This window comes from Emys orbicularis, chromosome 12 (assembly GCF_028017835.1).
Source record: "Emys orbicularis isolate rEmyOrb1 chromosome 12, rEmyOrb1.hap1, whole genome shotgun sequence".
Classification (NCBI taxonomy): domain Eukaryota; kingdom Metazoa; phylum Chordata; order Testudines; family Emydidae; genus Emys; species Emys orbicularis.
Window position 1 is genome coordinate 4,044,182 of NC_088694.1, and position 51,971 is coordinate 4,096,152.

Genomic DNA, 51,971 nt, shown 5'->3' on the forward strand with positions numbered 1-51,971 from the left:
CCATCTCCAAGTGGTTGCATTTAGGAAAAACCCAACAACAAATGCAGCTTTTAACTAATGAACCATTTTTGCCCGCTGGAGGCTTTGCTTTCTCTCCTCACCCCAAGGCGCCAAGGCGAAAGGGCTCCTTCACTCCCCACCCAAGCCCCTGAAGATGGCCGCTAAACCCAGCGGCAAACCCCGGCTCCCTCCCCAACCCCAATCTCCCTCCCTGTCTGAAATCAAAGTCAAGCAGCAGCTACAACAGCCGGGCTGGGGAGGGAGGCGGGGCGAATGGAACGCCCCTGCGCTAATTGGCAACACCGTGGGGCCAATGGGCGTGCGAGCCGGCTCCGGGCCGGGGCCTATATTCCATTTCGGAATGTTGATACAGCGAGCGGGCCAATGGCGAGCGGCGGGGCGTGGAGACTGGTTCCCCGGCTCGCACGAGCCTCGAGAGGGGGAGAGCGCGGGCTGGAGAGGGGGGGCGTGGTCGGCGGGTGCAGAGACCGGGGGAGCTCGGTGTGGAGGGAGCGACCCGAAGACACCGGCTGGGCTGCAGCGTCCGCCCGCACGGCGCCCCCCATCTCTCCCTTGCCGGGAGAGGGCTCGGTCCCTCTCGCGGGGGTCATGGATCCCAAGCGCCTCCCCAAGAGAGCTGCCCCGGACAGCAGGATCTACTCCCCTCCGCCCGGCTTAACAGCGGCCGGGCCCTGCTGCCCCGACTGCAGCCCTCCGTCGGCTGCCCACCGCCACGGGCTGTACTGCGGGGTGATCCAGGCGTGCAAAGCCCCCGCCTCCGCGGCCAGCAACGCCGTCTACACGGTGCTGGTGGAAGATGCCCTGCTGAGGCGGCGGCGGCGGAAAAGTAGCGAGGAAGCGTCGGTGGCCAACGGGCTCGAGGGGAAGAGCCCCGGCAAGGGCCGGGCGAAGCAGTTGCAGAAGGTAACGGGAGGCCCGACCCTTTCCCGGAGCCTGCCAAGGGGGAACGGGGCTGAGCGCTGCACCGGCGGGGTGGGTGTGTCCCGTGGCCTGCTACGGCTGCCTCTGGGGTTTGCATGTGCGTGGAGGCAGCTGCCTGTTGGGGGTGTCGCGCCTTGATAAGTGTGGCGCTCCCCATAGAAAGGGGCTTGCATGGGGCGGGGGGCTTCTCTGGGGGGCAGCTGGGGCGGAGGGAGGGGAGTTCCTGGGGGGGGGGGTTGCTTGGGGCGGGGGGGGTGTATGGGGGAACTGGGCGGGGGAGTTCTCCGAGGGGGTTGCACGGAGGGACGTGTCGCTCCCCGCTGGGGGAGGTGGGAGTGGGCGTCGGTTGAAGGCGCCGTTGAAAAAAAAAATTTTTTTGGAGGGGGTGTCAGCGGGGGCTCGTGACAGCTCGGTCCTGCCCGGGCTTGCAAAGCCTCTTTCCCGCCCGCCCCGGAGGCCGGGCCGCTGCAGCGCGTTCGCGGGCGGGCGGAGACGGGGGTGGCTGCCGGCTCCGCGGTGCCGGGAAAGTTTCCCTCGCTAAAGATGGCGCCGCTCGGTAGAAGTGGCCGTGCGGAAAGTTTAGAGGGAAGTGGGCCTGGGCCGAGCGGGGCCGGCCCCCCACCCCCTAGCGCCGGCCCGCCCGCCCGGCGCTGCAGGAATGCACGGGCCATCAATCACCCCGCGCGCGGACAGCCAGCCCCGGGGGCGGGGCGGGGGGAGGGGACTGCCAGCCCCGGGGTGGGGGGAGGGGGCTGCATGGGGCGGGGCAGGGGGAGGGAGGGAAATCGCTAGCTCCTGGGGGTGGGGCGGAGATCATGGGGGAGGAGGGACCTTCCACCCTCGGTGGGATCCACCCAAGGCTCTGCAGATCCGTCCCGCCGCCCTGTCCTACCGCCCCTAAGGTGGGGCGGGGGGGGAAAGACCTCGCTCCCCGGCCTCAGTTCTGTGCAGGTCCCTGGTTGTGCCCCACCCCCAGGAGATCCTGCAGGAGCAGGGTTGCTTGCTCTGAGACAAGCTCTAGTGAACGCCAAGGGTATGTTTACACTTAAAATGCAGCACCGCTGTCCTGCTTCAGTGTAGACACTCTCTGGGGCGGTGGGAGGGGGTTTCCCCCTGGCTGTAGTTAATCCAGCTCCCTGGGAGGCGGAAGCCAGGTCACTGGAAGAGTTTTCCTGCCCAGCTACATGAGGGTTAGGTTGGCTTAACTACATATCTCGGGTGTGAATTTTCACACCCCTGAGAGCCTTGGCTATGCAGATGTAAGTTCCCCGCTGTAAGAAGAAGATTATAACCACTTGTACTTTCTGTCAGCTGCACTTTTCTGGTTCTTAAGTGAGCAGACTGCTCAGACTTAAGCCAAGCTTGAGGGAGCTACTTATCACAACAAACTCCTCTGCGCTTTTGATACTAGCAAATTCTAGGATTTTTGTAAAAAGACTGAACGTACTCGATGGGGTATCTTCCCCTCCCCCCCAATCCCAAACTCATACACTTGTTTTAATCAAGTGTGGGGATAGCTACTGGTAGAGGCTCAATTTCCCCCCTCCCCTACCGTTTTTTCAAAAATAATGTTGCTGTTGAAGCTTCTTAGTGGACTTCTTTAGGCCTAGAGTACAATATGGCAACAGTTACTGTATATAGCAGGTGATTCATTGTAGGAGTTGCATAAGAATGACCACACTGGGTCAGACCAATGGTCCATCTAAACCAGTATCCTGACTTCCGACAGTGGCCGGTGCCAGATGCTTCGGAGGGAATGAACAGAACAGGGCAATTATCGAGTATTCCATCCCCTGTACAGCCCCAGCTTCTGGCTGTCCAGCTTAGGGACACCCAGAGCATGGGGTTGCATCCCTGACCATCCTGGCTAATAGCCCCCATGGTGGACCTATCCTCCACGAACTTACCTAATTCTTTTTTGAACCCAATTATATTTTTGGCCTTCACAACATCCCCTGGGAACAAGTTCCACAGGTTGGCTGTGTGTTTGTTTTTAAACCTGCTGCTTATTCATTTCAGTGGATTAACCCTGTTTCTTATTTACTCTTTCACATAACACACTTTGTTATTCACTTTCTCTACACCATTTATGATTTTATATACCTCTATCCTATCCCCCTTAGTTGGCTCTTTTTTTTTTTTTTTTTTTTTTTTTTTTAAGATGAATAGTCCTAGTCTTTTAAATCTTTCCTTGTATGGAAGCTGTTCCATACCCCCTAATGACTTTTCTTGCTCTTCTCTGTATGTTTTCCAATTACACTTTTTTTGAGAATACTGCAACCAGAATTACATGCAGTATTCAAGGGGTGGGCGTACCATGGATTTATATAGTGGCTTTGATATTTTCTGTCTTATTATCTATCTTTCCTAATGGTTCCTAGCATTCTGTTAGCTTCATTGACTGCTGCTGCATTTTGACTAGATATTTTCTGAGAACTATCCACAATGACGCCAAGACCTGTTTCTTGAGTGGAAAAACGTAATGCCAACTATACATACAAAATGATGGGGTCTATATTACTTGTTGCCAATGTGCATTACTTTTTCTGTCTACATTGAATTTGATCTGCCATTTTCTTGCCTAGTGACCCAGTTTTGTGAAATCCCTTTATAACTTTTTGTGGTCAGTAATTTTGTTTCATCTGCAAACTTTGCCACCCCATTGTTTACACCTTTTTCCAGGTGGTTTATGAATATATTGAACAACACTAGTGATAGGAGCCCAGCAGTTTTTGACATCAGGTGTCTTTGAAAAAGGCCGGGTCCAGTCATTGAAGCATAGTACCTAATACATTTGACCTCTCAAATTGGTAACTCCTTATTCCCATCACAGTCACTGTTTAAAATTTGCCTGATTCCTGTGCACATTTGTTTAGGAAGAGGGGGAGCAAATGCTGTTTTTTGTCTCAGAAGGCCTGTAACAGAATGGTTTGGGCAGAAATGTGCACGTTACAGGGGTGGGGACGCAAGTAGATATTAAATGGCAGTGGGACACTGTGGAAGGCGTCAGGACAGAAATTTAGTTTTGTTTTTTGTTTTGTTTTAAACCGGACATGACTAGATATGCTGCTATTATTACTAGTGTTACAATAGTGCAAGTAAACAAAGAACATCAATAGTGAGTAGAATCAATAAGAGGCTATTAGAAATGCAGCTAGTTACTTTCAGTGATTTGTGACCCTGTTCCTGTTTAAAAGGATCACTGACCATACCTGTCTGTCTGTACAACTGGACCCCATTTTCTGTCTGTCTGGCCTTATCAAACAGAGATGCAGACCTCATGGACAACTGGCTTTAGTTGGATTCCATGTGGCTGGAAGGGGCCTTGATCAGCTCTGACCTCTCCAGAAGGTGGCACTCAGTCAATGGGAAGTGACAGTTCTTGGCAGTTTCGAGAACACTAATGATCGGTAGCTTGCATTCTCAGAGCACTGTTTGCTCACTAACCACCCCTCCCAAATCCTCAGTGGGTACCTAACAGTCGTCCCCTGCTCTCCACGCTGTCAGCTTGAGTGGCTAGGCAAAAAGGATGGGTGGGAACTGAACGTAAACGGTCCTCTTTAAAACTGTCCTAGTGTAGACTGAGCCTCCGAGTTACTCTGGTAGGGTTAGGAGTGGGGCGAGCTTGGCTCTCAGGGCCATAGCTGAGGAATAAGCAGATGCATTCTGTTCTGTGTAGCTTCCTTTCTGGAGGGGTTAGCTGTTTGTAGTCAAGACGCTGAGGAGTACAGTCTGTGCAGATGCAGTTCAGCCATAGGTTTCAAACCCTCCCTCCTGTAGGAGCGTGTTCTTGCTGAGAGCTGTGGCGAGTCTGCTTCGTCTAGCTATGGCCTAACTTTGCAACCATTACCCAGGGCAACGTGTGGGAGCCGTCCCATTGAAGTCAGTTGGACTGCTCCTGCGTGGAAGTGCTGCTTGGCATAAGTAAGTGTCGCACAATGGGGCGGAGGGGGTGGGGCCTGTTACAGAGAACTGCTACAGAAAAATGAAAGGGGTTTGCAGACGTTCGCCATCGGTTTTAGTGCAAGCGGGAGGGGTGATTTGAGCTGCCTTGATTCACACCTGCTGTGTTTGTGTAAGATAACTTGAAGGTGCCTGGGAGCCTTGCTGCTTCCCTGTTTGCAGAAACCAGACCTGGCTGATTCTCTGCAGACGTGGAGGGCTCATGGTGAGATATGAAAGAGCCAGCAAAGTCCCTCTGCAGATGGGGGTTATGCAGCTGGTAATCCAGCGTGTGTGTGTGTGTGTGTGTGTGTGTATTAAAAAAAAAAAAAAAAAAAAATCGTGGGTTGTGTTTTTTTTTTTTTTTTTTTTTTGTATGTTATAGGCCAAAGGTATAATTCTACCCCTGGAGTGAAGTATTGACTTGGTGGCCCTGGGGACCAAAGTCCTCTAGTTATATGCAGAACAGCAGGAGAGCAGACTTCTCCCCCACCCCTCTGCACCTCAGTTTGGATGGGGTGTCTGTGTGTGAAATGTGTGTCTGTCTCTTGGAGGGGGTGAGTTTGCAGGTGAGGGACGGGGCTATTTGAAGCAGTTGCCTTTTCAGAAAGGGGAAAAATGGGGTCTGGCTGTTGCTAATGAAGCGGCTTTGTTTACTGCAGAACCTGCTGTGGGGTCCCTGACTTGCAGACTAACCTGGCTTCTCTTTAAATCCTAACGTGCTCTGTTTTGAAACTGCATCCATCCTCCAAGGTTTGACTCAAGTTCTCGTCCTGCCGGGGCTCCCGTGAGAGGAGCACCAGAGCAGTCTTTGCTCAGGGGTGACTCTGGATGCAGGCTTCAAAGCTTGCTAGGGCTGGTTCAGGGTCCCTGGGATGACTGGGGTTATACTGCATTGGACCCCATAATCTTATAACCCTGCTGCCCGCCCCGACGCCCGTGACGAGAGCTCTGTCCCTCTGTCGTGTCTTGCAGAGCTGTAATGGCAAGGTGCTGCTGGAAGAAGCTGAGCCGAGGGGCCTGACGGACACTCTGGTGCTGAATGGCAGGCAGGTGGATGAGCGGCAGGGCCTGCCTGCCATGGCCCACAGCCAGCTGGAGGGATCGAACAAGGAGGCAGCGCTGCGACTCCTCAGCGTGGGGCTGGAGCAGCGCCCCCCTCTGCATTCGGCCTACATCCCGGTGCCCAGGCAGAGGTAGGCGCTTTGCTGCTGGGGTGGGGAGGGGTGTGGGGGGGTGAGAAGGTGAGTAACTTGGTGTCTCCCAGCCTCATGCAGGGGATAAGTGCAAGTCCTACTGCCTCCTATCAGAGTAGGGCTGGGCAAGGTGTATCCCTTGGGCTTTAGGGGGCGGGATGGCCTGGCGGGTGGAGGAGCATCCATTTCTTCCCTGCATCACAGCAGCCTTCCCTCCCGGAGGAGTTGCTAAGCATGATGGGAGCTGCTCCTTCCCCTTGTGCTATGCCCAGCCCAGCCTGCAGGGAGCGCTCTCCCCTCCTGACCTCCAGGGGCTGCTTGTGCCTCAAGCAACGAGGGACTGAGTCTCGCTCTAATCCTACATTCTGTCACCGAGAGCCTCCATCTTCGTGTGATGCACCAAAACCAACATATTCTCCCCACCCCGGCTGATTGTGCTGCCTGGGTAGGGAACTTGGCTGGATCCCACTTGTTGCCTCCTCCTGTGCTAGAAGTGCTGGGGTGTCTGCCCCACATGGCTTGGCTTGGGCAGTGGGGAAATCTTCCAGGAGAGTTTGTATTTAAAAATCCTACTGACAAATAGCTTTTTCTCCCCCTGCAAGGGTGAACCTGAGATGCCAAGACCCTGCTGCATTGGATGTTGTGGCTGAGGACAGCAGAACCTGCAGGGCAGGTCCTTTCTTTGGGGGGGGGGGGTGTATTTGCACAGGTTTGAACCATGGGAAGGCATATCCCTAATGATCAGTCCTGGCTGGTTGAATGGTGTGGGATGATTGATTGTGCTGCATTGGGGAGCTCAGGATCCAAGCACTGGGAGGGCACCGGGGCAGCCTAAGTGTTGGGGGTTGGCAGGTTCAGGAGGGAACCATATCTGTTCCTCCTTAGCTAAATTGCTCTGTCTTGGGTACTTGTATGGCCCGCCTTGCTGTGGTCCCTGAAACAGAGTTGCCGTAGTGATGAAACTGGTGGACATGAATGGCCCCTCTCTCTGCCACATGGTGACGTGTTTTTCCCATGGGAATCCCTTGGACTTGCTGGATTCTCTGTCCCTGTGGGGGACACCAGCTTCTCCGGAGAAAGCAGCATTGGAATGTCTTGTGCCAGGGTTTGTGCTAGTTGTGTCCAGGAGGGATTTTGTGCAGCAGGAGGTGGGAGAGTGGAAATGGGGGTGAGTGAGGCCTGGAGAGGAGGCTGAAGCCAGTATGTTTCTGACCTGATTTAAGCAAAACGGCAGATGTCATTCCTTGGGAAAAGGTAATTATTTTGCCTGATGTGTCTACTGGCTTGGGAAGGGCGGGGCGCGTGGGTGCTGGCACAAACCGATCCACTAGTTGTGGATTCTTGCATTCAAGCATCGGTATGGATCTAGTGCAGAGTGTCCCTTCTCATTCTGTCCCAGTCCTATCCGTAGGCAGCTACTGTATCGCCTGGAGGCGTTAGCCTAATGTGGGCTTGCAGGCTAGTGATGGGGCTCCTAGCAGCGCTTGACTCTCTGAGTCAGACATGCTGCATGTTGACATGCCACTTAACTCCACACAGCATCTGTGCTGGGGAAACACCAGGCTAAAAATAAACCAAATGGTGAGGCAATTATGTATTTATAATCTTCTTAGATTTCAGGATAGAGGCTCTCTGTTCGCCTTGTGCTCTGCCTGAGTTTAAAAAGGCAATGGAAGGGGAGGAATCCACTTCCCTCCTTGGGCAGGGATCTGCTACTAGTTCTGTAAGGTGGATGCAGGCAGAGTGATGCCTAGTGGAGAGGACCGAATAAACCAGATGTTGCTGTTCTGGCCTAGGGAATCTGCAGTTGTGACTTATCAGAGTGGGGAAATTTGGAGGATTCAGGTCTGGATAACTCAGTCCAACATGAGCTCCCAGTGTGATGCCGTGGCCAAAAGAGCTAGTGAGATCCTTAGATGTATAAACGGGGATATTGGGTAGTAGAGAGCTTATGCTACCCCTGTATCTGGAACAACCACTGCTAGAATGCTGTGTCCAGTTCTGGTGTGTCCAGTTCAAGAAGGATGTTGATAAATGTGAGAAGGTTCAAAGAAGAGCCACAAGAAAGATCAGAGGATTATTAGGCATGTTTCCCAATGAGACTCCAAGAGCTTAATCTGTTTTGCTTAACAAAGAAGGTTAAGGGTGGGACTTGATCACAGTCTGTAAGTACCTTCATGGGGGAACAAAACATTGATAATGGGCTCTTCAGTCTAGCAGACAAAGGGTTAAAAAGATCCAGTGGCAGGTAGTTGAAGCTAGACTGATTCAGTCAGGAAATAAGGCATACATTTTTAACAGTGAGAGTAATTAATTCTTGGAACAGCTCACCAAGGGTTATGTTGGATTCTCTACGATTTTTAAAATCAAGACTGATGCTTTTCTAAAAGATCTGCTCTGGTTCAAACAGGAATTAATTGAGGGAAGTCGGATACATTAGATTACACTATACAGGCGGTTAGACTAGATTATCACAGTGGTCCCTTCTAGCCTCATAATCTCTGCGACTGAAGACTTTTAAACCACAGATGGTGTTGGAAGAAAGGGAAAACTCAGATTCCTGGACCCCAGGGTATGAAGTGAGGGCAAGGAAACTGCATGTAACAAGGTACTTGAGACAAAATCCTTTCGGGTACTTGGCCTAAGCTTTTCTGTCCTGTTCAGAATAGAGGCCATCACTAGAGGCAGGCTCTCATTTCCCATTCCACATCACCTCTGTGAGGGTGAATGCTCTGTTTGAGCTGAACCTAAAGATGGGATGTCAGATCTGTAGCAGACGGGTGTCTAACACCAGCTGAAATAGCTTGTCTGTTTTCCGGTTGGCTTGTTCTTGATGGGTCTGGCCTTCTCATAGACTTTAAGACCAGAAGGGATCATCGTAGGATGGGAAGAGACCTCGAGGATATCTAGTCCAGTCCCCCACACTCATGGCAGGACTAAGTATTATCTAGACCATCCCTGACAGGTGTCTGTCTAACCTGCTCTTAAAAATCTACAATGATGGAGATTCCACAACCTCCCTAGGCAAGTTATTCCAGTGCTTAACCACCCTGACAGGAAGCTTTTTCCTAATGTCCAACCTAAACCGCCCGTGCTGCAATTTAAGGCCATTGCTTCTTGACCTGTTCTCAGAGGTTAACAAGAACAATTTATCTCCCTCCTCCTTGTAACAACTTTTTATGTACCTCAACACTGTTATCCTGTCCCCCCTCAGTCTTCTCTTCTCCAGACTAAATAAACTCAATTTTTTCAATCTTCCCTCAGAGGTCATGTTTTCTAGACCTTTAATCATATTTGTTCTTTTCTGGACTTTCTCCAATTTGTTCATGATCATCTAGTCTGACCTCCTGCATGGCGCAGGTCACAGAACCTCACCCACCCACTCCTATAGTAGGCCCGTAATAGTAGGTCTGGTTGAGTTACTGAAGTCCTCCAATCTTGATTTAAAGACTCTGAAGTTACAGAGAATCCACCATTTACTCTAGTTCAGACCAGTAAGTGACTTGTGCCCCATGCTGCAGAGGAAGATTAAAAGCCCCCAGGATCTCTGCCAATATGATCTGGGGGAAAATTCCTTCCTGATCCCAAACATGGCAGTCAGTTAAACCCTGAGCATGTGGGCAAGACCCATCAATCAGACACTGGGGAAGAATTCTCCGTAGGGTAACAGCCCTTCCCATCTAGTGTTCTACTTTCAGCCATTGGAGAGATTTGCTAATAACCGTTGCGGATGAGCCGTATGCCATTGTAGCTAATCTCATCATTCCATCCCCTCCATAAACTTATCAAGGTCAGTCTTAAAACAAGTTAGTTTTAGGTCTTTTGCCCCCACTCCCCTTGGAAGGCTGTTCCAAAATTTTACTCCTCTGATGGCTAGCAACGTTCATCTAACTTCAAGCCTAAATTTATTGCTGGCCAGTTTATATCCATTTTTTGTGCCAACATTGGCCCTTAACTTAAATAACGCCTCTCCCTTTCTGGTGTTTATTCCTCTGATGTATTTATAGAGAGCAATTGTATCTCCCCATAGCCTTCATTTTGTTGGCTGTACAAGCCAAGCTCCATGAGTCTCCTCTTGTACTGTAGGTTCTCTATTCCTCTGATCATCCTAATAGCCCTTCTCTGTACCATTCCAGTTTGAATTCATCTTTCTTAAACATGGGAGACCAGAATTGCACACAGTATTCCAGATGAGGTCTCACCAGTGCCTTGTATAATGGTAATAACACTTCCCTATCTCTACTGAAAATACCTCACCTGATGTATCCTAGGATTGCATTAGCTTTTTTCATGGCCACGTTACATTGGCAGCTCATCGTCATCTGATCAACTAATACCCCCAGGTCTTTCTCCTCTGTTGCTTCCAACTGGGTAGGTCCTCCGCTTAGAGCAAAAATTCTTGTTGTTAGTCCCTAAGTGCATGACTTTGCACTATTAAATTTCATCCCATTTCTACTGCTCCAGTTTTCAAGGTCATCTAAATCTTGTATATTCTGGTCCTCCTCCATATTGGTAAGACCTCCCACCTTTGTCATCCACAGATATTATTAGCACGCTCCCAAGGTCATTAATGAAAATGTTAAATAAGATTGGTCCCAAGACTTATTCTTGAGGAACTCCACTGGTAACCTCCCTCCGGCCTGATAATTCACCTTTCAGTATGACCCGCTGTACTCTTCTCTTTAACCAATTCCGTCACCACCTTTCAGTTCTCATATTAATCCCTAACTTCTGCAATTTAACTAATAATTTCCAATGCAGAACTGTATCAAATGCTTTACTGAAATTCAGGTAGATTAGATTTACTGCATTTCCTTTGTATAGAAAATTGCTTATCTTCTCAAAGAAAGAGTCAGGTTGATCTGGTATGATCTGCCTTTTGTAAAACAATGTATTTTATCCCAGTTACCATTTACCTCTGTCCTTAACTACTTACTTTCAAATTTGTTCTAGAACCTTGCATACAATTGAGGTAAAACAGGCCTGTAGTTTCTCGTATCACTTCTTTTCTTTAGCAAATATAGTACCTATATCTAAGATTCTCCAGTCAGAGTATAATTCCCTGAATTTACGGATTCATTAAAAATCCTTGCTTATTGGGCTTGCAATTTCATATGCTATTTCCTTTCATATTCTTGGATGGAGATTATCCATGCCCCTGATTTGGTGCCATTAAACTGTTTGAGTTTGGCTTCCACCTTGAATGTGGTAATTTCTTCTTCCATATCCATGTTCCCCATAGCCCCCCTGTCACTGCCTCCAAGCTCCTAATTACTCTTTTTAAAAAAAAAAACCCAAAAAACTCAAGCAAAATATTCACTTAGGTGTAGGGCCACGCCTAGATTATCTTTAATCTTCACCCCCTACTCAGTGTTTAGCAGTCTCGCTTCTTTCCTTGTTTTCTTTTTATTTATATGGCTAAATAACATGTTCCTATTGGTTTTAATTTCCTTTGCAAGGTCCAGCTCTGCTTGGCTGTTGGCAGTTCTTACTTTTCCCTACTCTTTCTGACCTCCCAGAGGTAGCTTTCCTTGCTGATCCATCCCATCTTCCACTCCGTGTAGGCTCTCCGCTGTCCTCTTAACCTGTTTTGAGATGCTTGTTCATCCAGTTTGGTCTGCAACCCTTCTCTACACATTTCTCTCTTCCCCCCCCCCCCCCCCCCCCTTGCTTGGGGAATGTAGGCTTCAGATGCTTTAAGTCAAAGTTGCAGAAACTAACTTCAAGCCTCCCTGTACATTCAGATCCTTGAGTTCTTCAGTCCAGTCCACTTCCCTCATTCCGCTTCCTGGTCCCCTTTGTCTGTCATCAAGCAGGCTGACTTGGGGATGGTGTTAATTCTTTCTGAGGTGGCTGTGAATCCATCTGTCTTGTTGAATTGAAATAGAGGTTTACCTCTGTGGGCATCCCTTAGGCGCAGGGGGGTGAGCAGTAGGGCATTTACCAAAGGGAGCAGCAGTGAGGCCATATTGCTAAGGGGATGAGTTTTGGAGAGGTGTTCATTAAAATAAGCTTTTTGGGTTTTTTTGGAGTTTGCATGTCTCTCTTTCTGGATTCCTTGACATGGTGCCCCAGAGGGCCTGTGCAAACACACATGGGAGACCAGTTCTTGCTGTGCTTACAGAACTGACTGCAGATGGGGAGCTCCAAAAGATTTTTTGACTATCTCTAAACTTTAAATTTATGAATCAGGCAACATTTTTTAATGGGTGAGGTAGGTTCTACCTTGCTCACAGAATTCACCACTAAGGAGGCCTGCTTCCAGCTGAGTTATTAATAAGATCATAGTTCCAGCCTCCTCGTGAATAGGCATCTACTGTTCGGGGTGCGAAGGGAGATGCCTAATCCGGTGGCATCCTTGGTAAAACGTAGCATGTGGAAGGGCACGTTGTCCTCTCGTTACCTTTCCTTATAGTTAAAGGCAACTAGCAGTGGGGGTGTTGGTGCACATAAGTAATAATTGTGATGCATGTGCAATGTAATAAGAGGGGGCAGCCCTCCCACCACCTGGGACTAACCAGTATTTTGTAATGCTGTAGAGCTCCATCATTTTGGATGAATACTTCAGTTTTCCTGTATGACAGCCCTGGATGGGTCTTGTTTGGGGGTTGAACTCCTTCCCTCTGCATCTAAAAACAGGAGCATCTGTTGCTTATGCTAAAAAAAAACCAGGTCCATTAGCTTGGACACAGTTGCAAGCTCTTCTAGGCAGCCGAGCCCCTAGCTGGGGACAAAGGGCCCGGCAGTATGAGGGTGCCACCGAGGTAATGCAGGGGTACGGCATACCCAGGCCATCTCATAGGAAATGTGGAAGTGTTGGTCACGTGGGTGCTTTCCAAGCCCTCTTCTTAGTCATTGTGTCTCCTGGGGTGACTGGGAAGTTATGAGCCCATCTATTGGAAATACTCCTCATCAGCACCTTGCAGAGTCAGTTTGTTCCATGTGTCCTTCCCCTTCCCAGCTGTCCTCATAACTTTGCCTTTTGTGAAGTTCAGTTTTGCACTGGGCAGCTAGCACAAGGAGGATGCAGCTCACTCTGCTACAGCAGGCAGCGAGGGACTCAGGGCTGATTCATCTTTGAGGGATGACTGCAAACGCCTCCGCTGTTGCTGGCCTCCCGCCATCTCTCCTCCCTTCCACTCTTAGTCTTGTCTTCCCTTATACCAGGCCGAGCTCTCCAGTCGCTTCCAAGCAGTGCAGTTCCCAGACATGGGCCTGTCTCTACCTCTCGGAGCTTTAGGCAAACAGGGTTTGTCTCCTTGCCCAGACAAAGGAATCAAAGGGGAGGTTCCTTCTACAGGTGATGCAGGGAGAGCCTGGTTAGATTCCAAAAGAGAGTGCCGGTGCACTAAAGCATGTCCTAAAATACTGCCCTGATTTCTCCTCCTCTTTCTCCCACCCTCCCCTACCTTAGCCTGGATTTCTGCTGTAACTCGCCACACTTCTGAGCACCGCAAGGTCCAGGTCTGACCTTACAGCTCAGATCACAGCTGCTCTGGAAGTGCACTAACCTCTGGGAATTGGATGTGCTCATGGCCACCTCTTGGGATCAGGAACTGGATGCAGAGACCACTTCCAGGAGCTGCCTAGGTAGCTCCAGTGTGGAATGCTGTTGCTAGGGGGGAGTGTTTGGAAGAAGCACTCGGCAGTGGGTAGAGAGAAGGGAGGAGCCCTATTCTGTAACTGGATCAGTATCCATAGCATGGCCCAACTGAGGCCAATCACACTCGGGGGGGGGGGGGGGGGGAATGGTCTCTGGAGCTGTCTAGTAGCATGTTACAAGTTCTGACACCAATCCAGAAATGGTGGTGGTGGCAGGGGGGGGGGGACTTTTTTTGGCAACAGCTGCTTGTCATGGGCTGCCGGGTCTTGGCTTTCAGAGTTTTATTTAGTTGACCCTTTAAAGAAGGGTTTGGCACCCTTGCCAGGAGTTTGGATAATAGCAGGCTTGATGCTGTCAGGTTGTAATGGGACCTGTCCCAGTTAGGCGTGGAAAATCCAATTCATCTCCCTTTTTCCTCAAGTCTGTTCCAATTGAGAGGGGGGGGGGGGGGGGGTGTCTTTTCTCTCTCTTCCCCCCCCCCCCCCCCCCCCCCCCCCCCCCCCCCCCCCCCCCCCCCCGCTCATTGCAAGGGAGCTAGCTGTCTGCTGAAGCATGCTATCTGTGTGGCTGTACTACAGGGTTAATGGCATGAAAACACTCATCACCTGGAATAGGCTGCAATGGAGAAATCCTGGCCTGGATTTTTGTACTGAACAGAAACTGCTGCTGGCTGTTTCCTGTTCCTTATGTGAATGGAATACACAGTGTTAGTCAAGACTTAATGCTGCTACTCTGGCTGTGCCAAGTCACTTTGGGGCTCTGGGAACAGTGGCTGATTTCACATACCTTGGGTACTGAAATAGCCATGTTCGGCGTCCCAACACGGTGAGGTAAGGAAGGAGGGGCAGCCTCCAACGGACAATAGCGTGGATATTCTGAGTTAGCAGAAGCCTGGTAGAGAGAAGGCTTCATGGCGGCATGTTCTGGCTTCCAGAAAGTGCCCTCCAATGGTCAGATACTCTCCAAACAAATGGGGAGTACGGAGTGTGTGCAAAGCAATTTGGTGATAAAGAAAATTATCCTCTTCTCCCCCCCCCCCCCCCCCCCACCATTGTTTGAGAGGGGAGCTGTGACCTCTTACAGGCAGGCTGGGAGCACCCAGGGCCCATCCTTTGAGGAGTAGAGGAGTGTTCCAGTGACCGATACTATGAACCTTCCATCAAGGGACAGGGCAGTCAGCTATTGCATATGACAAGTGCTCAGATACTACAGTGATGAGCCTGGTGTGAAGTCTGAACAGAACAGAACCGAGATCTCCATCCCCACCCTAAAATGGGCAGGACAGTAAATTCCACCTTGCAAGAGGGAATATTACAGCATCAGCTTTTATGTAGAGCAGCTAATAGTATGCGTGATGTGCAAAGTGTGAGGAGAGTCTGATCACAACCAGCTTGGGTGGGAAGCAGTGTGTTCTGGTGGTCCAGACTAACTTGATTCCAATTCATCTGAATACCTGGATCTGCTCCTCCTTGGCTTACAATTCTCTGCTCCACAAATGCCTCGGCCACAGATGTGTCTCCTGTCTACTGGAAAGGGATGTATCTGGCTGACTTTATTCCTCCTAGATACACATGCAAGACTTACCCACAGGAATCTTTCTGTTCACTTCAGAAAGCCCTTTTCCCCCTATTGGGGGTAGATGCCGAATATTCAGCAGATCTATGTTCAGGGCATTTATGTAAGCCCCCATTTCTTGCAGCCCAGGAACACACGCATGGATGCTGCTACCTGGGGAAGGTGTCCTTTCACCACCAGATGTGCAAGGGCTGGGGTTGTCCTAGGTGGGAGGGCAGTGTGGGTGGGGATAGGCAGAGATTCAGCTCATATCGCCTCTGCAGAGCAATATTCCTCTGCCTAGTTGTGGGATCAGACTCCACGCCCCCTCCTTCCAGTTCTTTGTCCAGAAGATGATGGGCTTGAGGAGGCGTCTTGCAGCAGGGAAGGTTGAAGAGGGAGAGATGCTTGTGGAGGGAGGCTGGGTTATTGCATCGAGGCTGGCAGCCTGCGTGCTGACTCCTGGCCATTTGAGACCTATTTCATCCAACTCCTAAAACTATAACACGTGTTTGGCCGGGCCCTGGGCCATTCTGGATGCCGGCACAGCAAGTGCAGAGGCTGCCATAGAGAAGGTGGCTCCCAGCTCAGTGTCCTTGTGGTAGCCCAAGGTGAGGGGTTCGAGTGATTGGATACAACCTTGGTAGCATCCCTCCAGTAGCTGCTGTTTCTCCTGGAGAACTTGCTCACTCTTTGCTCCTGTTCTTTTCTATCACATGCCTAGAATTTTTTTCCTCTCCTTTGCTGTTTCCATCATGGGGGCCCATCATACTCCCTTGCTTCAGTTTTTCCCCAACAGGGATTGAGGTCAGGGTTCCCCCTGCCCTCCCCCCCCCCCGTGCTCTCTGACTAACACCACCTAGCAGAACTCCAGGGCAGGGACCCCAACCTTTCCTTCCCCACCACGCTACGATGAAAGTGCTAGTTTGGTTGCAGTTCTGGTGCCTGTTGCAGGGAAGGGCTGGGAGGAGCTTTGAGTGTTGCGGGGGAGAAGGCAGTGGAGTTTGGCACATGTGCTGTGTGTGTTTCCTTCCTGGAAAACAAGGGAGGGTTTTTTGGTTGGGTGTTTTTTCCAGGCCAGAGGTTTGGGAGCTGATTGAAAAATGGTTCCTGCTGTTACCAGCCTTTTGCAGTAGGTTGTTTCCCGTCTCAGGCACTCTGTGTTCCTAGAATGCAGCATGCACACACACGCATGCCCCTGTAGAACACACTGTGCCAGTCCTCTTTTTGCACAATGGCCGCGTGCGTTGGGTGTCTCTGAACTTAATCATCCCATGTTGTGTCTGTGGGAAGTGTGCAGAGGGGGCGGAGAAGGAGAATAGTCTAATGAGGGCCTGTTAAGGAATCGCTCTAGTAGTAAACAGCTTTGGTTGGCCTTGTGCCCACTTGGCTCCTCCCGGCCTTGCATGCTGTCCATCCATGTTTTTCCAGCCCAGCTGTTTAGCTGAGCAGGCTGCACAGGCCCAGAACTTCGCTCGTGTGTGTTCTCTCCCTTGCATGCATGGGTGAGCTCCTCAGACCCGTCTCAAGGCGGTATATGCATCTGGGGTGTGATGGGCAGAGGGAGGATTTTGTTCTGTTTATACAAATACACGTGGTGGTAGAAAGCTGTCCGCAACCTTCACAACGACTAGAGGTGGGATGTTCTAGCCACTTGGGATTTGCAGCTGCACATCTTGGAATCTAGACCAATCCAGACTCTTCCCCATCTGTAAACATTGGCGGCTGCTGCTGTCTAAAGGGCCTGATCCGTTTCCAGTCCTGGAAGCTGGGTGGTGGCAGTCCCTGTTCCAAGACGTTCTGCACCTATTACTCCTGGAAAGAAAGTAAAAGAGGTGCTGGACTGCTACTTAACAGCTAGGATTCATCACTGGAGCCCAGTGCTAGATATTTAAAAAGTGCTTTCACTGTATCCATGGGAGAGTGACTCCCAAGTATATTCGGAAGAGCTAAAGCAGAGACCCCCAAACCTTGCACTCCATGCAGGAAGCTTGCCAGAATCCTGTGGCAGTGTCGAATCTGTACATATTTACAGACAGTTGCATGGATTGTCAGTTTGTATTGCTCCCCAGTGGGATTTATAATAAATGAAGCCGTTTTTTGTTTATAGATGCATAGCTTCCTAGCCGGGATTTTTGTGGTGTCTTGCTTTATCTTCCCTCGTTCTCTTTGGATACCTTTTTTCTTTGCACTCTTCTTCCTTAGTGCCCCTCCTCTGTCGTTCCCACTGCAGGCCGCCTGGTCTCCCCTTGCTGTCTGGGTATCGGAAGCATGGGTGTCCTTCCAGTTGCCCAGCTGTTCCTCCCTCCTTGTCATCAGGGTGGATGTGGGGCCACATGTCCCAAAATGCCTTGGAGTGCCTCTTAGGAGCAAGGTGTTTGCTGGAGCCCAGGCACTGACTCATACTGGTGCTAAGGATTGGATGCTTGGTTACTAAAGGTGAGATGTGGAAGGGGTGTTGGATGATGGACTTCAATAAGGCTTGTGTCTAATCCAGGTAGCGCCTTGCTCCCTCGAGTGGGTGTTGAGGGATGGCTGAGCCAATTGCCTAGGCTATGATTACACCAGCTGTTGTCATTGTTCTACCTTGGTGGTGAGCGTGTCCCGGCAGCTTGCAAAGCGGCTGCGTCTCAGAGGAAGTCACAAGGCTGATTCGTTTGATTTGTTTTGTATGACACCACGTCAGTCTCGTCAGGGCTCTGCCTTTGGGGCTTCCCCTCTCCTCTGTATCTCCTTTCTGCTTGGAGCTGCTCTAGATGCAGAGGCTCTTCTGTGGCCTGCCCTTGCCTATGATCACTGTTGTGCGCTTCTGAAGTGGGAAGGTAGGCTGGTGGGTAATAGGGTGCTGTGTGTGTGTGTGTGTAATAGGGTGCTCGGTGGGTGGGTGTGCACAAGTCAGGTGGGAGGAGAGGGCAGGGAGGCTGTTAGGTTTCCAGGGCTGTTATTTTATGCTGTGGCCCCCTTTCCTGCTGTCCTAGTCCTGATTTATTGCTTTGTAAAAGATTCTCTCCTTGGGAGCGCTTGGTCTTGGCTGTTGCTTTCTTCCAGTTGGGGTTTTCCAGGCCATTGGAGCAGGGATGCGTTGGGGCTGAGGGTGGGTAGCTCACTGGACACACACAAGTGCTGATGAGGCGGTAGCTGTAGTTCAGCTTGGCATCTGCCTTCTGGGGCCGTCATGACTTCAGCCCAGCCCACGGGGAGAGCCTGAGCGCCTCGCCTGCTGCAGGGTGGATCCGCTCATCGCGTTTCCCACCACCAGTTGTGTCCGGAAAAGGAACACCTGGTCCTCCTGATCCCTGGAAGGCACAGCAGCTGGAGGGCTTTGTCCCTGACTCTCTGGGGGGAGCGGTCTTGAGGCCCCATTCTGAGCTCTGTTCAAAGCTGGTCCATCTGCTGGCCCTTACTACAGTAAGGGCTGTCCTTGAACTAGAAAGCGTCCTCCCTCCCAGACTGGTGGATCTCATCAGCCGTGCCATGTTTCCACAAACCCTCCGCACACTTCATTGCTGGAACCTGAGCCTCCCCACGTGCAGCATCTTACTCTCTAGGTCCTCGCTCAACTGCCACCCTGAGTAGTCTCCTGTCTTTCCTGGTATCAAATCCATTGTCTACCACATCCCGTCCTAGCTGGAGGCATAGGCAGCCTTGTGTCTGAGCTGCCTAAATGTTACCGTTTTAAGCCTGCACTCCTAAAGAAATGCTCCTTAGGACTTTAAACCTGACATGTGACCATGGCGCTGATCTACTACATGCAGCTGGGGAATGGCCCCTGAATGCTTAATATTTCCTTTTAAATCAATTGCTCTGTTCCCTCTAAATATTTTTGGTTGGTGGGGGGGGTCCCCAAACAATCTGAGCAGTCTAGTAGCCACTGGCTCCTCCCCCCCTTCTTCAGAAGCGGAATCCAGCCAGCAGAGGGCGCTCACATGAACGAACAAGTCCTATTTCCATTACTGCCATCAGTGGTGAGCTTGTTCGCAAAGAAGTAAACGCTACCGTGCACCTGTTAGGGTGGCCAGGTGCCTGGTTTTTGACCGGACAGTCCGATCGAAAAGGGGACCTGACTGTCTGGTCACTGGAGGCGGGAAGGCGCTGTGCCATCACCCACACCAGCTCCTACTCAGCCGGGGCTACCTCCTACCTGGGACAGGCGGCTGCAGCTCCCAGCCTTGGCTCCGCAGGCGAGTCCCTCCTGACCCGGGGGGATGGGAGGGAAAAATCAGTGAGTGATTGGGGGGGAAAAGAGGAGTGGGCAGGCGTGAGGCCTCAGGGGGAAGAGGTGGGGTAGGGGAGGTTCCCACACTCCTGCTGGAGTGTCCAGTTTTTAAATATTACCAAGTTGGCAACTCTGCTTGCCATGGTGGTTTCGTGCTTTATTGTTTTAAGAGGTAAAATTGTGTGTGAGTGTGTCTGGGCAAAAACTTGCCCTGATTTAAATTAAACTAGTGCAAGCCCCTCATTTCAGTTCAGCTAAAACCTGTTCCTATCAATTTACATTAAACTGCAATAAACCTAGTTTAAACCAAAATATGAATGTCCACAGTGTCCTTTGCACTGTCTTGAACTAAATCAATTTAACATCACGTCTTCAGTTAAACTGATCCAACCTTATGTGGAGACTCTGATGGAAATGATCCATTTGTTGGCCGAGAGGTTTTTATTGCGCTAGTGGCCCCCACTGAGATCGGGGCTCCGTTGTGCTAGGCACTGTACAAACACCTAGTAAGAGACCAAGAGTCTGAACAAGGATGAGAGGGGGAAATGGAGAGCAAAGTGACTTGCCCAAGGCCGTACAGCAGGTCAGTGGCAGGAATAGAACCCAGTCTCCTGACCCTCAGTCCTGTGCTCTATCTATTAGACTGCACTTCCTCTCAGGTTGTACTGTTGTGCCGTTAGCAAAGGAGCTGTGATATATATATTTTTAGTGCTGATTTGCTGGAAGCGCTGCCATGCCCAGATGTGTGGCTCCTAGCGAAGAAGTGGATTTTTGCTGCTGTGAGAAGTAGGCTGGCGTTCTCTTCACTGGGACTTCAATGCTTCCGATGCAGCCCTACTGATCACGACATAGCTTAGCCCTTGGGTTGCTCCCTCCTGTCTCAGAGAGGGGTTTGGAGTGGGGATGAGTTAAATCTCTCCTCCTACCCCATCTTTCTCCACCTCCTACTCGTCCTCTGCTGGGCCAGTCTGACGGAGACGCCCTGAGACGATGGGGAGGGCCGTACAGAGGAGTGCTGGGGGCGAGAGCCGTGGGAGGGACGGGGAAGAGAGCACATCTGGCCCTCGGTGGGGTGAGGAGCCCAGGAGCGGCCTTGCCAGGGCAGAGATCCACAGCGACTCCAGCCCTGGCTTGCCGGCTGGAGTAGCCCAAGCAGGCTGGTTCTCCCTAGGCTGAGCCTGCCGACTGCTTCCCTCCCGGGCTGGACAGCAAGCTCCGCGTTGCTGGGGCTTTGTTCCTGCTCTGGCTCTCGGGCCATGTTCTCTCGTGCACTCTCCCTGGGCTGGAGCTGCAGCTGCTGAGTTGACTAATTCTGGCTCCACGACCTCTGGGCCACCAGCAGCCACAGGAAGAGGAGGAGGAGTCCGGGGTGGGGGGTGGCTAGCAAGGGGCTGGACCGGGGGTGGGCCCCCTTGCACTAAGCTGCCAAACCAGTTGGCAACTGCCTTCCCATTGGCTCTTCTGTCGCCATGGAGACTGCGATTGGCCATGTGTTTGAGAGGGAGGGGCCTGCCTTAAGTGCAATTGTTTGTTTATATTAAAAAAAAAAAAAAAAAAAAAAACCACCCTCAAGCCCGCTGCACTGTATGTTCTCTGATAACCAGCAAGGCTGCTGGGGGGCCTTGCGGTTTGTGTGAATAAAGCTTGTTGCTTCCCTCCCTCCCCAGCCAGAACAAGTGCAGCAGCGTTTCCGAGAAGGCCAATAATTCAATTTGGCCCCAAATACAGATCTAGTCACCAACTGCCACCCGGCCCCCTCGGCGTGGAGCTTTATGTAGACGTATCGTTTTAGTCCAGCAGGGGGGTGAGGAGGAGTTGTTTTTTAAACAAATAACTGTTCCGCTGTGCTGTTTGCAACCCAAACACTGCGGCACCCAGTGCCTGATCGAGAAACTGGCTATAACCAAAACTTGTCATTATTGTCGGCGTTGAAAGAATTGCAGGAGGGATCGGGGCGGGGGAAACAAACAGCATAACTAGTGAAAAGTTGACATTTTTTAAAAGAATTTTTTCCCCACTTGCTGATCTGTGGGGGTGTTGAGACTGCTTGCTTCATATGCGTGCTTCAAAATGGCAGGGTCCCTTCATGGAGGTGACCTGCAAAGGAGTTTGTAGAGATTGGATTTTTGCCTTTCTGTGATGGCTAATGAAGGGTGTATTGTGAGCGTGAGGATTGTCAGATCTGCTCATTCCTGGCTCTGCTGGGGGACTTCTTCATGGTCTTGCCCATGGCCTCTTCAGTTTTCCATGAAACCTGGGATGTTGAATCTTTAACACAGACATCCTTTCTCCCACATGTTTATTAATAGCTGTAAACAAAAATGGAGTCTTTAGGCTAAGCACCTAAGTTGAATGTTACACTGGTGAAAACTTTACTAATGTAGACTGGGTTTAACTCCTCTGACCAGCTGTAGAGAGCAGAAGGGCGTTCCAATTTCTTGGAATGACAGTGGTTCACAGACTTTAGGGCCAGAAAAGGGGCTACTGTGATCATCTAGACCAGCGATTTCCAAACCTTTATTGATTCATTTACCACTATCTTCAAAAAAAAAAGTTTGAAGCATGCAAATTTCTCCTTTTTGTGCCCATTTATTTTAAGCCTTAATATGTATAATTTAAGTATTTCTGGACTCCATAGAAAAACAAATGCCTAAGGAAGCCTAAAAGGTTAGATTATAGCATCCTTTTTAAACATCCTGGTTTTAGACCACGCATCAAAAACCAGAATGAAACCGCTCTGCTTATTTCTTTTGAGCTACTCGGCTTGCAAGAAACAATTGACCTACGTCGTGATGTCTCGTAATGTGTTGGTGCATGCTGCTGCGCTACGCTCCGTGGCTTGACTGGTTAATTTGTTTGTTTTTTTTTTTTTTTTTTTTTTAATTTTAATTTTGCCGTTGCTGCTCATTCTTATCTGAACTAGTCACGCTGGACATGAGCCAAAGGGCGCTTTGCTTCTTTTCTTACAAAACTTACATCTAGAAAGGCTGGGTGTTTTCAGAACAAACACGGGAAAACAAGTGCCGTTCTGCAGAAGGTATGTGTAACAACTGGGCGGCGGGGGGGGTCCAGGAAGTGGGTGAATCTTCTTGCTCCTTAACAGTTCCAGACCCTGGGTACTCCAGTGCCTGGCAAACTGAACCGTGGCTTCCCCTGCTGGGAGGAGGCCTAAATAGCAACCAGCTGGCTGCTCCACGGTTAGAGAGCCAGGAGGCTCTCGTCGTCCCATAACCAGGCTTTTATCCAGTGGACCCGACTGGCCACCCTCGTCCCCTACAATTTCCCTGCAAAGCCAAGAGGGAACTCTCCATGCTCCTTGCAGGGTCTAGGCTGCAGTCTCCGCAGACCTGCGAGTGCAGAGGGAGTTCCTGCTCCACAGCAGTTTCCTGTAGGGTGCCCTGTTGATCTCCGGGCTCCCTGGCCCTGCTGATTTTGCAGCCGCTCTGAACGGACCCTGTATGAATGTGCTTCTCTTTGGAGGAGAGGAACTGTGTTGGCGTGATACGGAACGTCACCGTTTCGCTTCAGTGGTTGGAGCGGTGTGACTTGGTGCCAGCCGTAGCCAGCTGTGCCCTGCTTGAGAGGACAGCGCAGCCACATTGCATAGCACACTGCTAAATCAAATTATTGTGCCAGCCTGGTCCCCGAGTGTTTGTACCCCCTCCTGGCTGAAAACAGGGAAGAGGGCATTTTACGGCTCAGGTACTTTGTGATGCACTGCAGCACATATGACAACTGTTGGTTTCAAACCAAAATCTTATCTCTTCTCTTCTCCCCCCCCCCCTCCCCTTTTTGGCATACCTGATCTAGACTGACCTGCGTAACACGGGCCAGAGAACTTCACCCATTGATTCTTGTATGGAGCCCAGCAACTTGTGGTTGAATTAAAACATCTACTTCTTCTCAAACCCTCTTCCAGGCTTGAAGATCTGAATTTTAAATGTTTTGTTTGTTTGTTTGCTTTTGTTTAAAAAGGCAATTCTCCCTCCCTCCCTCCCCCCCCCCAATGTTGTTAGCACTCCTTGGATGCATGAGTCTAATCTCTCCCCACGCAGCTCACCTTTAAACTTCAAGACTTCGCATCTGCTTTTGCATAACCTCCCCCACTGTCTCACTTCTTTCTTTCTAGGCTGAACACCTACCAGCTCTGCTGCTGAGAGTAGAATTTCATGCACCCTCTCACTCAAGGGGTATTGCTTCAAGAAATAAACTAAATCCAGTTGTCCTCCAGGGTTTTGTATTCTGGTTGTCGGAGCTGCACCCTTCCTCCTATACTGTCTGAAATCTTAGAGCTAATGAGAAACGCATTATTCGTGCAGTGGTATTCTAGGGACTTTTCAGACTGAGTTACTGTTTAATCATGGCCGTGCACGTATCCAATCCACTTCACCCCAAAGCACTTCACATGCTGACATGACTGTTGAAATGCAGCCCTCTCTGGGGTGCAGCCAGTGAACACATCAGTGCAGAAGAGGGTGTTTTTATTTTTATTTTTTACCAAAGACTGTGTCTGCCTTTAATTTTCAGTCGTTTTCTGGCTTCAGACAGTCCTAGTCATAAGTAAATTACTTGCAGGGTAGGGCTCATGAGAAAGGGGGAGTCTGAATGAGCAGGATGCTGAAATGGCTGAGTGCCCTGAACTGTGAGTTCTTTGGGGGAAGAGAGAAGGGCTTACCCACCCTGAAGTGCAGCCAGCTCTGGTGTGAACTACAGTAACCATTCAACAGCACGCAGTATCACTAAGAAATAGTAAAGGCAGATGCTGAATCTGTTGACACTGCAGGGGGATTGTGATTGCTAGAGTTGGAATGGTGCCAGTCCATGGTGCGGAGAGGGGTCCTTTGGATCTCATTTGGCCAACAGATGCTCAGGACTTCGTTGTTTAAGTCTCAGCGGAAAGAGGGTTCTCCTCAAGCACCACAGCACCTTCTTCCCTTGGTGCAATACCAAGTATAATTGAAGAGTGCCTCCTACTGAGTCACACACACTATTTCTTCTGGCGTGTGCAGGTGGGTTGCCCCTCCTAGTACTGCATCAGGCATGTACTGCATCAGGCATATGCTGCTTAGCTTGAGATGCCTACCAGGAAACCACTGGCTGTTGTATATCTTTTAGTTTAGTATATTTGATTAAAATGATCTCCAGTTTATTTCTGGACTAGGTGCGATTGACCTCTGAATAGACTCTGTATATAGCTGTATCCCTTTTGCCCCAGCCAGTAACTGAGCTGGGCTCGAAACAGCTAATCACAAGTGAGGGGTATCTTCCTAGGCTTGTTCCGTTTAGCCAAAGATATGCGATGGAGCTCCAGCAGGCAGACTTTTCCCTCCCCCACCAAGCTCCTTGCAGCTGCAGCACCACCGTCCAACTGCTCACCAATCCAGTCGGTAGCATTGCACAATTCTGTGGTTAAACTATTAATCCTGTTCCAACACTATGCTCTGCCTGGCCAGATTCTCCCCTCTAATGGCCTGCACATCTGCTCAGTGAATGTGGGGCACTGGAAACGTTAGCCCAGAGCGCTGGCTGTTGGGACTCTGGATGTGATGCTTGTGTTTTCCCCAACAGAGTTCCAGAGCGGCCATAAATCTCTTCCCAGGCCTCTCCCATCCTCCTTGCTGTTGGCTGAGGTGATGGTGGAAAGAGATGGGCTAGAACTAACGGAAGATGCTCTTGGCGCTAGGGAGGTTTGAATAGAATCTCCCCACCCAAGAGTTCCAAGGTGCTTCCCAGGCATTGGTATCAGGGCCTTGCTCGTGTGGAAACCCATCGATGGAGGGTGGGGTGGGGTGAGGAGGTCACATGAACGGAGGCTACCATGATCCTGGGAGCTGGGTTGTATCATTTCTCGTAACCTGATGGCATGGATTTGAGCTGGCTCTTGTCGTATATTAACCAGATCAGATTCCCAGTTGGCCTGCCGGGGAGAGCAGCATGGATGCTCCATGCTTACAGACGAGGATAACAGGCAGCGGGTGAAAACACTCGAGAGAACAGAAAGGTCTACCAGTGTCCCACACAAGGAACACTTGGATTAGTGGTAGCTGCAGTGTCTTCATGCTGTTCCAGCATCCACTGGCCAACCCTGCCCAGAACCTCCAGATTCCTGAGAGGGATCCTGCAATGGATGGATCGGAGCTGGGACCAGTGGTTGGTAATGGGATTGAGATGGGTGTGTGTGTGAATACAACAGAGAGCAGTGCTGTAAATCTTCCCAGTACTCTCCTTTCTCCCTGCGAGTGCCTAGCCTGCCCGTGCCATCCGTGTGTGTCCAGCTCCCGGCTGGAGAGCACCAGACCGATGACGCCCTGGAGGCGGGAAGCTCGCAGTGCTGTGGGAGGGACAGGATGGCAGGCAGCTGCAAACTCTGTGCGCACTTGGCAGCGGTCTGGCAAACGTTGGGGATTGGGAAACCGGAGCAACCCTGCTAAATATTAACCCAGGAGCAGAAAATGCTGCACAGTTCATCACCCTGCTGTGAGTCGGGCTGGGGAGAGTCCTGGCATGTGCAGGAGCCCCAAGCCTATCCCTGTCCTGTTTGCTTTGCTCTCTTCCCCCAGCCCACTGCCCCCAGCAGCCAGTTTGCCATGCCCATCTCCCCTGTCCTTCCTTTCCCTGACTCTTTGTCCCCTGCTCTGGCCTGGCCTCCCTAACATCACAGCTGCCTCCTAGGAGGGGCGTGCGCTGCTGCTGCAGTCTAGGACGCAGCCCTGCTGACTAGCTGCCCCTGTATCTGTTCCCGCTGTGCTTTGCTGCAGGGGGCAATGAGAAGGGGAGGGGACCCTTGGCTGCCTGCTCGTGGCCTCTGGGAGGAGGAGCTGCCGAGGAAGCCTTGCCCTCTGTCGGCAGCCCTGGTTCTGAGTGCCGAGTGAGAGGGCCAGCGTGCGCCTGTCACCGCAAATGAGCGCCACTTGGCTGGCGGGCGCGCTGGCAGGGCTGCAGTGAGGCCAAGTGTCTCAAACAGGCACAGCCGCAGCATGCAGGGATCATGCATGACGGGGAACGGGGGGAAGCCTCGTGTAGACGGGGCTGCAGCTTGTAGGGCTCTGGGGCATCTCAGGAGCTCTGTATTCACCAGAGAAAATAGAAAATAACAAACCTTGGAGGCTCCGGCTCTCCAAGTCTCTTCCCTTATGCCCCCTCGGGTCTGTTCGGTCCTGTCCTGCACTCCAGCCGTATGGCCGTGCGGTGGATTCAGTTCAGCTTTGTGATCGTGCTTCCCAATGAATCCAGACAGGCAGATTCAGGCCCCTGAGCGAAGGGCTTCTTGAGTTCTTGTCTTGGCCTGACGCGCAGTAAAATATTTTCGTTTTTTTTTTCCGTTTGGCTTGCTGGCTCTTCATTCCTCCTCTTCCCCCTGCTTCCCCCCCCCCCCCCCAGTTTATTTAAAGACAGGAAGAAACCATTTTAAAGTGACTCTTTAGGAGAAGCTGCCCAGCTCTCTTGCTGTTTTTGCTGCCTCAATTGGCTGGCCTGGCACTGTGCCATCCAATCACCACAGCCTCCTCCCTCCCCCCCCCAGTAAAGCAGTCCCCTGCCTGGGGGAATGATTCATTGACCACCATGTTCATTTAAACTCCTGGCGGTCATTGGTGCAAGGGGAGGAGGGGTGTGTGCCTGGTGGGAAAGGGCTGGAGAGTGGTGACTTTGACTTTGTGTGTCAGGCAGAATGCCCCTTGCCCTGTGCCAGGCTCCAACGTACCCCTCCGATGTCCTGCAGCAGGAGGACAAAGCGGTGTCACTCGCTGCACAAAGTCAAATGGCCAAACATTGGCTCTGGGGCCAGTTGCAGGCTGAGGAAGGGCAGGTGTGCAAACGTAAGGCCAACGTGGTGATTGCACAATCGAGGCCGTCTCTTTGGCTGGGAAAGCCGAGCTCTGCTTCACCGCCAGAAGCCAGAGCTGATGCCGGCACTGGGGGAGGGAGGTGGGACGCTGCTGGGTTTGTCTGTGCCCTGTGGGTTACCCAATAGTCGGGGCCGTGCAGCAGCGAGCGTTGAATGTTTATATTTGTGCTCGGGGTTGAGGGAGGTGGTGGGCTTGGTGAAGCCTAGAATGCTAATTGAGTGTCGGTGCCTCTTGCACGCCAGCGCCTCCCTTTCTGCACTGTGACTCTAAATCCCAGACCAGCCAGAGGCCGGTAGCGGCTCTGGAAGTGTTGGGTTTAAACGCTGTGGTTCAGTGGATTTTGTGCTCCCCATCTACGCTCTTGCTGGCAGCAGGTGCCCGAGTCCGCTGGAGATGCTAACAGAGGTGGAGTAGCGGAATGACGCAGGTCTCGCGGGGAGACAAGAACGCCGTGCCTGTCCAGGCCATGTTAACCCGTGGCACAGGGAAGGCAATGGCTAGCCAGGCAGATACTATCTGAATGCCAAGGATATCAAAGCTTAGCAGATGGTCACAGGGATCCAACAGGTGGGACATCACAATTCTGGCGGCTTTGTCTCCGAGGCAGTCCTCAGAGATACACCCAGACCATCTGGGCAAGCGTCTGACCAAATCCATTCCCTGCCGTTGCAGGGCCTGAGCCACTGGTGCACCTCCGTCCCGCTGGTGGCACATGATAGTTTGTTTCTGGGGGGATGTTACACTCTAGTGTAATCCTGGCTATTGGGCTCAGTACAGTGATGGGCAGGGGTCAGCCTCGATGAGGGGGTGGTCCCTGCTCACCTTAACTCGGCCTCTAGGCCCTCTTTGTGTGCTAGGACGGCGATGCTGTGGTGCAAGCCGCGTGCATGAATCAGGAGCAGAAGTGGCTTCTGGTGCTAGTGGAGGGCTGTGAAAATCTGGTTTAATTGGGTTAGGCACCAGGGTGCTGGGGAAATGCTCTCGCCCTTGGAGTTGAAGGCTAGGAAAGCTAAGCTGCTGAAGCCAAGGGCAAGGTTGATCCTGGGAGTTTGTGCTGGTGCGTTCCAAAGACAGCTGCTCCCTCTGGTGTGGGGAAGCCACAAGCCGGGGCAGGTAGAGTTAAACCCCAGGGATCAATCCAGCCTGGAGCTTCTTGCTGGAATTCAGAAGGAGTCCACAGCGGGAGGGGGGTATGGGGGGCTGAGCGAGGGAATGCAACATTTGGCACAGAAAGAGCTACCCAAGAAATTCTAGTCCGCCGCATGTGCTAGAACTACACCAGTCTGGCTGCCTCCTGCTGTTGAGTGGGTTTGCAGGACATTCATTACTGGGAGCGATGGGGAGGGTGCTCTGTGGTGTTTGGGTTTTTTTTTGTTTTATTTCCCCAAGCTGCTTTCCCCCCCAGCGGCCGAGGGCCCGGGGAAGCGGGCAGGGGCGGGGGGGGGGGGTCCTGGGCCAAGTGCTGAGAAGGCAGCCTGCAGCACGCTCAGCCAGGCGGCGTGGGTTCGGCGCTCTCCTCTGGAGCCCAGGAACAAGCCAGCGTCATGCAAGCAGCTGCTGCCCGCGTCTCTGGACACGGGTCGGGGAGGCAGTGTGTGTCCCCGGGAATGCGCTGGACTGTGGATCCTACCCCGCTCTGCCAAAGGAGTCCGACCCCCTCGTAGGCACAGCTCTGGCGTAGGGAGAGCAAGTGATGGCCGCGGGCCCCATCGGGGAGGGAACTCCACGTGCTGACCTATGTCTGTGGTGGCCTGGAGCCACACAAAGCTGAGGGGTGTCAGAGCTGCAGGGTGGCCTCCTGGGCTGAAGAATGGCGGGGAAGGGAGGTGCCATCTCCAGAAGGAGCTTGAGAGAGTGATTTGATTTTTCGTTTTATTTTTTGGGAATTCCGTTGTTTTGTTTTAGCCATTAAAATGTTGCTTTATTTCTTTTATGCTAATAAAATACCTCCAGTGCCTGTCTCTGTGTATAGATCCCGGGTGATCTGTACCACATTATTCCACGCCTTGAGACACGTGCCAGTCCCTACCACAGCCTGGACAGCTCCTGAGGGTTCCCCCCTTGACATGTACCCAGTACTGCAGCCCCCATCTAACCTCCACTTCTCCAACCCCACTCACTGACACAAACCCCATGGATTGTCCCAGCCCCAACTGCTTCCTTCTTCAGTCCCCTCCTCCCTGGATGCCCCATTCCCCTATCTCTATTCCCTTCCCCCCGAATCCCCCCACTTGCCTGCCTCTCCTGGGTTTTCCAGAGCAAGCGTGCCTTGCAGCTCCTGTCCCATGGGGCATGGTCGGGTTGGCTCTGCGGCCCGTCCCTCACGATGACAGAAGGGTGGCCGGGCCAAGCTTAGAGCAAATAAGAATTTGCCCCTGTGCCTTGGGTCCCCACTTGCTCAGATGTGGCCTGGCCGTCTCCCAGCCATAAGGGATGGGCCAAACCCGAGCAGTGCAGCAAATCCGCGTGGGCCAGGTCACAGGGCCCGGCGCGAGGAGCCAGTCCCAGCCCCGCGGGGGGGAGACGCCGCTGCAGGCCGAGTGCTTTGTTTTGTCGCACATTGTGTTCTGTCGCGTGTGCGCTGTACACGGGGCCTGTGCGTGACTTTTCTACCCCTAGAAAAGCAGAGGCTAGAGCTCTCCAGCTGCTCTGTTGCCCCGTGATGCCGCTTCTGGCTCTCAGCTGGTGATGCCCGGCAGGGGTTGCTGGCTTGCACTTGGCATGTATGGACTAGAGCCCATGACCCACCCTTGCTGCCCGGAGCTCAGCAGGCCCTGCCAGCCTCCCGTCTCTCTGTGGGCGGAGAACCACTTGTCCCTTCACAGAGTTTCCAGGCCCTTGGGCAGCAGGATAGACTCGCCAAGCTGGTGCTGGGCTGCCAGTCAATGGGGGGGTGGGGGGGAGAGAGTGTGATCCAGCACAAGGGCTCCTGGGTATTCATCCTGGCTCTGCCACTGGCTCATTGTGTCTCCTTGGGCAAGTCACTTAACCCGTCTGTGCCTTAGTTTCCCCATCTAGAGGGGAGGAGGATGGCTGCCTGCCTAAGCTGGGGAGGGGAGTTGGGGGGATAATTCGTTGGCTGGCAGAGCATTATCATGCACGGAGGAGAACCAGGTGTTTTTAAGTGATCCCAGAGGGGGAGCGACTCCCCCCTTACAGCCTCTCCCGCGATGCTGCTCCCCTGCCCTCGCTCCCCTCCCCAGCCTGGAGCCTCTCTTCCCCGCGCTGCTCATTCGGCATGGCCAGCCCCCGCCCGTGGTTTTCTCGGTTAGACATTGACCCAGATAAAGCGCTTGGCAGTCAGAGGCCCTGTGCGCAAACCTCCCCCCCCCGCCAGCTCTGGGCTGCTGCCTGGGTCTAGTGGATCACGTGGTGCAGACTGAGGGGGGAGGGAGAGGGTGAATCATGCTGGCTTTTAAAGGGACTGCAGCTTCTGAGGTGGGGGCAGGCTGGTGCTGGGGGTCTCGCCCTGCAGCTGCCTGTGACACCCCTCTTTGCATTAGGGCTCACTTCTTTTCCTTTCCCTTCCTTCCACTGTTTACCTGCCTATGATGGAGGAATGCGCTTTGCTCACTGCCAGACCCACTGGCTGCTCTAGATCTTTGGTTCCCCCGTCCTGCACCCTAAGGCAGCCACTCTGCTAGGTGGCGGGGGCCTGCCCAAGGTATCGTACAGGTACTCTTCTCCCTCCAGGGCACCTCAGCTCCTGCCGGCCCAGGAGTGAGGGCCTGGATGCACAAACCTGTGGCTTGCCCCTGTCACACAGCAGCTGGTCACGCCACAAGGCTGGCTTGCAGCTTACGGTGCGCTTTGCTATTCTGCGCTATCCAGCGATCTAGACCCTTCCCTAGAGGAGTGAGCAAGCGCTCCTTGTCCTCCCGCTGCCGTGCTCGTCTCAGGCTTGGGGAGACGCTCCAGCAGCTGGTCTCCCAGCTGGGCAGCGTGCCCGGGCGTCGGTTCTCAGTGTAACGCTCTGCGGGGGTCGGACATGTCGGCGGGCAGCGTGGGGGGGAGACAGCCTGTGCATTGGAAACCTGTTGGCTGCAGGAATCCAGTTGACTTGGGACTCTTCTTTCGTCCCTTTGCTTTTATGTTAGTGGCTCCTTCCTGGCTGCAGGATACGGCCTCCGGTGGCAGCTGTCCCCCCTGTATGTGTGCACGTGTAAACGCCCGTGTCTGTGCCCAGGTGCAGAACACGACACGCCAAGGCAACAGCCTTGGTTTTGCTGCCCCGGGCAGGTTTAGAGCCGGCTCACGACAGCCAGGGCAGATACGGTTCTGAGAGCAGCCCTGCCCCTGGGGTCACCACTCTGGAGCCCAGAGCACTGGGTTTGGGGTAGGCCACGTGGAGGGAATGAGCCACGCCTTCAGCAGGAGGGAGGGGCATCAGCGAGAGGGCTGGGTGGGAGCCCCCCTGCCCAAAGTGGCTCTTCAGGGTATGAGACGATCCAGCCTGAGCGGCCGGTGTTGGCTCAAAAAGACCTGAATCGGAATCCTAGAATCATGGAATATCAGGGTTGAAGGGACCTCAGGAGGTCATCTAGTCCCACCCCCTGCTCAAAGCAGGACCAATCCCCAACTAAATCATCCCAGCCAGGGCTTTGTCAAGCCTGACCTTAAAAACCTCCAAGGAAGGAGATTCCACCACCTCCCTAGGTAACCCATTCCAGTGCTTCACCACCCTCCTAGGGAAATAATGTTTCCTAATATCCAAAATAGACCTCCTACACTGCAACTTGAGACCATTGCTCCTTCATCTGTCATCTGCCACCACTGAGAACGGCCGAGCTCCATCCTCTTTGGAACCCCCCTTTCAGGTAGTTGAAAGCAGCTATCGAATCCCCCCCCACATTCTTCATTGAATGAACGTGGGAGTCACAATCTTGCCCCTGTCCCCTGTGTGTGGCTAGTGGGAGCCACACAAGCCTGGGTTGGGAGCGGGAATCAAATGGGGTGTAAGGCGCCTTTGCCCTCCGGGTGGCTGGTTCAGCCAGCAGCGACGAGATAGTTGCCTGGTGATGGGCGCGCAGTGGCCTGTGGGAATGGTGTCGGGCGGGGCCTGCAGACGGGTGTCTCAGCAGGCTTCTTGGTGGACGGAACGTCGGTTCGTCTCGCCCCGGGGCTGGTGCCAGATGTCAGGGTGGCGTGTGGGCGTCTGCTTTCCCTGCTGCTGCGGGGTAGCTCTGGGGCGCTTGGCAGAGTTACGGCCAGAGAATTTCTAAGCTGGATCTAACCGCTGTGTTCTCCGTTTTCTGTCTGTCTTTCAGAAAGCTGTCGGGCAAGGCGGGGATAGACGAGGTCATGGCAGCCGCAGTTCTCACCAGCCTGTCCACTAGCCCTCTAGTGCTTGGCAACCCGCCTGGCACCCTCAGCCCAGGTACCGATGGGATGCTGAGCCCCGAGGTGGGCAAGGCGGGGGTGTCGGGCCATGTGCTGCTCTCGGTTACATCTCTGTAAATCCTGCATGATGTGGGGAATTCCTCGGAGCCCGGAGTGGAATTCAGGGCCCCAAGTCCCCTTGTAGGAGCACAGGGACTGGCCCTGAGGTCCATCTAGCCTGTGTCCCGGTGCCGGCTGCTGTCCAGGACAGATGCTTCGGAGGAAGGCGTAAGAGCCCCGCCGCAGTAGATGGGCGATGATCTGCCCCCCGCACGAAATCTCATCCTCGCCTCCAGTAGAGATTGGCTTAATAATGGGAGGCAGCATGGCCTAGGGCTGGAGCACTGGATTCAGGAGATGCAAGTTCTATTCCTGGCTCAGCCACTGGCCTGCTGGGTGACCTTGGGCAAGTCACTGCCCTCCCTCTGCCTCAGTTTCCCCATTTGTTACATGGGGGATACCGATACTGACCTCTTTGTCGAGTGCTCTGGGATCTGCTGATGAAGGGCACTGGAGGCACTGCCATTGGAGGCAGTGCTCCTAGCCAGGGCTCTGGGACCTCCCCACGTCCCCACGCCACATGTAACAAAGGGCGGAGGTGGGGGGTGTTGAGTTGAGGCCTTTATGGCTTGAGGTTCCCATCAAGCATGGCAGCCCCTGCTGTAAAAAGTCCACTTGCGGGAGCAGACAAACCTACCTGCCTCTGCTGCAGGAGATGTGCCGGTGGAGAAACCTGCCCTATGGCGCAGGAAAGCTCAGGCTGGGCGCGGCGCTTGCTGCCTGGGAGGTTCACCCAGATGCCCCCTGGGCTGGCTCTGCCTGTGGGATTCCCAGAGCTCTGCTCAGAAGTTGGTTTATCTGCCGGAGCAGTGGAAGGCGCTGACGTCTGCGTGTCCTGGGGCTGACCCCCGTGACTGGTGGGTGATTGAATTCCTCTCCCCACAGCAGAGCCCAGCTGCGAGGCCTGGAAGGAGGGTCCTGCCATGTCCTCCAGCTACAGCAGCAGCAGCAACAACAGCGGGGACTGGAGCTGGGACCCGCCGAGCGACCGCTCCACCCCTTCCACCCCGTCGCCGCCGCTCTCCACCGACGTGGCCAAGAGCTTCCTGCCGGCCCCCCAGCTGGACGACGGCATCGAGGAGACCGAAGCGACCCACTTCCTCTTCGGAGACCCCATTCCCCGGAAGAGGAAGGTGCGGAGGACGGGAGCTGGAACGGTGGGGCTGCCTGGTTTTGCTCAGGCTGCAGGGTCGGTCCAAAAGCAGCGCAGTGAGGAAGGTGGCTGGGGGAAGGAGTCCCCGGGGTCCGGCGGAGCAGTGGTCCCCAAACTTTTGATGGTCGCGCCCCCCCCCCCCCTTGCCCCTGTCTGCGCCCCACCCCGGGAACCAGGCTGGGAGTGGGGCCATGGCTCAGGGGTAAGGGGGCTGGGGGCGGGGCTGGGAGCAGAGCCATGGTGGGGACTATGGCTGGGGGCTGGGCCGGAGCAGGGCTGGGGGCGAAGCGGACTCAGGCCTCTCTGCAGGCAGGAGAAAAAGGCTCGTCTCCTCCCCCAAATAATCAGCTTACTCCTCCTCTGCTCCTCGTCCACACGCCCTCCCTGCCAGGCTGGGGAGGAGAGCTGGGCATTGTGCTGGGCCTTAAAGGCTGACCGGACTCGCTTTTTGGGACAGGCCTGGGGAGCGGGTTGCAGGGCCGAGGGGCGCTCCCGGTGGGGGCTGAATTACGGTAACAGCGAGGGGCTTTTGGCTCTGACTCTCCAGCCAAGCCTGTAATAGAACGTCAGAGTCCAGCGCCTTGCATGGCACGCGGGAGCGAACAGGCAGCCGGAGCAGTTTGAACTGCATCCCTGCAGCGAGCGGGGCTTTCCCCACTGCAGCCCCTCTTCTAGCCCCAGGGCTTAATTTATGCCAGCTCATAGCCCCGGCCCCTCTGGGCCTGGCTGTTCAGAGCCCCCCGGCCCCACTGGGCCTGGCAGTTCAGAGCCCCCCGGCACCGCTGGGCTTGCGGCATCAGTTATGAATGTAAAAAAATTACTTGAGCCCCGGCACCTCTTTCAGTACAAATTAAGCCCTGCCTAGCACCTTTCCTCTGGGCGCCCCAGCTGCTTTGCAGACCGGAGATAATGCCCCAAACTCCCCCCAGAGAGGGGAGCGTAACTGCCCATGTTACAGTTGGGGGAGTGGTTCAGGAGCTCACCCAAGTCAGAGGGACCTGGTGACACGGGCAATTCTCACTGTTCCCTGCTCCAACCACTGGACCACATTCCCTCCCCACGCACACTCAGCCCAGCCTGTGGGATTAAGCGCCGTGGCCCCCTTTCCAGGTGGGGGTCTGACCCCCATGGAGCGGGGCTGCCTGGGGCCCGAGTGGGAGCTGTGACCCTCATTCATTCTCTCTCTCTCCCTCTCCTCCCCAAGAACTCCACCAAGGTGATGTTCAAGTGCTTGTGGAAAAGCTGTGGCAAGGTTCTGAGCAGCTCCTCGGGGATGCAGAAGCACATCCGAACCGTCCACCTCGGGTAGGCGTGAGGGTGCGCTGGGTCCTGCAGTGCTCCGGGCGGTACCAGCAGCCTGTGCTGTAGGAGGAGGGCCGGGAAGGAAGGAATTATGTCCTATGGGCAGGGCGGGCTCTGCCAAAGCTCCTCCCCCAATTTTTTCCCCCATGTCTCTTGCGTCCATGTTTGGTTGCTTCCAGGTTACTTCTCCATTCCTCGTCTCCCCCCCCCCCGCCTTTACGTCTGCCATTCAGGAAGCCTTGCATTGCAGCCTCCTGTCTTGGAGTCCATCCGCTCCATCCCTTCCCTTAATCAGCCCGAGAGATCACTGAGCAATCCCCTCCCAGCCCGTATCAATGGGGTGAGTTGGGCGTGGAGTCTCTCTGGCTCTCTTGCTGGCCCTCCAGCGTTGTTGGATAGGATGGATGTGCCGCAGCGAGCAGGGTCCTTGTTGTATGAAGGCCATAGGTGGTCCCAATTGTGGGGTTTTGGAGGGATGGGAATGGTTGGGGTCGGTGGTTTCTGGTTCTGCTTCTCTAGCAGGTCCAGTTCGCGTTTTCTTTCTTTCTCTCTCTTTGCTCTTTCCTTCTCCTCCATGGCCAGTTTCTTTAGTACCAAGATTCTCTGGTGGTCTCTTTCTTTTTCTGCAACCTGCAGTCTGAAAAGCTCCAACTTTGCAATAGCTTCACTGCTTGCACTCATTTTCCATCCTTATTTCCCTTTCCCGAAATAAGCAAACAAAAAATAACAAACCGGTAGCCTCCTCCTGACTGTTCTTAGCCACCACACTTAAAGCCTCACTTAAAATCTTTACACCAATGCATGAAGTGCAAATCTTGCTCAGTACAACAAGCTGCGTATTTCACCCTGCTCGCTGCGCCACTGTGACGGGATCCCCGCTGGGCCCCCTTAACTCTCTCCAGCCTGGGCTGTCTCTCTCAATGCCTTGCTAGTGACCAGCAGCAAACCCCTCCAGGTGCTGCTATCACTTAGCACAACCGCATGTGGGATGCTCCCAGGAGGTAGGCAGGCCCCTTGGTCTTTTGCCCCGTGGTTGGGTCAGGGCTGGAAATGCCTCCAGCGCCTGACTCCGCTTTCCCTGTGCAGCCGGAAAGCCGACCTGGACCAGAGCGACGGCGAGGAGGACTTTTACTACACGGAGCTGGACGTCAATGTGGACTCCCTGACAGACGGGCTGTCCAGCCTGACCCCTGTCTCGCCCACCTCTTCGGTGCCCCCGGCCTTCCCTGTCCTGGAGGTGCAGCGAACCCCGCCGGTGCTGGTGAAGCCCGAGGACTCTGTGGAGTCTCCTCTGAGTCATTCAGCTCCAACGAGCCTGTGCCATGTCCACACGGACCACGCCTATCAGGTGGGCCATGTGGAAAAGCAGGTGAGACCGCATTGGTGGGGAAGAGGGACACAGATGGTGGAGTAATGCATGCTGGGATGTGTGGGCCCCTCGGTCCCTGAGCTGAGACCATCCCGGGCTCAGCCCAGTGCGAATCCATTGATGTCTCCCGCATCGGCCCTGCCGAGTGTCCCTAGGACAGGGTGCAACTTTCCTCCACTGGCCTCAGACTGCGCAGCAAACGTTTTCAAACAAGGCTCCCAGATGGTGCTTGTGGAAGGAGGCAGTGGCTGGGGTATAGGAGGTGCCTTTGGAGCATGGGCCCCCACCATGTCTCCATGTTGGGAAGGAAACGCTTGTGTTACGCAGGGTGCTGCAGCGAGCCTGTGGAACTCACCGCTGCAGGAGGCAGGTGTGCCTAGGGGGACAAAGGCTCAGTCTGGCCTCTGATCTTTGCTCGCACGACTGGCAGTGCTCCCAGAAGCGTGTTTGCTCCAGTTTTGTGTGTGTGAGTCAGGCAGTTGGACCCAGGCTGTCTGATCTGGATGCACCAGGTGGGGGGCCTGGACGCTGTTGCAGGCGCAGCCAGGGGCACGTGTGGAAACGTGGGTGAAGTCAGAGTCCAGCTTGAGGCTGGCTGAAGATCTGGAAAGTTTCAGGGAGGACAAAAGACGAAAGCAGCAGCTGCAGTTGCAGGGTAGAAATGATCAAGGGCTGTTGTGCCTTGTGTTTGGGGCAGAAATTGCTCAGCAGCTGGGCTTTGGGGATGGTCCCTCCTTGCCCACCCCGGGTGGTATTTGGGGGGCTCTCAAGTGTGTGGCATGGGCCAGTGGGAGGCAGGACCCTGGAGTGAATGGGCAGCCCCTAAGCCCCACGCAGACCTGGGAGCCGAAACATCCCGTGGCAGGAAGGTTCTGAGAGCGTATTTAATGCCAAAACCATGCTGGACTTGGACTCCCTCTGCTCATCTCTCCTGACCCCCCTCCCTCCCCTGTGCCGCTGGAGCGTTCGGATGAAGTGGTGGCCCTGCCCAGCTGGGCAGAGCACGCCCGCCGGATGGGCAGGTGGGGGCCCGTTCGGATGCCTGTGACGTTTCTTGGCACTGATGCTGTCTGTCAGGCCTGTCCAGAGCTCTGCCCCCTCTGGGCAATGCGGGCATAGTGCTGTGTTAGCCGGAGCTGGGCCCCACGCCGGGGAGGTCTTGCCAGCCTTTGTTGCCACTGACCTGCAGCTTGTCGCCTTTGGGACAACGGGGGCCAGCTCCCTCCCCAGCTCTCCTGGCCGCCCCCCGTCCACGTGCCCAGATGTGTCTCATCCTCTCCTGGTTACGTTTGTGGCTTTCAGGCGATGGCTCCCGTCAGCATCTCAGCTGCTTCGAAAACCCTGCCTGGCGGGATGGGCTTCAGCATCTCCTGGCAGCCACCCCCAGCGCCACAGTCACCAGTTGTTTTTAAAGGGTCCCCGGTGAGTAACCAGACAGCCCCCCCACCCCCTGTGTTGGCTGGCAGGAGAGAGGCAGCCGGAGTCCTAGAATGGCCTGTACTGTTACCTCAGTGGGACATGCGGCTGCACTAAAACAGCCCAGATCATTCCCCAAACCCGTCCCGTCTACGGGTCCCTGCCCCAGAGGTGCCAAGCACAATACGCTCTCTGAGAGGAGGGATGCTCCAAGTCCATCAGAGGCAAAGGAGGGAGGCACAGAGCAATTTCGTGGCTAGAATTCAGCAGACACGCAGTGGAAGTGCGTGTGCCGTGCAGGCTGGCGTCTGGAACGCCGTGCGCTGCAGGGGTTTGCATCTGTCTTGTCTCCATTTTGCAAGACAAGTCCTGTTTCATGACAAGCCTGTGGCCTTTGACGGGGTGTTTTTGGCTTGAACCTGGGCTGGTTTTGCATGAAATTGGGACCCGGTTGCATTTAGAACCGTCACATTCCAGGGTGGAGACTCCAGAATGCTGCTTTCGGCTAGCAGGACTCGGCTTCCACGCTACAGCTTCTGCCTTGCAGGGTGTGGTGTGAAAAGTGGAAAACTTTTGGGCTGTGAAATGGTCCCAGGTAGAAAAGTTCCCTGTTTTCCTAGATCTTCGGTTATAATGTTTGGGCTCGCCTGGTGCCTCCTGCCTAGGGACTGCAGGACACTTCACACACACATGCTAAGCTGCCTGTGCCCTGTGTGAGGTCAGGTGGTGTTTTCCTTTTACATATGGGGAAACTGAGGCACAGAGGCGCCGTGAGTTGCACACGCTCGCACAGTCTGTGGCAGAACTAGGGCCCTGCTCTAACCACTAGGCCACGAAACGGGTGGCGCCGATTTTCCCCTAACCACAAGAAGAGAACCGGTCGTCTTTTCCTGACCCTGGAGGCAGAGCCAGGTTCCCCCACCCCAAGCGTTAACGCTTCTGTGGCTCTGGCTCGCCCTTCCCGTCCTCTTCAGCTGATGTTTCCGCTTGGCAGGACACGTGTGGGTTGCGAGACCTGCAGACCAAGGGAGCTGCGGCATCAGCTGAAATGGACAGTCACTGCTTCCATCTGGCCCCGTGAGGCTTCCTCGCCTGTGCCAGGCGGAAGGGCATAGGGTGCGTTCTGGTGCCTGCCACCCGGATCTTGGCTCCCAGGTCTCAGCGTGGGGACCGTGGGCCGAAGGCTCCTTGCCCTCCCATTGGCTAGTGTCCCCAGAGGGCAGATCCCAGCAGGGGCAGGTCTGTGCCGCTGCCCGGCAGCGACCTGTCTGCTCTCGCCCCCATGCTTGCTCTGCCCTGGCGGGTTCGCGGCTGCCGGGCCTGTGAGTGCTGGTTGTGACAGGAGGGTCTCACCGTGGGCTGTGTCGTCCCCAGGGCTGCCTGACTGCGCTCCGCCCCGTCGGCGTGGGAGAGAAGCGGCCGCAGATCCCTCACCCGACCGTCACCGCGGCGCCCCCCTCTGTGCCAAAGCCAGCCGCGGGCACCAGGTAAGTTGGGGCAGTGCTAACCGCCCATTCCTGCCGGATCACAGCCCGACTTGATCCTCCTGGAGCTGGAACCTGGGGCTTTAGGGAGAAGTTGTCCCTGATGCATAGACACCTAAGCCATCCCCTCCAGCCACGCTGCCAGCCTGGGAAGGAGCCGAGCTCAGGGGCAGCTGGACACTTCAGGTGTGTGAGCGTTTAATCCCATCCGTGCCCCATAGACAGGTGGAGAGAAAAGGCCACCTGGGGCTGCTCTGGGAGCCACATCCCTCCCCAGCTCCAGTAGCCGCCTTGTCTTACCATTCTCCACAGGCTAGGAGGGAAGGGAGACCCTGGGGGCCCTGGTGCAGGGGCCCGTGTCTGGAGTGTGGCTATGTGCTGCCCGGGGAGGCGGCCCAGCGGTGCTCCGGCAGCTCAAGGGATCGTGACACCAGGTTAACGTGCAGCTTGTGCCGTGAGCGTACCAGGTGAAGGCGTCTCTGGGACAGGGCCTCAGGGAGACAGGGGGCACGTGAGGACGAGCCACCAGCTTGGCAAGGCCTTGCATAGTCTGCTCACCCCACTGAACAGATACCATGTTCTGAGGTCTGGTGTCTAACCGTGTCCCGGCCTCCCCCATGTCCCCACTCCTTTTACCCGCCACACAACTGGGGGGAAGCCTGGGGCGGGAGGGGAACTGCGCGGCGGGGCAGGATCGTGCCAGTTAAATGCTTCTAGAGACGTGGGAGCTCCCTGTGCTGGGAGCCAGTGGGCTCTTGCTAACGCTCCACATTCGGTCCTACCCCGTCGGGTCTCCAAGATCCTGGTGATGCCGCTCCCGGCCAGAGGACTTGGCTCCGTTGGCTCGGGACAGCAGCGCCCCGGGAGTGCATTGACCTGTGTCCCTGCTGGGCCCTGTCTCCCGCGCTGAGGGTGCTGCTCGCGCTCCCTTCTCCGAGGCAGAGCCCCGCTCTGACGGGCCCGTCTGCTCTTCTCTCCTAGGAAGCCCCGCGGCGAGGCCAAGAAGTGCCGCAAGGTGTACGGGATGGAGAACCGGGACATGTGGTGCACAGCCTGCCGGTGGAAGAAAGCTTGTCAGAGGTTCGTCGACTGAGCGCCCCCCTACCCCCCGCACCTGGCCCCGCTGCCCGAGCCCCCAGGCCCCTCTGGCTCCATTGGAACCTCCGAGCTCTGGAAAGTCTGCGTCAACGCTTCCTTCTTGCACGTTTTGCACTTCAGGTGCCTTTGAGCCCCGACCCCACCTCCTGGCCCCCAGGGACTCGGCCGTGGCTAGCCGGAAACTGCCCCGGACTCAGGAAAAAGGAGCCCCTTGGCCTGCAGTTGTTCTGAGGAATTGTAGGGCGGTGATTCTAGGCGTGGGGGGGAGGGGTGAAAGGAAGGGGCTGTCCTTGAAAAGGAAAAACTCATTCCCCCCTCCACCCCCATTGGTGCGACACGGCTCCCGACGCCATCTTACATCAGGTTCCCTCCGGGATCGGGCTCCTGAGAGCCATTCGTCTGGCGCTATATTTTTGTTTTTTTGCGGAGCCTTGTCCTGTCTCCTCCCTGCCAGCGTCGTGCTCTTGCCTCTTGGAAGCTTTACACTTACACACACGTACGCACGGAGCTTTTCTGATCACTCTCTTTTGGAAATAAGCTATTTTCTCTTCCTTCACTACGTTCCTCCCGCCGTCTGACTGCCTTCAGGGATCTGGCCGAGCCAGGGATGTCCGTGCGCTGGGATCCGGCGGTGGGAGGCCAGTATCAGCCGCCAGCTCCGTATCGCGCCGTGGGAAAGGAGGGGAGCGGACCTGGTGCCGTGCATGCACGGGAAGCCGAGAGCTCCTTTCCCTCTTGGTTTTTGCTTTGGAATCTTGCCGACCACAGTTCGCCACCGAAATGGACTTTAGACCAAGAAAAGGACCCAGCCTGGCCTCCCGCTGCATCCCGCTGGGATGTGCCGAGGTTCCGAGCAGCAGTTTTCTACCCTTCTTTTTTATCTCTTGGTTTTAAGGTGCCATGTCCGATCTGAGTCCTGACTCCGGTGGGCTAAAACACCCAGCGTCCCTGGGGCAAGGGGGGACGGTGCTGTTATCTCCCCCACTCCTGCAGGGAATTCTCGATTGAGGGGTGGGGGGGGGGGTGAGATGGACTCAGCCACAGATGCCTCAACCATTTGAAGACGCTTGTGTGGTCAGATCTTTGAGCTCTGTGTCCACGGGAGGGGGGGGGTTTGCGGCGGGGGGGGGGGGGGGGGAACTGTGCCTAAGAATAAGCTGTGCCTGGGAAAAGCGGCCTCTCTTGACCGTCCTTTTCTGCGTGGAAAATGTGGCTCACTACCTGCCCCTCCCCCAGCCGCACCTGTTCTGTCTCCCCTCTGCGTGCGGAGCCCAGCTCCCCGGGTGCAGAGATGGGGGACTTGTGTCCACCCAGGATGAGGTATTAAAGTTTTTTTTTGTTTTTTTTTTTATAAAGGAAAAAAAAAAAAAACCCCCCGCTCCCGTGGCAACGAGAGCGCCCGGAAGTGCCTGCGTCAACGCGCCCATTTGCACTAAGCCAAACTGCACAAAGAGTTTTCTTTATTCTTTTCTTTGTGTGTGTGTTTTTTTAATAAAATATATTAAAGGTTGTATTTTAAATATTCCCTCCCAGGGCACGAAAGAGAGATGGAGAAAACCCTCATCTCCTTGCTTTCCAAAAGCATGTCTCTAGATTTGTTTCTGTAGGGACTATGTTTCCCAGAATCCTTTCTCTTTCCCATCACCTCCTACCCCCTTTGGACACCCTGTTTATAAGCAAGCAGCACTGGTTGCTGGGAAATGTAGTTTTCCCTTCGTGCATTTTTTTGTGTGTGTGTGTTTTCCCTGCAGTCTTGACTGCAACAACCCGGACAATGTCCATTGGAATTTGCCTTGGTCGTTAATGTCCGAGATAATCCCCCCCAAATCCATTTGCTGGATGCAAAGACGAGAGTCTGTGTGTGCGTGTGTTTACGAAGCCGTATTTTGTAAGATTGTTTTTTCAATGTTTGTAGCCTGCCTCAATTCTATGTCTGTTGTTGTTGGTTTTTTGTAAACAAAACCAATTGTCTGTGCACCAAGTGGCCCGGCTGAGGTGGATTTGAATGGAAAAAGCTCCCTGTTATGAATGTATAATGAATACTCCTCTGCTGCCTTTTGTGCCTGAGCAGTACGGTCTGTGCCGGGGGAATACTCCAGAGCTGTGGTCCTCGGCAGGGTGTTTAGGCAGGTGTCTAGTTTAAGTACATTAAGTGGTGCTAAGGAGACCACTGAAATCCCGCTTATGCCCACAGTGTAGGTGGGACTTGGGGGGTGTCCAAAGAGCCACTCTTGCTTAAACTTGTGCACCAGCAGAGACTTGTAGCACAGCCCGGGGAGGCAGGTTTTCTGCTGCTCTTCCTGCGGCCACGCGCTTGGGCTGTGGCTAGCGCTGGCGGAGTGATAATCACAAGGACAAGGCTTTCGAGAGTAACCCGCGAGTTTCGGGCAACTGACCGGAGCTGCCTTCCTGGGCCCTGATTTTCAGCACTGAAAACCCAGGCCCCTCTTAAGGTAGCTCACGTCGGGCCCCTGGCCTCTCTAGGCTTAGAATAATTTTCGCCATGGGCTCTCTCCTGGTATTTTAATGGTAAATGATTTGACAGTTTCCCTTTGGCATAATCCCCGTTTTGCCTCACCGGGGCAGGGGATGAGGGGCTTTTTCACACTCATGACTTTTGAATACCCCCACGCGCCCCATCTGTGCCCCCTCCCTTCTGCTTGTAAGTTGATCGTCGCCACTAGCCTTTGGTGCTAGGCTGTGGGTGAATAATTGACCGATTAAATGTGGGAACTTTGTGCAATTTTCAAAACTGTTTGCTCTCCCTTTCCTGCCCCCCCCCCCGGGTACAGTGTGTGTGGAGGGTGGCTCGGAGGAGAGAAAGCGTGTGTGTGGAGGTTGCCCTGGCCATAGGCTACCTGCAGAAACCCCTGCACGGAAACATGTCTGGAAATAGTTCAGTGACTCAGCCCTTCTACACCACGCGCCAGACATCGATTAATCTCCCAGCAGCTCTGTCAGCAACAATCATTAAGATGGGGAAACTGAGGCAGTGGGCTCAAGGGACTTGCCCAAAGCCACAGGAGTCAGTGGGAGAAAATCTTCCCTTTGCGGCTCCCGGTCTTGTGCTTAGGTCACTGCCTTGTGTCGCTGCTATTTTGTTCTGCTGGCAGCTGCCTAAAGCACGTCCCGCTCTGCGCTGGCACCCGGCTTAAAAAGCCAAAGGGGAAAGTGATCTTGAGCATTTCAAGGCCCTGCTTGGGCAGGGTCCCGCCTCCTTTAGCGCTGCTCTCCCCCTTGTCGCAGCAGGGCTGCTCCTGCTTGCTGTGGGGCCGGCCCTGGAAACCTGCAGCGTTCCAGTCACGGGTGTGGCAGGTCACCCGTGGTGAGAACTGGTCTGCAGGGCTGAGCCCCACTCAGAGCTACTGGATCCAGCAGAACCTGCTGTCTCTGGGGGAGCTCCCGGGGAAGGCTGGAGGGTCGCATGCCCCAGGCTTCTCTCAGGGTAGAACACTGCATGGTGTAGCGAGGACCTGCTAGCACTAACGCTTGTCCACCGCCAGGGGCACAGGTTCGAAGCTGGTGCTGGTCTGTAGTCACCAGAAGTTTTCTTTTGAGGGACCCGAGCCCTGCCTGTGGTGTGCCAATTCTGAGGGTAAATCAGGGAGTTTGGGGCCTGGGATTGGCCCTGCTCACTAGCACACAACTCACTTTTATTAAGAAAGCGAATTTGCACTGTGATTTCCCCAAAGTGAGATGGGGAGGGGAGGGGTGTGCCTCTTGCAGCCATGGGCAAAGTGGAGAAGCGTAATCCCAGGGAAGGGGCTGCCCAAGCAGCAGGGTCAGTGCTGCTGGCCCCACTGGGCCTGGTGCGTTAATGACTGTTTCATTGCTTTCTTCAGCATGTTAATCCCCTTTGGCTGGAAGATCTCCCCACGAATTCCCAGGACCTCCTCCCATAGGGCTCAGTTCCTGCTTCCCCGGCTCAGTGGAAGTAGGGTGGGATCCTAGCATTGTCCCAGGTGACAGCACTGCACACTCGAGGATTTCTCCGGGCGGGGGGAGTTTGTCTGGGCCTCGGGCTGGTTCTGGCAGGGTTGCAGTTCTAGTGTGTGGCGGGTCTCAGCGATACGACAATCCTACATCCCCAGAGGCTGGCCTGTGGCTGGTGTCTTTTAAAGGTCCAACGGGCGCATCCACTGGAAATAGTATTTATGGGGAAGTGGCAGAAACGTCGCCTAAAACTAGCGTGCTGAGCATGGGACCGGCCTGCAGGGGGCAGGTCGGCCCAGGCTGGAGGGAGCGGGGTCATCCCATGGGTGCTGATCGTGCGCCTAAGCCGTAAAGCAGAGAATAGTCTCTTCCCTGCCCAGTGGGAAAACCCCTCTGTGGTTTGCTATGCAGCCTCTGACGGGTATCAAGTGGAGATGGGGCCCTGCTGGCAGGGCCGTGGGTGTGATGGGGGATTGGGCTGTGACACGCAGCTGGCTGGAATTGCTGTCTCAGCTCCAGGTTGCAGCACCCATGGGTCCCTGCACTGGGAGGGTGGGTGCAGGTGGCTGCCCAAGGAATCCTGGTGGCCTTTTTCCTTTCTCTAGTGGCACTTGATACAAGCGAGCTTGATGCTGCGGGAGAACAGAGCTGCCAATGCTACCTACCTGGCCATGGCAAATGCAAGTGACAAAGCCCTGCGCCTTCGTGGCTTTGGCTGGCAGTGCCACCCTCGTCCCAGAGATTGGCCACCAGCTCCCTGCCCTGTGGGGACCTTTCACCAATTCTAGCCTCGCTGCTGCTCACAGAGGGGTCGCCTCCGGCTTTGGGCGGCGGGGGAAGGTAACTGGTTGCCGCGAGTGCCCTGACGGAGCGGTGTGTTCTCCTAATGCAATGGAGACGTTCTTTGAGCCAGATGAACAGGGAATACATAACAGATATTTGGGTGGACCGAAGATGTGCTACATACTAGCCACACTCCGAACGCCCGCATGCCCTCTGTACAGGCAGTCACAATTCAGGGGACTTGAGCCATCCCCCTCCCTAGAGGTGAATTTAGCTCTGAGCTGTGGGAACCTGCTGGTCATCGGGCAATGAATGTAGCTTGTTTGTTTCCCCGGGCTGCGTGATGTTGCACTTTTCTCTGACCGTGTGGGACTCTGATGGGTTCATGCACTAGGGGTCTTTGTAGGTACTGATGCTTTTTGCAGCTGCACTGAAGCAGGGTTGGGGGTCCCTCTGCTTGGATTTCCGGTCCCTTGTCTGGCCCTCGTGGGTTCCTTTAGGAACCTGAGGTCCTGGCTAAGACCACAAAGCTTGGGCAGGAACGGGTGTCAGATCAGCCCTGTCGCCTACCCTGTCCACTGCTGATTACAGGTACTGCATTGCAAACTAGCCCCAGTGCCCTGGCCGACAGCTGCTCTGGGGTGGAAGAATGCACCCGGGCCCGTGCCTGAGCTGAGCCAGCACTTCCTTCCAAAGAGGGCCGAGTGTATCGCGAAGGGGGGCTGAGGCACCACGTGCCAGGTCTCACGGTGCCCCATTGACGAAGGGCAAGGCATGATCATGCACTTTGTAGGAGCCCTGCAGCCTAGTCAGTCCTCATTTGAGCTGTTCAGACTGGAGGGAAAAAGCAAAGAGGAAGAACGCGAGCAGGTGTAGTCAGAGCCTGCGATCGGCTCCTGTGGGATCCCAGCACCTGCTCGCATCAGTCAGGACCAGAGCAGGGGGACGTGCACTAGCTCGGTTGGTGGGGAAGACAGGAAGAGGCCATGCCATCTCCCGCAACTGCGCAAACCGGCCCAGGTTGCTGGCTCGAGGCAAGAGGGACCACGGCCCTTGGGGATCCCAGGCTAGGCCGGGGAAAAGTAACAAAGCCAAACAGCACTTTGAAAAGGAAAATCAATGTGTGAAAGGGGGGGTTGTAAACGGCAATTAAAAAAAAATAAACAGAACAAGTGAAACTTGGAATGCCCTGGGCTCGAATGTACAAAACCGGCCCAGGGACTTGCCCTCTGGGACCCGGGATTGTGGCACTTCCTGGCAGGAGCAGGCAGGGAAGGGTGCGGCTGGGGCGGGCTCTGCTCGGGCTGCCCCTTTTTCAAATTTTCTTCCAGGATTTTGCAAGTGGAATTTGGGCCGATGCTATTTGTCACACGTGTGCTTCGCTCAGGTCCCTCTTGTGCCCGGAATCGTGTGCCCCTGGAAGGGAGGGTTTGTCAGAGACGAGAAATAAAAGATTTGTGTTTTTCAGATTCATTCCTCTGTCTGCCTTTTGTGCACGGCTCGGGGGGGGGGGGGGGGAGTTTGGGTGGGGCGGCTGAGCTGCCGCGCTGGCTGCTGGATCGTAGGGCAGTGCAGTGGGGCTGATGGGAGCTGGGTGTGTAATGACCCATCCCCAGTATTCACCAGTGGGGAATGGAACATGGGAGCGGGTGACATGAAGTTAGACGTGTACACAAATACTTCCCTGGCTCGGTGCCTAGGGGCTGTGGCCTTTACTCCTGCCACCAATGGAGTGACTCCGTGAGCTTGCAGAGCAGTAAACTCTTGGATGGAGCCGCCACCGCAGGGCATGTGGTACATGGAACCAGCTTGTTGCATTTCCCAGGACTGGTGCTTTGTTTCTCCACAACCCATCTGCAGACCGGCGCCGGTCCCTGAGATTTCCCTGACAGTTTAGGAGGCAGCAAGCCAGTCCCTGCTATCAAAAAGGTTGAGAAACACGGAACTTTGTGCCTCCGGGGTAAACTGTACTTGCAGCCCTTTGGGTGGTCCCAGCTCCCCCACCGCAGAGCTGCCTCCAGCATCGTCACCCCTTGCAGTCCCAAGGAAAATGGGACAAGTTGGGCTTGCTCCCTGGCCTGATGGAGCTTCCATCCAGCAGTGGTCGGTCGGGGCCTGCAGCTGACTGTTGGAAGGATGCAGCCAGGCCCCCGGCAGACACGCAGCTGTTTTGTTTGAAAACTCAGCTTGCAGCTGGCTGCCCCAAGGCAGAGAACCGAGACCAGGTCATGAGGAGCACTCTGCCTGCGTGGCTGAAGCGGTATCTCTACGGGCCACGGGTTTGTGGTGTGGACGCAGCTTATTCCAAGGAACATGCTGGCACCAGCGCAGCTCGGCTGGGCTAGCTCTGGCTACACTATGGCCTTGTGCCGGCTCAGCTCTGTCCATCACAAATCCCACCTGGGCTGGACAGAGCGCTGCCAGCTGACACCCCTGGAGCTTGCCGCTCCATAACCCGTCACTTCCTACAGGTGCCACCACCTCTTCTGTCTTAATCAGGCCCTGACATCGGTGGGTTGTGGCCACATTCTACCTGGGGCAGGATGGGGTCGCAGAAAGGCCCCGTAAGCAAACCCATGGCTCTTCTACAGTGGGGCACTGTCAAATTCTCAGTGCCTCTGTCAGGGTCCCCCAACCCCCTAACCACGGCACTAGCTACCAAGGAAAAGTAACCCTGGCAAAGTCTATGTACTTCTAGCTACTGGTGTAAGTGAGGAGCTGGGACCAAGGAAGAGTAGCCAGTGCGGTGGGCCAGCTCTCCAGGGCCTCAAGTGGCCCCGCTCCCTGCCATCCAGCGCTCTAGCGCCCGGCCAGCCCGCAGCGGTTCTGGGAGGAGTGCAGGTTGAAAACAGATGTAACGTCGTCAAAGGGAACTCCTGCCCCAACAGATACCAGGTGAGGGGTCTGCACAGGGGTCCCAGCTAAAGGCCAGAGAGGCTTGTGCTAACATGCTGAGTAACAAGGGCGGCCTGGCTTAGACGGCTGCAAGTCCACATCCGCCTGGGGCACATATTGTGCTGCCCCTCAACCAGTGGCCCCCGCGTAGGGCCCTCCTGCCCATCTAGGCCAGGCCCCTACTGTGTGGGCTAAAGGAGAATCTGCCTTAGCTCAGCGCTATAGGGCCTGTGGTGCACACACCCCATGGAGCCACTCTGATTCCAGCCAGGGGCACAGGGGTATAGGCTGCCCCCCCCTTCTCCCTTGCTCCCACCCCAGCTCATTCCAACAGGCCCCGAGTTCAAGGGGTTGTGGTGCAGAAGGCTCAGAGACTGCTCCCCTTCTGCACAGCAGCGCAAGCGTCAGACGCTCTGGGGAGCAGCAGTCTCTCCCATTGCTCCTTTAACCCGTCAGGCACATACACAGCTCCCCCCTCGAACACGCCTCAGCCCACCCCTGGGGCCAGCAGCCGGGACTCTGAGCCGTGAGGCGATGAAGCCCACCAGGTGGTTTGAGCCTCTTGGCCTCTTCTAAGGTTGCCAGGCATCTGGTTTTTGACTGGAATGCCCGGTCAAAAAGGGACCCTGGCCATTAAAAGTCCAGTCAGCGGCATAGCGGGGCTAAGGCAGGAACCTTGCAGCGCCTAAAAGCAGCCGGTATGTCCCTGTGGCCCCTACGTGCAGGGGCGGCCAGGGAAGCTCCGTGCTCTGCGCCTGCCCCGAGTGCTGGCTCCGCAGCTCCCATTGGCCGGAAACCATGGCCAATGGGAGCTGCGTGGGCGAGGGCAGCGTGTGGAGCCACCCTTGCGCCTAGGTGCCGCAGGGACATCCCGTCCGCTTCCGGGAGCCGCCTGAGGTAAACGCCACCCAGTGCCTGCACCCTGAACCCCCTCCTGTATCCCAGCCCTGACCCACTTCCCAGAGCCTGCACCCCAACCCCTTCCCGCACCCAAACTCCCTCCCAGAGCCCACATACCCCACTCCCTCCTTCACACTGAACCCCTTGGCCGAGCCCAGCGCCCCCTCCTGCACCCCTCATCCCCGGCCCCATCCCAGAGTCCTCACCCCCCCCCCGCCCCCACCTGCACCAGGCTGGTGAAAATGAGTGGGGGGGGGGGGATGGAGTGAGTGGGTGGGCGGGGCCTTGGCGAAGGGGCAGGGGGCGGGGCAAGGGTGTTCGGTTTTCTGCAAGCAGAAAGTTGGCGACTCTATCCTCTCCGCCCAGTGTAGCCCCCCCACAGGGCAGGTGCCGGCTGTGGCAAAGCCCACCCCTCCCGCCCCCCCCCCCCCGGCTGGCAGCGACCCGAGCAGAAGTAGGTGGGCGCCACTTGTCGCTGGCACAAGCCAAAGCAAAGTGTCAGGGCTGGGCTGGCTCTGCATGGGGCAGGGGCAGGCCCCGGCACTAGGCCTTAAGTGACGCCCCCTGCACTGGCCTGCTCCCCCCTCGGCTCAGCTGCCCTGCCCCAGCCATGCATGGCGTGTTGCCGTGGGGCCAGGTGGAGCTCGGGCTCCCCCTGCTGCCCATCACCCGATACTGCAGCTCGCGCCATGGCAGGCCACCCGCCGCGCCTCACCAGAGCAACGCGGGGCGTGGTACAAACAACTCCTGGCTGGAGGCAATGCACAGCAAGGCTGCAGCCCCCCCACCCCCATATGCAGGCATAAGAGTAAACTACCCCCCCCAACTGCCCCCTCAGGACACCTGGGCCAACAGCAGCCTCAGGGGCTCAGCAGGTCTCCTGTCCTGCAGCACTATACCAGCCCTGTGGGTGCAGGTCACGCCACCGCCCGGCTAAGCCTCAGACGCCAGGCTCCAGGGGGCGGGGGCGTGTGTGGATGTGCACACACATGCTCTCTTGCAGCAGCACCTCCGTGGTAGGGTGACCCTGTGTCCCGGTTTGGCTGGGACAGTCCTGGCCCTGTCCTGGCCGGCCGGCTTTGTTTGGCAAAACTGGACATGTGTCCCGGCCAACTGCTCACCAGTCGGCAAGAGCAAACTGGACAAATGCCGTGGTGCCAAAAAAGTGGGATGCGCCACCCCCCATGGGGCACAGAGGAACATGTGGGGGCGGCGGGGGGGCAAGTGGCAATACCAGCCCTGCACCGGAGGGAGGGTCAGGGAGAGCGGCTTTGGCCAGGCCAGCTGTGCATGGGCAGGCAGCAGGGGGGTCTTGAGCTGGCCCCATGCAGGTACTGGGGAGGTGTCGATGGGGGCTTTGGGCCAGTCCTGCGTGGGTGGCAGTGGGGCTTGGGCTGGCTGCATAGGTGGGCAGCGGGGCCTCGTGCCAGCCTCACATGTGGGGAGAGAAGGGAGGGGTGTCTCAGGCCAGCACACCCTTGCTGGCAGAAGGCGGGGGGGCTGCAGGTTGGCCCCTGTGTGGTGTCCGGTTTTCCCTTTGGAGCATTGCTGGTGAACAGGCGCCTGCCACGCCCTTGTGAGGGCAAACGGGTGGTGGTGAGGAGCTATTCATCCTGCCCCCTTCTCAGGCTGCTCATTCCCTATGTGTCCCAGCCTATACTGCACTGCGAGCCTGTGGCCGCTACGCTGAAGCAGTGATGGCGCGCAAGCGGCCAGGTGAGCAGCTAGGCATGAAAGGAGACAGCTGCCCATGGTGGATGGGGGTGAATGCCTGGCTGGGCATGGGCCCAGGGGAGATGTGTATTTCCCCCAGCTACGGCAGCTTCTCCCTCGGCCCACTTCCACCACCCGAAGCCGGAGTGGCCGCAGCCAAATCTACTAGAGGGCAGCGGGTACCTCTACACCAGGTTACTAACAGATCAGCGCGTAGGAAGAGCTAGTGGGGTTCTTGCCCATTTTACCTAGTGTGTGTATTCAATATAGCTGGGGCCAGGGTCTGTTTTCCCATGTGTCCCCCCTCCCTTACCGGAAGGAAAACACTTCACAGCAATAACGAATGGGCAAAACCTAGACCCCCAAATGTATTTAAAGCAAGACGTGCAGGCACAATACTGTCACTGCCTTTGATTGCTCAGGCTGTTATACGTTTTGTTAGATTAGAGCCACTTTTTAACATACAATAAGATGCTTACCAGCATTAAATGGTACCAAACCCCACTTCAGAATCCAGTGGAGGAGAACTGGTACTTGAAATTATACTGACATGAAAAAGGGTAAAGTCTACTCTAGACTAAGTTAGTGTAACCCTTCGGCCAGGAGTAGTCAGCAGCAAAAATAGCCAGCTTCAAATATCTAGGGTTCCTTTCAGAATTAAACAAATACCAGCTCAAACCCCTCCCCAGATACCTGGGAAACTAAATGCCTTTCCTGGGCATCTTTAATAGGCAATACTTCCCCACTCGCAAGCATGGAGTCTGAGTATGAAGCATTCAAGGAAAAGGGGATGCAGAATCAACTCAGGAACAGTAACAACACGTGTATGTATGTATAAAATAAATCACCCATCCCCATGGTATCTTTGGCAGAAGATCAGCTCAGTTCCCGAAGGGCTGGTGTGATCAGGGCCGGCTCCAGGCACCGCGCAGCAAGCAGGTGCTTGGGGCGGCCAACGGAAAGGGGTGGCACGTCCGGCTCTTGGGCGGCGGGTTCCTCAGTCCCTCTCAGAGGGAAGGACCTGCCGCTGAATTGAATGAAGCGGCGGTGGTAGAGCTGCCGCCGAAGTGCCGCCGCTCGAGGCTTTTATTTATTTTTTTCCTGCCGCTTGGGGGTGGCAAAAACGCTGGAGCCGGCACTGGTGTGATACCTGATAAGAAAATGTCCCTTTAACAATTTCGCTCCC

The 51,971-nt window shown here is 54.8% G+C and overlaps 1 protein-coding gene across 1 annotated transcript; it reads left to right on the top strand.

Moving 5' to 3' along the window:
* The first annotated feature begins 609 nt into the window (after positions 1-609).
* On the top strand, positions 610-40,564 carry SLC2A4RG (SLC2A4 regulator). The gene is made up of 9 exons (XM_065414763.1): positions 610-924; positions 5,860-6,080; positions 32,568-32,677; positions 33,625-33,872; positions 35,097-35,197; positions 36,281-36,563; positions 37,866-37,985; positions 39,354-39,466; positions 40,445-40,564. Exons 1-9 carry the CDS (start codon positions 610-612, stop codon positions 40,554-40,556), a joined length of 1,623 nt encoding a protein of 540 aa, XP_065270835.1. The 3' UTR covers positions 40,557-40,564.
* The last annotated feature ends 11,407 nt before the right edge of the window (positions 40,565-51,971 follow it).

Excerpts from the sequence above, each read along its gene's own strand:
- SLC2A4RG (XM_065414763.1), top strand. The coding sequence starts at position 610 with ATGGATCCCAAGCGCCTCCCCAAGAGAGCTGCCCCGGACAGCAGGATC. Across the intron at positions 32,678-33,624 it reads GCCTGGCACCCTCAGCCCAG|CAGAGCCCAGCTGCGAGGCC; the intron begins GTACCGATGGGA and ends CTCTCCCCACAG. Across the intron at positions 36,564-37,865 it reads TGGGCCATGTGGAAAAGCAG|GCGATGGCTCCCGTCAGCAT; the intron begins GTGAGACCGCAT and ends TGTGGCTTTCAG.